The 72,089-nt window shown below is 39.4% G+C and overlaps 1 pseudogene; it reads left to right on the top strand.

Moving 5' to 3' along the window:
- Positions 1-31,670: 31,670 nt before the first annotated feature.
- Positions 31,671-44,197, top strand: LOC112855502 (E3 ubiquitin-protein transferase MAEA-like; annotated as a pseudogene).
- The last annotated feature ends 27,892 nt before the right edge of the window (positions 44,198-72,089 follow it).

Here is a 72,089-nt window from a genome sequence, read left to right on the forward strand (position 1 = left end):
TGGAACCTTATGTTCACACAAAAACCAGCACATGGATGTTTAGAACAACTTTATTTATAATTGCAGAAACTTTAAAGCAACATGTTCTTTAGTAGGTGAAGAGGTAAATAAGCTATAGTATATCTAAGCAGTAAAATATTATTCAAGACTAAAAAGAAATTAGTTATGAAGTCACAAAAAGACATTAAGGAAGCTTAAAGGCATATTACTAAGTGAAATAGACCAATCTGAAAAAGCCACGTAGCATATGATTTCAACCTTAGTCAGTCAGAGAAAGACAAATATCATATGACTTCATTCATATGTGGAATTTAAGATACAAAACATAAAAACATAGGGGAAGGGAAGCAAAAATAATATAAAAACAGGGAGGGAGAAAAAACACAAGAGACTCTTAAATATAGAGAACAAACTGAGAGTTGCTGGAGGGGTTTGAGGAAGGGGGATGAGCTAAATGGGCAAGGGGCATTAAGGAGGACACTTGTTCGCATAAACACTGGGTGTTTATGTAGGGGATGAATTACTGGATTCTATTCCTGAAATTGTTATGACATTATATGGTAACTAACTTGGACATAAATTTTTAAATAAATAAATAAATAAATAAATAAATAAATAAATAAATAACTTATGTACACACACACACACACACACACACACAAAATCATCTCTAATTCACCTGTTCTTCCCCACCCTTCCTGCAACCTGGCAATCACTGATCTTTAGTCCTGCCTATTTCTTGAATGTCATGTATCTGGAATCATCTAGTTGGCTTCTATCTAGATTGGCCTGTTTCATTTAGCAATATGCATTTAATGTTGCCCATGTCTTTTTGTGACTTGATAGCTTGTTTCTACTACAGTTTTTTTTTTTTAATCCATTCATCTATTTAAAGACATTTCTATACAATGGGACATTATTCAGCCAAGAGAAATAAAGAAATCCTGCCATTTGCGGCAACATGGATGAAGCTTAAAGGCATTATGCTAAGTGAAATAAGTCATACAGAGAAAGACAAATGCTGCATAATGTCACTTATATGTGGAATCTAAAAAAGCCAAACTCATAAAAACAGAGGGTATAGAGTCATGGTTACCAGGAACTGTGGTGGGGAAGACGGTGGGGAGGTGTTAGTCAAAAAGCACAAACTTCCAGTTATAAGATGAATTAGTTCTGAAGATGTAATGCAAAGTTACTATAGTTAATAATACTGTATTATATGCTTGAAATTTGAAAGTAAATCTTAACTGTTCTCACCACAAAAAGAAATGGTAACTACGTGACATGGTGAAGGTGTTAGCTAATTCTATGGTGGCAATCATTTTGAAATATATAAATGTATCAAATCACATTGTATGCCCTAAACTTACAAAATGTCATATGTCAGTTATATCTCAAAAAAGCTGGAAAAATAAACAAAACAAAAATTAATTTAAAAAAGAAAGATTTCAGTTTCTTCCAGTTTGGGGCAATTATGAGTAAAGCTGCTAGAGACGTTTTTGTACACGTTTTTATGTGGACATACTTTTTCAACTCAGCTGCGTAGATACTTAGGATCATGATTGCTATATCATATAAGATTGTTTTGATTGGTGACAAACTGTCCAACTGTCTTCCTGAGTTGTTGTACTTTATATTCCCACTAGCAATGACAGTTCCTGCTTCTCTGCATCCTTGCCAACATTAGATTCTATCAGTGTTTTGGATTTTACCATTCTAATGGTTTTGTAGTGGTATCTCTTAATTTTAACTTATCTTTTAATGTTTTAATTGGCAATTCCCTAATGACATACAATGTTGAGCACTTTTTCATATGCTTATTTACCATCTGTATATTGTATTACTTTGCCAGGGCTGTCGTAACAAAATATCACAGACGGGTTGGCTTTGACAACAGAAATTATTTTCCATAGTTCTAGAGGCTTACAAGTCTGAAATCAAGGTATTGGCAGGTTTAATTTCTTCTGCGGCCTCTTTCCTTGGCTTGCAGGCCACCTTCTCACTGTGTCCCCATGGTCTTTTCTCCGTGCACGTACACATTACATCCAAATCTCCTTTTCTTATAAGGACACCAGTCACCTTGGTTAGGGCTCACCCTAAAAACTTTAACTTAACTTAATTACCTCTTAAAGACCTTGTCTCCAGGGGTGCCTGGGTGGCTCAGTCATTAAGCCTCCAACTTCAGCACAGGTCAGGATCTCAGTTTGTGAGTTCAAGCCCTGAATCAGGCTCTGTGCTGACAGTTCAGATTGTGGAACCTGCTTTGGATTCTGTGTCTCCCTCTCTCTCTGCCCCTCCCCTACTCGTGCTCTGTCCCTCTCTCTCTCTCTCAAAAGTAAATAAACATAAAAAAAATTTTTAAGACCTTATCTCCAAATCAGGTTATATTCTGAGGTACTGATAGGGTTTAAATACACACATTTTAAGGAACATAATTCAGCTCATTCATAATTCACCTGCTTTGGTGAGGTATCCGTTCAGATCTTTTGCCTATTTTTAATATGATTTTGTGTATTTTTGATATAAGATCTTTATCTGATATGTATTTTGTAAATATTTTCTCCAAGTCTGTGCCTTGCCTTATTATTCTCTTAACAGAGCCTTTTACAGACCAGAAGATTTTAATTTTAATATACTTGTACTTTTATATTTTTTTCACTCACAGATTGTGCTTTTTGTGTTGTATCTAAAAATCCATCACCAAAGCCAAGGTCATCTACATTTTCTGTTATTTTCAAGAACTTTTCTAATTTTGCATTTTTATAGTTAGGCCTATGATCCATTTAAATTACTTTTTGCAGAAGATATAAGGTCTTTGTCTTCATTATTATTATTATTATTATTATTATTTTTTGCATATGGATGTCCAATTGTTCCAGCAGCATTTTTTTTTTTTTTTTAAGTAGGCTCCATGCCCAGCGCAGAGCCCAATGCAGGGCTTGATCTCATGACCCTGAGATCAAGACCTGAGCTGAGATCAAGAGTCAGACACTTAAACAACTGAGCCACCCAGGTGCCCCCCAGCAGAGTTTTTTGAAAAGACTATTCTCCATTTAATTATCTCTTCTCCTTTGTCAAAGATTAATTGACTAAATTCACTTGGGTCGATGTCCATAGAATCAGTACTGATCATCTGTCCTTTTCTGATATGAGCAATTTGTGTCTTCTCTACTTTTTTCTTAGTTATTGTGTTAGAGATTTAGAAATGTTATTGATCTTTTTAAAGAATCAGCATTTACTTTTGTTCACTTTTGTTGACTTTTCCTTACTCTTTGTTTTCCTGTTTTTATGATTTCTATTCTTCTACTTGATTGAGGTTTATATTGCTCAGCTTTCTTACTTTTTTAAGGTAAAAATTCTTTCCAGGCTTCTTCTTTGACCCATGTCACATATAGGTATGTGCTGTAAAATCTCCAGATTAGAATTAGAATTTTCCAGCTATCCTTTTGTTATTGATTTTAGTTTAATTTTATTGTGGGTTGGAAGCATACTTTGTATGATTTTTATTCTTTGAAATTTGATAAGGTGTGTTTTACAAGCCGGAATGTGGTCTATGTTAGTGAAAAATTTTTGTGAATTTAAAGACAATATGTATTCTTCTATTTTTTTTATAAAATATTATATAAGTATCAATTAAATCCAGTTAAATTATGATGCTGTTCATTTATTTCAACTATATGCTTGCTGATTTTCTATCCACCAGTTCTGTCAATTACTAATAGAAGGGAGTTGGTGTCTCCAACTATAAAAAGGGATTTGTCTATTTTCCCTTGCAGTTCTATTAGTTTTTGTTTCAAGTACTTTGGCGCCTGTCTTTATGTGGATATATGTTAAAAATTGTTATGTCTTCTTGGAGAGTTGATTTTTTTTACCATTATACAATGCCCCTCTTTATCTTTGCTATTTTGTCTCGTTCTAAAGTCTGCTTTGTCTGAAATTAATAAAGATACTCCAGCTTTCTTTTGATTGATTTTACCAGTATGTCTTTCTCCATCTACTTTTCCAGTTTACACCCTTAATATGTTAATCATATTTATTTAAAATTCCCTATATGGGGCGCCTGGGTGGCTCAGTCGGTTGGGCGTCCGACTACAGCTCAGGTCACAGTCTGGCGGTCCGTGAGTTCGAGTCCCACGTCGGGCTCTGGGCTGATGGCTCGGAGCCTGGAGCCTACTTCCGATTCTGTGTCTCACGCTCTCTCTGCCTCTCCCCCGTTCATGCTCTGTCTCTCTCTGTCTCAAAAATAAATAAACTTAAAAAAAATTAAAAAAAAAATTCCCTATCTGATAATCCCCAAATTGCTGTCATACATGGTATATGGTCTGGTTTTCATGAATGCTTTGTGTCTTCAGCACTAGTGGGGGAGGGGCAGAAATAGAAAGAAAAAGAGAGTCCCAAGCTAAGAGTGGAGCGCAATGCAGGGCTCAATCTCTTAACCATGAGATCACCACCTAAGCCAAAGTCAAGAGTCAGATGCTTAACAGACTGAGTCATCCAGACACCCCAGACTGTGTTTACTTTTGCCTGTTAGCATACCTTGTAGTTTTTCTTTTGCTGTTGTTGAAAGCTGACATGATGTAACTGGTAATAGGATCTGAAGTAATCAGGTTTCATTGTGAAGTTTCATGGTAATTTAGTTAGGAATTGGGTTGTTTAAGGTTTGTTGTAGCTGGTGATACAAGAGATTTGTTTCCCCTGGTTTCCTTGGTGCTTTTTTTTCTTTTTCTTCCCATCTTGTTCTTGGTTTTCCCAAGAATTCTTTCTTAGTTTTATCTTGCACTCTCTTAGTTGTGATTTGCTGTTATCCTGGAGCCCTGTTGATGTGATGGTAAGGTGTTGGTTAGGGGAGGCATTTTTCAATACATGATTGAACTTCACGTTTTTAGTGGTCCTGGTCCCTGGGCTCTGACCTACAGAAACATTTCTTAATCTCACCCCCCACCCCCCTCCTGCCCCATTCCTTTAGGTGAGACAGGACCACAGACAGATGCTTCTTACCTAATTCTCCTTCCCTCAGATAAGATAAGGCTCTGGCAAAGTAGTTTCCCTTGAGAGCATTCCTTCGTTATGGAAAATGCTCAGTGTTTCTTTCAAATGGCTGCTTTTTCCCTGCCCTTGCCTGAAGCATGAGGGCATTTTTCTCTGGTTTTCTCTGTGAAAATCTGCTGGAGCTCCTGTGGGTAAAACTGATGAAACTGTGGGGGTCCCCAAGAAGTTTTTAACTTTCAACCTGGTCTACATTCATCCTTCAACAATTTGTCAATTTTTACCAGTTATTTGCTCCAGTGACTTCTGCTCCAGGTTAGATGAACACAGTTGCAATGCTCTGTATCTGTCCATCTTTCCAACTTGGGGGATGGCAGTTTGCCCTATGCTCTTGATGAGGTTTTAGGATGATGGGGGAGTTCAGACCTGATGGCCAAAAAGAATTCTTAAAGATGTCTTTGGGACAATAAGATGATTTTATTAAAGCATGGGGACAGAACCTGTGGGCAGAAGGAGCTATATTGGGGTTGTGAAAATTGACTGTTTATATACCACAGGACTGGGGGAGGTAAAGTCAAAAGGAAGTTTCTTAAAAGGATTTTCCATATGCTAGCGACTAACAGATTACTGGAGCCTAGCTATTGTCAAGCTAAGATTGTTTTTCCCTCTAGCAAAGCACTAACATTAAACAGTGGAGAGTTTCTGGACATTAGGCTTTTAATAAGATTGTCCTTTTCTTATAATTGTACCACTATATTTGTAAACTGATGGAGATTCTATCAGTTTAACCATTTTTTTTCTGTCCTTTCCTTTGTTCCTGGGTAGCCAGGAGTGCCTGAGGAATGTCACACATATCCCAATTGGGGTGAGAGAGGTGGTAATGCTAGCTTGTGCTTTTCCCCTCAACATTACTTATGCAACCTCATCAGTCTCAATCCTCTGATGGGTCTAAGAAAAGTCTTTGATTTCAGTTTCTTCAGCTTTTTTCTTTTTGTGAGAATGAGAGTGATGACTTCCAAGCTCTTTACATGTTAGAAGTGACACCAAATGTCCATAAATAATTTTAAACATATCTACAAAATATAAACCTAGATGACAGGAAAACATATAATCAAATAAGTGTCTTGGTATATATGGAGTCTTAGGCCCTACTATCACTTTCCCAGGACACACAGAGATTTTGTCACTTGCTCCATCTTCTGATGTTTTAGGACAATTTCTAGAATTTACAATGTGGCCTGTGGGTAATCTACAAAGCAGGTCACTCTTGCCAACCCATTCTCCCCAAGGCTCCAGGGCACTCACAAAATTTACTCTTTTTTTTTTTTTTTAACTTAGTTGTCTTATTATTTAAGTATGGCAAGTCCAGCAGATCAGGGTATGACTGACATTAAAAAGATAGTTGTTGGGGCACCTGAGTGTCTCAGGGTTAAGTATCCAGCTCCTGATTTCCAATCAGGTCTTGATCTCATGGTTCATGAGCTCAAGCCCCACATTGAGCTCTGCACTGACAGCATTGAGCCTGCTTAGGATTCTCTCTCTCTCTCTCTCTCTCTGTCTCAAAATTAATAAGTAAACATTTAAAAATTAAAACAAAAAGATAGTTATTAAGCTCGAGATCCCAAGAAATACACCTCACCATGGAGAGTTACAAAAAGAAATACTGGGTTTGGTCAGGAGGCAGAGAGAGCAAGGGGGACAAATAATAATAAGCAAGAGATTTTATTGTGATTCCCATGTGAAGAAACAGGCAAGGCAGAATTGGCTAGTTGGAATAATTTCAGTGAGCTGTGGGGCATAGGGCTTGTTCCTAGTCCTGGGGAAGTTAAGGCAGAGGATAGTGGCCTGGAGTGTGAAAGCCCAAGGAGGAGGTGGTGGGGGTGTAGAATTCCAATCAGTTGGTATGTTTTTGAAAAGTGAACTCTTAGGAGGAAGAATCTTCCCAAATATAAGAGTGAGGGGTGATGAGGGAGGCAGGAGGCCAAGATCAGGAGATTCAGGCATGTCATCATGTGTCCAGAACAAACAAGGCAAGTTCAGCATCTCCAGGTAGAGCAAATGTTAAAGCATAAAGTTTACAGAAGCTACAAACATGGTTAATACAGTTAATGCATTTCTCCACATACCCAAATGTACCTGATGGTGGCAAAAGTGAGAAGGAATCATTTCCCACTTGCTTTACCTAGCATTATCAAATTTGAAAAACAAAAATCCATCCCATCTTGCTTAGCCTTTAAACCCACTTTTCTAAAAATTATTTGGTTCTCATCACAGTTCATCTCTGCTATTGCCCTTGGGATAAATTTGTATTCAAGAATTGAGTGGAAAATGCTTCTCTGTAACAGACTTGTGCATGGGGGAAATTATTATTGTAGGCATTCATAATTTGAGAACAATCAGTCTCTTCCTTAGGGAGAGAATCTAAGTAATTAAAAATTATGATTATTAATGTAAGAATAATGGAATGGTGCTCCTGCTATTTCCTAACAGCATTAAGACGTCTTTAGCCACAAAAGATTCGTAGGAAGAAAAGTGAATTGACAACCTAAGATAGAAACTAATTTGGAATACAATTAATTTTGGTTCTCTTGAAAAGTAATACATTTTACATTATGGCAAATGGTTGCAACTAATTACTGTCTGAGGAATACTTGTAAATTGGTTATTTATTCTTTATTTAATATAGTTTCTATGATTGCTCGAACTCTTATTTATGGGAAGGTCTGGTTTTCAATTTAAAATAATTACTAGAAAAAGAAGAGGACACAATTTTGCTATGAAGCAGTGGTCATGTACAAACAGGGACAACCCTGGGAGGTGCTAATGGTTGGCAGAGTTTATCTTCCCTGCCTTCTGCTTCTCATCAGGACATGCCTTCCACCCACCTATACTGTGTACAGTGCTTCTGCATTTATACCCACTGCTTAGACAGCCACAGGCTCCTCCCTAAAGAACAACCAATACATAATGAAAGCCTTGCTTGTTATGCACTAAGCTTAAGTTGAATGATTTACTATTATTACTGCATTAATTTCCAACCAATCTTATAAGGTAAAAGCTGTTTTTATTTGAAAGATGAGGAAACTGAGGCAAAGAGATTCAGTAACTTAGCCAAGATCACCCCAGCTAGTTAAGTATTAGAGCCTTTCAAAGAAGGCATTCTGACTCCAGAAGAGGCTCTAATAGTCAAGTTATCCTGGCTCCCAATATGCCTGTCCCCCATGGTTCATTTTTGCTAATGCAGAAATCTGTGCCAAGCAATGATCATGCTTGTCATTGTACATGCTTCCCCTTTAGCACAGGCTGTATCAGTAGGATCCATTGGTTCTCTACAGGTCTGCCTTAGTCAGGCACATTTAGAGGGCCTGAAGGGCCCAGATCACTGTCAGGTATTAAAACCACTAACCATGATACCAAAATTAAAATGTGTGGAAACATAATAAAGCAGCAAACAACTGCCATTGTGGACTTTTTTCCCTCTAGAAACGCAAAAGCTATTGAGGAAAAGTTTATCCCTGAGTAATCTATTTTTTACCCAAAATCAAAATTGATATGAATCAATGAGGAAACTGTTCTAATACCAAATAAATACCATGTCATTTTTTAAGCCCACCATGAGCTTGGGGCCCTGACAAAAGATGTCCCTTTTCTCCCCTGCCATCTTGCTCCCTCCAGTGCCTCACAATGGAGGGAGTCCACCCTCAGATCACAGAGCTGACCCTAACTCTTTAATAACAGGCTGTGTCAATCAATTGCATTAATGGCAATTATTCACTTCTCTTTTCATTCACATTCTGTCATGTGACTTTGCAGCTCCTCTTACTAAGGAAGCAAGGGCTGTTCCTTGAATCTGTGCTCGCTTTGAGAAGTGTTTAGTCTATAGAAAGAAAGTGGTGATACCTCAGTTTTGATCTTAGTACTCAAGAATCTTTGCATGTTTCCACTTACTCTCTTTTGCCAATAGCATTTCCATAAAAACACACCCAACCTAGTCTGGTGAAGTGTCAGAGTCATGAGGAATGAGCTTAGTTACTTCAGTTGACCAGCCAAGGCAAGCCTAGATTTATGAATCATCGGCTGACTCCTCAATTGTTAATAAATCCAACCAAGACAGTGAAACCACCTTGCCAACATGAAAAGTTAATCTCAGGCACAGCAGGTACAGATACATATCATTATGCACTACTAAGATTTTTGTAGTAATTTGTTATACAGCATTATTGTGGCAATACATTTTGATGCAGAATTTTTGGTTTTGGTATGAAGTAATAGAATCTTTATGCTTTTCATAGGAGCTATGGGCCATTTGAAATTAAATAAATTTCAACTTGATCGATCCTAAATAAGGAACTATTTTTCCCCTCACACCCATCCATACTTTTGCATTTTATTTTAATTTTCAGTTTAAAAAAAATCTCAAATCTGTACATTAATGAAATCACAGACAAATCTAACTTTGTATCAAAGATATAAGTAACTCCCCAATATAAACTGAAATTAACTTTGGAAACTTAAATAGATTAAATTATATGTTGGAACTGGCATCCAATATTTCCCCAAAGTTCTCAAATCTTGACAAAGCAGATTTATCACAATTGTAATTAAAACCTGAAGCTAAGATTTTGTTTTGTTTTATTTTGTTTTTCTCAGAACACTTATCTTTACTTTCTCTTCTTTTGAGCTTGAATAAGTTAGCCCATCAGTTACTGCTTTGGAGGTTAAAAAATAATGGGACAGATTTCTAGTTTCTATGTTGTATTTATCAAGTATTTCCTTATTTCTTCAAAACATGGGCTCATATTTTTGCATGTCACAAACTAACACTTTCAGTGATAAGCTTAATTACTTTGGATCTTTCTGTCAGAGCTATTTAAAAACCAAAACAGGACTGAGACTCCTCACAGTATACTCTTATACAGGGAAAGTATTCAACTGACTTATCTTTGTGCGTTGAAAGCGGAAAAATCTGGGTAAATGGTATCAAACGTTCAGTCACTAATTGGGACAGATATCTTTACCTTTAAGACTATTCCCGTTAAGAGACTTTCCCAAGATGACCAAATCTGCTGAGCACAACCACCAGCACCACCCTGAGATGCCACAGCTGTCATTTCTGTTGATACAGCATATACCAAGAAGATTTTTCTAGAAGACAATAACTTTGAATTCTTCATCTCATTCATGAAAAGAAATCAGGCTAGATATGTCCTAAAAGAATATTTTTATGTGGCTTCAAATGGGTTGTTTAGAAAAAGGTCTTATTTGTACTTCAGTGCTTCTATTTTTAGGGCCCAACAGGACTTCGGGGATGCAGGACAGTGAAAGGCAATTAAAAGTAAATACATTGCTCAGCGTATTTGCAAATCACTGGGAAAGATGTGTTTTAGATTAACTCAATTTTTAGTTTACTTCCCCTGGTAGTATTCTTGTGAAACCACCTTAACCCATACTGTCTTCAGTCTCAGACTTTGCCATGACCTCTTGACATCTGCATGCATCTTCTCCTAGAGCTAAAAAGGAACATGAGAGCTTGATGTCACTGTAGGAATCTTTATCACTTGCATTTTCTTCTCTTTTTTTTAATCTCCACATGGCACTTTCGCATAGCAGATAGTCAGAAAATACTGACTGACTAAACTCATAGATGCTTTAGTTTCCCTTGTGGTGAAATGGGTTTGTAAACCCTCTCTTGTATTCCAGCACATTGTGTTTACCTATGACAGATAACAGATGCTCCAGAACTGATTGTTGAGTAAATAAACAAAAGGTGCAAAGGGAGTAATAGAGGGAGAGGAGGAGGGGAAGAGAGAAAGAGGGAGGAAGAGAAAGCTGTTCCTCATCAAGCAGGCTGGGTCCTCAAACTCACCACACCTCCAGGAAAATGACATTTTATTTCAATATTTGGACGTTTACAAACTTTCAATCTTGGTCCATGTGCTTAGCCTCTCTAAGTTTTCCTAGTTAATTACCTGTGACTCTAATCTCCAGGATATGGGGGAATTATGGAAGGAAAGAGTAGAGAGAGTGCAGGAGGAAAAGGATGAAGAGGAAAAGGAAAGAAGAAAAAAAATTTAATGAAAATGTTACAAAAGAAAACAAAATGTCTTTTTTCTTTTTTTAATATGAAATTTATTGTCAAAATTTTTATATGAAATTTATTGTCAAATTGGTTTCCATGCAACACCCAGTGCTCATCCCAACAGGTGCCCTCCTCAATGCCCATCACCCACCATCCCCTCCCTCACACCCCCCATCAACCCTCAGTTTATTCTGTTTTTCAGAGTCTCTTATGGTTTGGCTCCCTCCTTCTAGAACTTTTTTTTTCCTTCCCCTCCCCCATGGTCTTCTGTTAAGTTTCTCAGGATCCACATGAGAGTGAAAACATATGGCATGTCTTTCTCTGTATGATTTATTTCACTTAGCATAATACTCTCCAGTTCCATCCACGTTGCTACAAAAGGCCATGTTTCATTCTTTCTGATTGCCAAATGGTATTCTATTGTGCATATAAACCACAATTTCTTTATCCATTCATCAGTTGATGGACATTTAGGCTCTTTCCATAATTTGGCTATTGTCGAAAGTGCTGCTATAAACATTGGGGTACAAGTGCCCCTGTGCCTCAGCACTCCTGTATCCCTTGGGTAAATTCCTAGCAGTGTATTGCTGGGTCATAGGGTAGTTCTATTTTTAATTTTTTGAGGAACCTCCACACTGTTTTCCACAGTGGCTGCACCAGTTTGCATTCCCACCAACAATGCAAGAGGGTTCCCGTTTCTCCACATCCTCTCCAGCCTCTATAGTCTCCTGATTTCTTCATTTTAGTCACTCTGACTGGTGTGAGGTGATATCTCAGTGTGGTTTTGATTTGTATTTCCCTGATGAGGAGTGATGTTGAGCATCTTTTCATGTGCCTGTTGGCCATCTGGATGTCTTCTTTAGAGAAGAGTCTATTCATGTTTTCTGCCCATGTCTTCACTGGATTATTTGTTTTTCAGGTCTGGAGTTTGGTGAGTTCTTTATAGATTTTGGATACTAGCCGTTTGTCTGATATGTCATTTGCAAATATCTTTTCTCATTGCATCAGTTGCCTTTTAGTTTTTTTTGATTGTTTCCTTTGCAGTGCAGAAGCTTTTTATCTTCATGAGGTCCCAATAGTTCATTTTTGCTCTTAATTTCCTTGCCTTTGGAGATGCGTCATGTAAGAAATTGCTGCAGCTGAGGTCACAGAGGTTTTTTCCTCTAGGGTTTTGATTGTTTCCTGTCTCACATTCAGATCCTTCATCCATTTTGAGTTTGTTTTTGTGAATGGTGTGAGAAAGTGGTCTAGTTTCATCCTTCTGCATGTTGCTGTCCAGTTCTCCCAGCACCATTTGTTAAAAAGACTGCCTTTTTTCCATTGGATATTCTTTCCTGCTTTGTCATAGATTAGTTGGCCATACTTTTGTGGGTCCAATTCTGGAGTTTCTATTCTATTCCATTGGTCTATGTGTCTGTTTTTGTGCCATACCATGCTGTCTTGATAATCACAGCTTTGTAGTAGAGGCTAAAGTCTGAGATTGTGGTGCCTCCTGCTTTGGTCTTCTTCTCCAATGTTATTTTGACTATTCAGGTTCTTTTGTGGTTCCATACAAATTTTAGGATCGCTTGTTCTAGCTTCTAGAAGAATGCTGGTGCAATTTTGATTGGGATTGCATTGAATGTGTAGATTACTTTGGGTAGTATTGCCATTTTAACAATATTTATTATTCCAATCCATGAGCACGGAATGTTTTTCCATTTCTTTGTATCTTCTTCAATTTCCTTCATGAGCTTTCTGTGGTTTTCAGCATAGAGATCTTTTACATCTTTGGTTAGGTTTATTCCTAGATACTTCATGATTCTTGGTGCAGTTTTGAATGGGGTAAGTTTCTTTGTTTGTCTTTCTGTTACTTCATTATTAGTGTACAAGAATGCAACTGATTTCTGTACATTGATTTTCTATCCTGCGACTTTGCTGAATTCATGTATCAGTTCTAGCAGACTTTTGGTGGAGTCTGTCAGGTTTTCCATGTATAATATCATGTCATCTGCAAAATGTCTTTTAAAATAGCATCCATTCAATCCTGGTCCTTGATAGATTTTCTGTCTTTTCACTTTTTTCACATATATTTGATCTATTTGTTCTTAAGATGCTCTGTGGCATCTGTGTCTATATTGCCACAATCACTGTGGGAAGTCATGAGCTCCCAGTTACGGGTCTGTTGAACTGGAGCAGATGCCAAAGGCACCGCTTGGCACAGTGCTGAGAGGCAGGCATATGAGGTGGAGGGTGAGACCCCCACTCCAGTACACAAACACACTGAATTTTTACTACCTTTGGTATTTTGAGGTGACCTTTTTGACCTCTAAGGACTTTTCTCATACCCACATGCCAGCTGCCCATCTCACCAATTGAATGAAATGTGTGAAATTCCTTCTGTCCAAGATGGGCAAACCCTGCCCGAATTTTGGAAAGGAGGAAAAAGTAGGGGACCAAGCAGAGAAGCCTATTATCTAAGCACCTTAGCTTTTACACATGAAGGATTCTGATGAGTGTCAATAAGCCTAACAACCTCTCAGAGCCTGAAAGACCCTCAGTGAAAGCAAACAGGGGCTCCTCCAGAGCCTCTCCTGCCCTTACCCAGGCCCAGGAGCTTTGTGCTCGCCTCTGCTCTTCCACTCACAGCCACTTTACACGCAGCTCTCCAGACTGCCAGCTTTCACAGATTAAAAAGAAACAATTCCTTCTGAGGCAGATGGGGTGAGCAAAACTCAGCTTACTGTCCAAGGCCCATCCTTCACAATGAAGGCAATTTTTCTGATGCCCTGTATTTCTTTCATTCTAGTGTTATCAAGAGTTCATATTCATGTTCCATACTCTTTGGCCTTTCCAAACATTGAACATGTGATGTTCTACTCTTGTAATATCACATTTGGCAAAAGGTATAAACAAAATTACAGACCATGAGGTACAAAAGATAATAAAATATACTGGTTTTGAGCAATATGAGATGCTGAATGCAGTCTGCACATTTAGAAACCTGTGAATCTCAAATGCTGCCCTCTGAATCCCATCATAAATTTTAGTCTTGCTCAGGAAATCTGCTGTAATTCCCTTCTTCTAATTATACAGCCTGAGCAAAAAGAGAACGGTGCTTTTCTTATAAACTCTCACCATTAACAAAAAGCTTCCTGCAAAAGCCAAGCCCCCATTTTTCTTTCAGATTAACACTGATATTTGTGTCTTAATATTAAGTGGCCTATTGTCACCCTCATAGAGCAAATAGGTAGGCCAGCAAAAATCATACATTTCAGTCATTAGCTTTTATAGGTAAGTGATGCTCACTCACAAAGATATATATCTTTGTATAAAGAAAAACAAACACTTGAGGTACAAACACCTCCAGTTTATGTCTTAGAAAGAAATTTCGATTTTGAAATCAGCTTTGATCTGGGAGGAGACACATACTCTCTGGCTCATGAGAAACTGATTTCTGTTCCTCCTACTCTCCTACCATATCTCTAATTGAAGGAAAATGCCTGCAGTATCTTAAAGACATGGCACCATTGATTCTACAATTATATATCAGTCTAAAAGTGAATATCCAAAAAAATAAAAATAAAAATAAAGTGAATATCCCTAAGAGAGGTTACAAGCCAATGGATGCAAAAACATTAATAAATAAGCTTTTTGTCAAAAATATGGAAATAAGAGGTGTGCCTGGGTGGCTCAGTTGGTTGAGTATTTCACTCCTGATTTCAGCTCAGGTCATGATCTTAGGTTTGTAAGATGCAGCCCCGCATCAGGCTTCACACTGACAGTGTGGAGTCAGCTTGGGATTCTCTCTCTCTCTCTCTCTCTCTCTCCCTCTCCCTCTCTCTATTTCTCTCTTAAAATAAATAAAGAAACATTAAAAAAGAGATGGGGTTGCCTGGGTGGCTCAGCTGGTTAAGCGTCTGACTCTTGGTTTTGGTTCAGGTCATGATCTCATGGTTTCATGAGTTCAAGCCCCACATCAGGCTCCACACTGTCAGTGCTTGGATTCTCTGTCTCCCTCTCTTTCTACCCCTTCCCCACTTGTTTCTCTGTATCTCTCAAAATAAATAAACTTTAAAAAAATAAATAAAAATAAAAAATAAAAGATGGAAAAAGGAAAAAACAGACTGTCACAGGACATTTGAAGGTAAGGAGGTCACATGAAAGATGGCATCAACAAAGGGTGTCTGGGATATTAGAGACAAGTATTGCCTATGTTCCTCTAAACCAGCTCTTCTAAGACATCTTGTCAGAAGTACATACCCTAGATGTACCTTGCCAAAGATTGCTGCAAAGAATGATCTTATCCATGTGCATTGGCTGGTTTGTCTGAGCTTCATTACCAAAACATCTCTGTAAGATCCAATTTAAGTAAAATAATCAGTTTACCTTCATGTCTAATATATAGAGATAGATAATGCACATATTTCTAAGACATTTCTGTGGATGTTATATAATTTTTTATTGCAGATTTATAGAAACACCTATTAATTCAAATAGTCTAAAGATCTCATTTGTTTATTTCAAAGAAAATGTGCCCTTTATGGCCTTTTTGTGTGGATGAGCAAGCACCCTCATTCATCATGCCCTTCTCCTGCTAATTCTTGAGATAATCAGGTCATAAACTGCTCCTAAGCCAACTGGGAGGAGAGAGAAGGGAAAGAGAAGAATGCCTTCTGAAAATTCCAAGCAAGAGATGAATGATGACCATGCTATGAATAGCTACACATAAATCTCAACACTTTTTAGTCCATTGCTTGCCCTGATTGAAAGAGCTGAGTAAAAACCTCATAGCACCACAGAGAGCTTTAGGCACATTCTATGATTAGCAGTAAATGGCTTCCCCAGAAAATCCCCCCTATGTTATTGACCTTCATCCAGAAAATGCATCCGGGCTTTTTTTTTTTTTTTTTCTCTAACACTGCAAATTAAAGGGCAACATAAAACAACTGGAACTTTCCCCTGGCCAGTCAGCCCTTATGGTCTCCACATCAAAGGAAAGCCATTGTTTTATCAAATATCCATCAGCTCAATGATCTTGTCTAATCAAATGTTTTAAGATTAAAATATTGGCTCCTTAAACAGCCATGTATCCAATTGGTTGTGTGGAGCATCCATTACCACTGGCCAAATGATTTGTTGTTTTTAATTAAATCCAGTAACAGTCATTGCCACTTTTGCACTAATCTTGAATACTGCAGTGTTTTTAGAGATGATGAATCTAGTTTCAATAAAGCAATGTTCAAAGTCCCTTTCTTATTAAATTTAAATTAGTTGCAGAATTTAAATAAATCATCACTGAAAAAAAGAGTGAGCAAATATTATCAGCTCAATAAATCTATCCCTATACACTGAAGAAGATAAGCTTATATTAACTGCTAGGCTGCATATGAAAGTTACAGAGAGATGCATCTAGTGAAGTACTTGGGGAAATAACTCATAAATGAAATACTAAGATACCAAGGGAACATTTCTTTTATATTTTATCTTCCAGTGTTCTATTCCAGTTGCACTGCTTCTGCTTTTCCCTCCGACCTCACTCATAGCACTTATAAATTATTGTCAACATGATCTACCATTTTTATGGCAAAAGTAACCCATAAAGCAAAAAGAAAAAAAGAAAAAGAAGATGATGACTAAAAGGGCTTTAAGTGTATTTTTAAACCCTATATACCACTACACAGTTCACTTCCATAAGAACTTAAAATTTTAAAATGTGCTTCCTTCCTGAAAAGAAGGAAAATACAGAAGGCCATAGTTTTAACACAAAAACACTTTAGTAAATTGTAAAGATTTGAAATTGGAAAATAGCACAGTGGTCATGTTGATTTACTATCCTAATAATCTCATTAAACATTATATATTGTCATCTTTCTTACACACATCTCTAACTACTCTTTAAAATTCCACAATGCTGCTTATTCTCCCCAAATACACATAGATGCACACACAAACACCAGTAACAGACAATTCTCCCATAATCACATACTCACTCACAGGGATAAAACACTGTGATATTGTGATTTATAAGAAATATGTATTTGCTCATTCAGATAACTAAAACATATATCTCAAATATATTTGCTTTTCATCTATGGTTCCTGGCTCACAGCTCTCATAACCCTAGGAACTTCCTAAGTGTTCAGAGTGGTAACATGTCTTTTGTTATGTTAATGAGATGATTTTTAGACCCCACCTAAGACTGAGGCCAATTGCCAGGGGCATCAACCAGGTGATTAGAGGGTTGGAATTTTCATTCCCAACAACCCCCATTACCTCCACTTGTAGGGAGAAGAAAGAAAGGGGATCTGGAATTTTAATCACAATGGCCAATGACTTAGTTAATCATAACTACATAAAACCATAAAAACCCAAGAGGACAGGTTTTTGGTCCTTTTTTGAAGAACTTCCACATTTGAAGAACCAGAATGCTTCTGTGTGCCCCAAAGCTGGACCCAACCTCCACAAGGACAGAAGCTCCTTTGTTCAGGACTTCATCTTCTATCACTTCATCTAGCTGTTAATTGGTATCCTTTACTATATCAACTAATGAATTAATAATGGTGTTTCCCTGAGTTCTGAGTCATTCTAGCAAATTAATGGAACCAAAGGAAGATGTTATTGGAACCTGGGACTTTTGACTGGTATCTGAAGTGGGAGGTAAGGGTCAGATAGATAGATAGGTAGATATTGTCAGATATCTAGGTAGATATTGTCAGAATTGAGTTGAATTCTCAATCACCCTGCTGGTGTCTAGGAATTGTTTGGTTCCCCATCCCTCAACATTGAAATTGGGTCCTAAACCCTATAAGAAACACAATGCTGATTCCTTTCCATTTTTACTACTTTCTTCAGAGAGGTAAGCATATGCCATGTTCCAATATTTTGTTGAATGTTATAACTGGTAGGAACATTAGAAATGATATAATTTAGGCATGCTTGCATGGCTCAGTTGGTTAAGTCTCCAACTTTCACTCAGGTCATAATCTCATGGTTTGTGAGTTCAAGCCCTATGTCAGGCTCTGTGCGGTCAGCTCAGAGCCTGGAACCTGCTTTGGATTCTGTGTCTCCCTCATTCTCTGTTCCTCTCCCGCTTGCACTCTGTCTCTGTCTCTTTCAAAAATAAATAAACATTAAAAAAAAAAAAAGAAATGATATAATTTAAATGTGAGGAAACAAATTCAGAACAGTGAATCAATCACTTGTTAGATCATGGAACCATCAATGATTTCACTAAGAGTAGAATCCATATCATTATCTTCCAAGCCAAAATTCTTTCCATTATAGCAAATTATCTGTTTATTACAAGAAGTTTATTGAAAGAAACTAAAAATGAACAGAGAGTGTTAACAAGCCCTTTTGTTCAACTATATATACCAATAGTTAAAACCAGAAGTAGATAAGACCACTTAATTCATGCTCTAACTCATGCTCTAACTCAAACCCATTGTTCTTATTTGTTATTGCACTTTGTTGAGGCATTGATGAAGATGTTTTACAATGACTGGAACATTCCAATGACCAGACCAGAAAGCCCTAGTAGTGAAGGAATGCCTAAAAGACCACATCCTACACATCATATCCCTTGCGTATGATCACGTGCTAAACACTACAGACCCCGACTGGTGATCACGTGCTCTCTGCCTACTGTCTTACAGATACCCCCTTGACTTCTCCATATAATACTCTAGGTGTTCATCTTGTAGGCAGAGAGATTGGTTGTTAAGGCTTGAGCCTGCCACCTCCCCTGCCTGCCTGGCACCCAATATAAATTTCTCCCTTTCTCTTTCAAACCCTTGTCTCTTCATTTATTGGCTTCTCTAGCAATTAGTTTATTCAAGTTTGTTTGGCAACTGTGTTGGCAAACCCAGACAGGAGCTACACTTTCTTTTTTTTTTTTTTAATTTTTTTTTAACATTTATTTATTTTTGAGACAGAGAGAGACAGAGCATGAACGGGGGAGGGGCAGAGAGAGAGGGAGACACAGAATCGGAAGCAGGCTCCAGGCTCTGAGCCATCAGCCCAGAGCCCAACGCGGGGCTCGAACTCACGGACCGTGAGATCGTGACCTGAGCTGAAGTTGGATGCTCAACGGACTGAGCCACCCAGGCGCCCCAAAATAATTAATAATCAGGGTCACCTGGGTGGCTCAGTAAGGTTAAGTGTCTGACTCTTGATCTCAGCTCAGGTCTTGATCTCTGGGTCATGAGTTCAAGCCCCACCCATGTTGGGCTCCATGATGGGTGTGAAGACTAATTAAAAATATAATAATAATTATAATTTTATATATATATATATATATATATATATATATAAAATCAATTGAAAAATATGGCATTAGAGTGAAAATATAGCCAAGTTACTGCCATGACAGAATATCTCTCAATGTTTTGGGGCACTGAAAAGTAGACAACACAGAGCTGTAATCTTTAAGAAATCCACATGGTGAACTCTGTATTTATCTCAAATTTCTGCTTGGAAATACTTTTCAAATTTCAAAAACAAGAATAAGTGATGAACCACAGGAATCTACACCCAAAACCAAGAGCACCCTGTACACACTGTATGTTAGCCAATTTGACAATAGATTGTATTTTTTTTTCAAAAACAAGAAGAGAACTCAAAAGGAAAACTGAGTTCTAAGCCACTAAGAAGGATGGAATTTGCAAAGCAGGATACAGAGGACAGGGGAGCATCACAGAAAGAAAGCTCTGTGTATCTACATAGAGTCCCTTGACTTTTTGGCCAATTTTTAAGCTACTCATGCATATAATGAGGTTCCATAAGTCCTCTCAGAGAACAATTTCTGGGGGTTGTAAGCTGAATGGAGATTTCAAAGTTCCAAACATCCAGAGTAGTGAGACCCTGCTACATATCCCAAGCATTACACTGAGATTCCAAAAAACCTACCAAGAAGTAATGGCTAGAATGGTGTAGTGTTATTCTAGCCTAATGGTTCTAAATTTGGAGTAATTTTATTCCCCAGGGGACATTTAGCAATGTTGAGATCTATTTTGGTTGTCACACCTGTAAGGATGCTATTTATATCTACTACATAAAGGCTAGGGATGTTGTTAAACATCCTATAATACACAAGATATCCCTCACCCTTCCTCAGCAAAGAATCATCTAGTCTACAATTCAATAGTGCTGCTGTTGAGAAACACTGATCTAGTCCTGCTATTCCAGGCCTGCTAGTAAGTGATACTCTTGACCTACCCCAAAAAAGCTCAAAAACAAACCTCAATGGCTGCTGCCTAACTACTACTAAATTAACTGCCTATCAGAACAAAACTCAATATTTTTAAAAGTAAATCAGGATAATTCAGACTCACAAGAGAGGGTACACAAATCCAGCATATAATAAAAAATGATTAGACATACAAAGAAGCAATAAAATATCATCCAAAACCAGAAATGTGGGGAAGTAGTCAATATAAATAGACCCAAAGATGATGGATATTGAGTTTTGCAAATAAAGATCTTCAGACACATGTTAAAAATATGCTCAAGAATGTAGAGGAAAAGGTGGACAGAATAAGTAAACAGATGGGCTATCTCAGCAAAGAAATAGAAAGTATAAATTGGAAATTTATAAAACTAAAGTTGGAAATTCTAGAATGGAAAAATTCAATGTCTGAAATAAAAATTAACCATCTGGGCTTAAAAGAAGATTGAACACTGCATAAGAAAATTTTAGTGAACTTGGGAGCCTGGGTGGCTCAGTCAGTTAAGCATCTGACCCTTGATTGCAGCTCAGGTCATGTATGATCTCACAGTTCCTGAGTTTGAGCCCTGCATCAGGCTCTGTACTTACAGCACTGTGCTGATTGGGATTCTCTGTCTCCCTCTCTCTCTCTCTCTCTGCACCCCCCTCAAAAATAAACATTTAAAAAAAAAATTTAAAAAGAAAATTTTAGTGAACTTGAAGACAAGTCAATAAAAGTTATCCTAATTAAAGCATGCAGAAAAAAAAGCACTGAATCAAAACAGTACAGTACTGGTCCAAACATAGACACATAGATCAGTGAAATAGAACAGAATCCAGAAATAAACCCATGCTTTTATGGTCAATTAATCTATGACAAAGATGCAAGACTATACAATGAGAAAAAGACAGTCTCTTCAACAAATGGTGTTGGTAAAATTGGACAGCTACATTCAAAATAATGAAACGGGACCACTTTCTTACACCATACACAAAAATGGACTCAAAGTGGATTAAAGTCATAAATGTGAGACCTGAAACCATAAAAATTCTAGAAAATAACACAGGTAGTAATTTCTCTGACATTGGTTACATTTTTCTAGATATGTCTTCTGAGGCAAGGGAAGCAAAAGCAAAAGTTAACTATTGAGACTACATCAAAATAAAAAGGAAAGAAACCATCAACAATAACAAAAAAACCAGACAACTTACTGAATGGGAGAAGATATTTACAAATGATGTGTCCAATAAGGGGTTAATATCCAAAATATATAAAGAGCTTATACAACTCAACATACCCAAAACCACAAATAATTCAACTAAAAAATGGGTGGACACGAATAGACATTTTTCTAAGGAAGACATGCAGATGGTGCATGAAGAGATGCTCAATATCACTAATCATCAGGGAAAGGCAAATCAAAACCACAATGAGATATTACTTCATACCTGTCGGACTGGCTAAAATTAAAAACACAAGAAATAACAAGTGTTAGCAAAAACGTAGAGAAAAAGGAACCTTTGTACACTGTTGGGGGAAAAGTAAATTGGTGCAGCCACTCTGGAAAACAGTGTGGAAGTTTCTCAAAAAACTAAAAATAGAGTTACTGGGTCACCTGGTGCTCAGTCGGTTGAGCATCTGATTCTTGATTTCAGCTCAGGTCATGATCCGAGGGTTATGAGCTCAAGCCCCATGCCAGGCTCTGCACTGAGCATGAAGCCTGATTAGGATTCTCTCTCTCTCTCTTTCTGCCCTCTTTCCATGCTCACGCTCTTTTTCTCTCTCTCTAAAATAAAAAAGAATATAATTTAAAAAATAAAAATACAAATAGAATTACCATACAATTCCATTACTGGAATCAGTAATTTATGGAATTGGTAATATATAGAATTACCAATAATTCCACTACTTAGTGCTCACCCCCCAAAAAATAAAAACATGAATTTTAAAAAAATATATGTACTCATGATTATTGTGGCATTATTTATTTATTATTTTTTTAATGTTTATTTATTTTTGAGACAGAGAGAGACAGAACATGAACGGGGGGAGGGTCAGAGAGAGAGGGAGACACAGAATCTGAAACAGGCTCCAGGCTCTGAGCCATCAGCACAGAGCCTGACACAGGGCTTGAACTCACGAACCATGAGATCATGACCTGAGCCGAAGTCAGACACTTAACTGACTGAGCCACCCAGGCACCCCATATTGTGGCATTATTTATAACAGACAAGATATGAAAGCAATTTAAGGTCCATGCATAGATGAATAAAGAAGATGTTGTATATATGTACAATGGAATATTATTCAGCCATAAAAAAGAAAAAAAAACCTTGCCATTTGCAACAACATAGATGTATCTAGAGGGTACAATGTTTTGTTTTTATTTTTTTAATGTTTATTTTTGAGAGAGAAAGAGAGAGAGAGAGAGAGTGAGAAGGGGTGGGGCAGAAAGAGAGGGAGCACAGAATCTGAAGCAGGCTCCAGGCTCTTGAGCTGTCAGCACAGAGACTGATATGGGGCTTGAACCCACGAATGTGAGATCATGACCTGAGCCAAAGTCAGATGCTTAACTGACTGAGCCACCCAGGTGCCCCTAGAGGGTACAATATTAAGTGAAATAAGTCATAAAAAGACAAATACCATATGATTCACTCATATGTAGAATATAAGAAACAGAACAAAGACACATTACCTACAAAGGATAAGCAGTAGCAATCACTAATGACATCTTATCAGAAACAATATGGTCCAGAAGATGATGTAATGATATCTTTAAAGTGCTAAAAGAAAAAACTGTCAACCCAGAATTTTATGTCTAGAGAAAATACTCTTCAAAAATAAGTTTTTTTAAGGGATTCCTGGATGGCTCAGTCAGTTAAGCATCCAACTCTTGGTTTTGGTTCAGGTCATGATCTTGTGTTTTGTGAGTTTGAGCCCTGCATCAGGCTCTGCGCTGGCAGCATGAAGCCTGCTTGATATTCTCTCTCTTCTCTCCTCTCTGCCCCTCCCTCACTTTCTCTGCCTCTGTTTCCCTCAAAGTAAACAAATAAACTTCAAAAATAAGTTTTTAAAACAAAGGGAGACATTTTTAAACAAACAAAAGTGCAGCAAAGTTGTCACTACTTCAAGAATTGTTAAAGAGGTTATTTGAGCTGAAGGGAAATGATACCAGAGAAAATTCAATTACAGGAAAAATGGGAAGCTTGCTGGAAAAGTGAAGTCATTGTTATCTTTTATCTGAAAACATCTTTCTAACTGGTCTCCCTGTGCTTTCTCTTGACTCCACTCAGGAAATTATGAAGGCTGGATTATCACCACAGATAAAGACAAACCATATTAGGCCATCTATTCTGATGTCATAGGTGACCAAGATGTACAGGCAGCTAGAAGGCTACAGCAATCTACCTAATGTGGTTCTCAAAAACAAACTGAGCTTATAAACCAATCCTCACCCCAAATCAAAATCCTTTATGTGCCCCAGAATCCTGCATAACTTGGCCCCAACTAACGGCTCCAGCCTCACCTTGTCCCATGCTCCTTTCATTCTTTGCTCTGGTTATGCTGTTTCTTCTGATTTCTTGAACAATGCACTGTTCTCTCCCACTAGATGGTCTTTGCATACACTTTGAAACTGTCTGTACTGTTCTCCCACCCCAACCTGCCTTTGCCAAACTAAATTGCCTCCCAGCTAATTATACTTTTCTCAGGGAAGCTGTCTCTGTGCTCCCTAATGTGTCTATCATGTACCTTTGAGGGAGGTTCACCTGCTAAAGAACAAAAAATGTTTGTGTGATTACTGGATTCATGTCTATTTCTGCATGACTGTAAGTTCTATGAGGGCAAAGTCGGGTCTTTGTTTTATCCTCTCACTATTATATCTCAGAGCTTAGTGGGATGTCTGGTCTTGAACAAATATTTGTAGAATAAAAGATTATTAAATACTGAAATAAAGAGAATTAGGGGATAGCTGTTAAAAAATAGAAAACAGGATAAAAATGGTATCACTTGTGATAAGCCTCACATCAGCAAACCCAGACTTATACAGAACCTAACTACAGTTTCATCTTCCCAGAATATAACTTTTAGCCAGTCAACATAGAATTACCTGGGTAGCACTAGTGAAATAATCTGCTCAGTGGACCCTTTCCACTTTCCTTAGGAGGGTGACCTTGCCTGAGACAATGTATTCTCTTCTAATAATTTATTTTTCCAGCCTCCTTTCTGCCTTTAGAAAAACTGCCATTGAGGCACTTGAGTGGTTCAGTTGGTTAAGCATCCAACTCTGGCTCTGGTCATGATCTCGAGTCCCACATTGAGCTCTGTGCTGACAGCTCAGAGCCAGGAGCCTGTGCTTCAGATTCTGGGTCTCTCTCTCATTTTGCCCCTTCCCTGCTCACACTCTGTCTCTGTCTCTCTCAAAAATAAATAAACATTAAAAAAATTTTAATAACCCCCCTACCATTTGTATAGCCTTTGAAAGTTCCCTTCTATTACTAGATGGGATGCTGCCTGATTCATAAAGTGTTGAATAAAACCAATTAGATCTTTAAATTTACTCAGTTGAATTTTTGTTATTTAACACAACCAAGTACCCTCTTCCTTTCTGCTGGCATTTGAAGCATGGTGTCCAGCTTAGGAAAGGGGTTCCAGAATGCCAGCCAGGGGCTACACTGGAGGAGATCAATCACTGAAGCTGGATTCTGTGCAGGGAGAATGGGGAATTGCTTTTACAGAAAGATCCTCACTTATTTTATTTAAATTTTTTTTCAACGTTTTTATTTATTTTTGGGACAGAGAGAGACAGAGCATAAACGGGGAAGGGGCAGAGAGAGAGGGAGACACAGAATCGGAAACAGGCTCCAGGCTCTGAGCCATCAGCCCAGAGCCTGACGCGGGGCTCGAACTCACGGACCGCGAGATCGTGACCTGGCTGAAGTCGGACGCCCAACCGACTGCGCCACCCAGGCGCCCCTAGATCCTCACTTATTTTAAATACAACTTAACTAGAAGTGGTGGGGAAGGAGACACACACATCCATAAACATGCATACCTCATACTGCACTGAAAATTTTAGAAATAGCTGCAGAGTTGATGGCAACCCGCCAATGATTTATATCATTCTTTTCTATTCTTTGGGGAAAACAATTTACATGGATAAAAATTTGAAGAAGGTAATAACGAAAAAGTTAATTCCATTCAGCTGCATCAACTTCTTAATCTTGAAACTAAACCAAGAAAAAGAAAATATTGAGAGACCACCTTGCTATTCTCAAGAGCAAGTTGCATAATTTACATAGATGTCTGCTGTGAAATTGGATAAGGCCACAAAGTGCCTTTTTCTCCTTTAAAGGTCAAAATATGCATTTCTTTCTCCATATGTAGGAATAACATCAAATTTGCTACTAGCCATACTTCCAACATGTAAAAAATTTCTTTATAAACAGACTCCTGACATGAGTTGTTGAGTGCTTCCTTCATTTCTCATTTTAGAAAGTTTATACACCTCAAAAAAAAAGTGATCACATGCATTTATAATGACTGACATCTCAATTTTGTAAATTATATGCTAAGGTACAAGAAACACGATTCTCCTGCCTTTAAAAGTATCATTTGGCATATTTTATTCATCCTGCCTTTCATTTTTTTAAAGAGATCTTGCCTAGAGTGTGGAATAAATAGGTCTTTGTTAAGATCATCTTCTATTTTCTGAGACTGTTACAAAGTGTCCTATTCTGCCAGGCCCTATGACTCACCAAGAATTCCAGTGCTCACAAATGACAGAAGACAAGTCTGACACAGGACCTAATCCAGGTCTTCAAGCACACACTTCTTTGTTCTACAGAATGATGGAGCTCAGACACTCTTTCTTTCTACCTGCTGCATGGATGTGAACACACATATTAATATTCATGCCCTCAGATGCATATGCACACAGGTGCATGAGCACACACATACACACACATATACTTGCACACACACACACACAAACACACACACACATTCACCACACATACACGTGGGTTAAAGATGCCTCAAAAATAGATTTAGAATAGATTCTAGAATTTCCTTGAAGTAAAAGAGTTCTTTAAGAGAGGTAGGATCTAGGGGTGTCTGGGTGGCTCAGTCAGTTAAGTGTCTGACTTCAGCTCAGGTCATGATCTTATGGTTCATGGGTTCAAGTCCTGTGTCAGCCTCTGTGCTAACAGCTCAGAGCCTGGAGCCTGCTTCAGATTCCGTGTCTCCCTCTCTCTCTCTGTCCCTCCCCTGCTCATGTTCTGTCTCTCTCTGTTTCTCAAAAATAAATAAACGTTAAAAAATAATAAAAAAAAATAAAGGTAGGATCTAATCTTGATTAGGGCAGTTCAGATATGTTTTAACTAATGCAGTGAAGTGAATAAGTAAACCCTAAAGGTTCCACTTAAATCTATGATTCTGTGCTATATGTGAGATTGAAATATCTCACATATCTCACAACTTAGCGTTGCCAGATAAAATACAGGACTCCAAGCTAAATGTGAAATATTTGGGATATACTTATACTAAAACACTACTTGTCATCTATCTGAAATTCATAAGTAACAGGTGTGCTGTATTTTAATTGACAAATCTGTCAGGCAGTCCTATAGTCAATGAACTAAACAGCAAGAAAGCTCTTAACATGAGCCCAAATTCAGCTTTATCCTCATAATCCTGAGCTTTTACCTGAATTGGCTACAGTGGGCCCAGCCACAGCTTCCCTCAAGATGGGACAGTGCAGAGGTGCCTGAGTGGTTCAGTCGGTTAAGCGTCTGACTTTAGCTTAGGTCATGATTTCAGGTTTGTGAGTTCGAGCCCCGTGCTTCTGATTCTGTGTCTCATTATCTTTCTGCCCCTCCCCTGCTAGCACTCTGTCTATCTCTGTCTCTCAAAAATAAATAAATGTAAATTTTAAAAAATTAAAGATGGGGAAGTGCAGAGAATCCCAGGATAATGAGTAAGACCCACAGCACTCAGGGACCACATGGCCATAATGTATGTGACTGTCACCACAGCAGAAGGCTGAGCTCATGTTACTCAGCCAGCCAACCTGTGAGGGATATGGAGATGTTACCGCTCATCATGGACCTGGCTACTCACTTGCTCAGTGACCTCTGTTCCTCCATAAGCCTGTAGGCCTTGTCACACCTCCAGGAGCTCCATGCAGTGAATGGCTCACAGCAGGAGCCCCCACATCCAAATCCCCAATCTCTTCTCCTCACTTGTTTTCTTCTCAGTGAAGATTCACCACTGAAAATATCAGAGCTAAACTCAGTTTTTGTATACATCCTCTTGAATATTATTACTTAAATTTTCTCACATTGACAGTCATTGGGAGAGAAATAGCCATTATCCAGCATTTACAATTGAAGAAACCAAGGTTGTGTCATAAATATATACTATGCTTTCCTGGACTCCATGTGGAAGACACAGAAGACATGACCCCTTGTTCATGGGAGCTGTGATCTAGCATGAGTGCAGAACACTTACATGTTATATGCACTTGTAGGTACACACACAATAGATCAAATGCAATTGTTAAATTCAGTTTGACCCATGAGCTCTTTGGACAAACAGAAATAACCCATACCCTCCTTTAATTTATCTGGGACATCTAAATGAATACTATGACTGGAAACAAATGAAAGCAATAGTAAGTAGAAATATGATTTTTCAAAAAACAAAATCTTCTATCCATATTTCCCCTCGACTCTGTTGAGAATCACAGAGGATGATGTTTTTCCTCTTTTGTAATATGTGTACACAACTACAAGGTTAAAGTTTGGCATTTGCCCAAGTGAATCCTGGCTTTAGGGAATATAGTCACAGAAATTATTCTACAATTATCATTTTTGCTTTGGTTTCTTGATATGTTCTCATGAACAATATCTTGAAACTTGTGGGTATCATTGACTATGGAGAAGACTTCAAATCCTACAGATAGAGAGGGAGGGAGAGAGAGAATCCCAAGCAGGCTCCACACCATCTGTGAAGAGTGAGACATGGGTCTTGATCCCACAAACTGTTAGATCACCACCTGACCCAAAATCCAGAGTTGGACACTTAACCCACTGAGCCACCCAGGCAGCCTGCCTACTCTAGACATTTATTATAAATGGAATCATATAAAAATGTGGTCCCCTCATGACTGGTTATTTCATTATGTTCAATATATTTCAATATTTTCATTATTTGTGGTTAATGCTTTGAAGTTCAGCATATTGTAGCACATATCAGTATTTCATTCCTTTCTTTCTAAAGCTGAGTAATATTCCATTGTATAGATACACCACATTTTGTTTATTCTTCCATCATTTCATGGACATTCATACTGTTTCCACTTTTTTGGCATTATTAATAATGCTGCTGTAAATATTGGTATGCACATTTTTTATGGACATATGTATTCAAATCTTAGTCAAATACCTAGGAGTGGAATTGCTGGGTCATGTGGTAACTCTGTTTATCATTTTGAGAAATTGCCAAAATGTTTTCTAAAGCGGCTAAACATTCCCTCTGGCAATGTATGAGAGTTCTCAATACTTCTTAACGTTGATAGAAAAATATGTGTAAACATGTTTGCTAAAAGATTAATGACAAAGCTAGACAAACTAGACACAGGATAAATGAGTTCCAAATCATAATTTAAAGTGAACAAAGAAAAATCTAACAATTAAAGATCTTTAAAAAGAAAATAGGGGCATCTGGGTGGCTCAGTTGGTTGAGTAACCGACTTCGGCTCAGGTCATGATCTCACAGTTCGTGGGTTCAGGCTCCACATCAGGCTCTGTGCTGACAGTTCAGAGCCTGGAGCCTGCTTCAGATTCTGTGTCTCCCTCTCTCTCTCTCCCCTCCCCTACTTGCTCTCTTTCTCTCTCTCCCTCAAAAATAAACATTTAGAAAATAATAATAGTAAATTAAAAAAAGGAAAAGAAAATATACAAGAGGTGCCCAGCTGGCTCAGTGAGTACAGCATGCAACTCTTGACCTTGGGATATGAGTTCGAGTCCCATGTTGGGCATAGAGATTACTTAAAAATAAAATATTTTTTAAAAAGAAAGAAAAGTATAAAATTACTAAATTCTTGCATATTTCCAAGTATCAATGAACTGAAACATGGTGGCCATGAGTTCAGTGCATCAAATATTCCCCATTCCAGAGATAGGACTTTATTCCCACCTCCTTGCAGTGAGATGTGGCCACACAGAATTCTTTGACCACCAAAGTGTGAGCAGAAGTGATGTGTATCATTGCTGGGCAGAAGCTTTAAGGATTGAGGTGGGATTACAATGGGCTCTTGCTCCCTGCCACAGAAACCATCCACACTCCAGATGGCACATTCCTGACAGTCTGGGGACCAAAATGACCACAATGTAGAAACCCAACCAATTGCAGACATGTACCATGAAGAAGAAAAAAATCTCTACTTCTTTAAACCAAGACATTTTGGAGTTATTACCACAGCAAAACCTAATCTATCACACACACAAAAAAATTAGTATCAGGATTGGGGGCATCATGAAAAATTTAGAATATGTGACATTAACTTAGGTACCAGGCAGCATACTTGTGAGAAAATTGTTATTGAATGCCAAAAGGATCACAATCTATGTAATACAGTAGCAAAATATCTAGTAAAGCCATTATTTGTAATGACTCAGGAGTCAGATCATAAGCCTAATGAACTTATAGCTCAAGGGGAAGAGGTTGGAAAATGGAACTAGTCTACACTAGTTGTGACAGGTTGCAGTTAGTACATTTTTATGAAAAAATAAAATGAGTGCAGAAATGAAATGGCAGTAGGAATAAAAGAAAATAGAGTCTAAAAAGTCATGAATTTGCAGAGTTGCAAGTGGGAACTTTTTCTCCATTCCAAATGGTAAAAGATAAAACTGAATGGCCTCTTAAGAGTTCTGCCCCTCAGTTTAGGGAGGCTTCAAAGATGAGGCGACCTTCAAGCTTCATTTTGAAATATAATCAGTGATCTACCAAGTTGTAAAAACAATGAAGACTGTTCCAAACAGAGAAGATCCATGGACAAGAGAAAATACTTGTGAAGCAACTTGGAGGAAATACAAATAGTCAGTACTGCATCACAATAGTTTCCAAATCCTCCCAAGCTGAGAATACCTTTATTCAATGTCAGGATCTAAAACTGATGAAAGCAGACTTATTCCAGACTCCATAGATCACATTTTAAAATCACCTGAATAAGTAGCCAGTCTTGAGGGGCTATGTCACCTCTCAAGAGAAAACAGGATCAGATCTAGTGGAGGAGTAACAGAAGAGTGAGAAGGGGGTCACTATAGGTAAATTGACCTAATAAGAGATTCTTTCAGTAGTCAGAGCATGAGAGAATGGGGTCCTGAAATTCACAATGGCTCTGAGGATAACTTAGAGGGTATGTATTTCAGAGATATTTAGGAGAGAGACTCAACAGAACTGGACCACTGATTACATGGAGGTAGGCAGAAGGATAGGAAGAGGATAGGGTCAATAATAATTTCCAGATTTCCAATTTGGGGGACAGGATGAGTACAGTTACTAACAACCAATACAGGGAATACAAGGTGAGCAAGGATGGCAATAAGGAGCAAAGGAATTGAGTTTATTTACGAATATGTTGAGTTTGGAAAATCTGCATTATAGCCAGTTTTAAGTGTCCCATTGAAATTTACACACAAAGAAGTTGGGAACTCTAGGCAGTACTAAATGTTGGACATTGCTTAAATATCAGAAGAAGATATTTAGCACCACAATCTCACCCCCAACATGTCCCCACCACCAAGAGCCAGCCCCACTCCATTCTTTCTGCCCACAGAAGGGGATCCAGTGTGTTAGTATCCAGAGTCAGCCAATGTTAAATTTGAGCAGCAGAGAACTGTCTGTCACCATCTGGGAAGGAGAGAGGGGGGAGAATTTTTCACTATTTCTCCTTTTATTCCTGCCCCAGAAATCCCTTTATAGATGAAGTAAACCAGTGTTTACAGATGTGTTTGCAGCTCCTATTAGCCAGGGCTCTATCTCAAGGATGGTTAGACACTGATTGTGAAGAAATCAGCAGGCAAGGCAGGATGTTTGATGATTTCAGCTTATCATGGAGATTGACCCCACAAGGACTCCTCTGAGTCAACAGCATCACAAAAAAAACTAAACCTCCTATTTTTGATTGGTCCAAGTGAGAATCATTTAATGATTATAGAATTACGTGCTCCTAAGGGTTAGGTTTCCTGGGAAACAGACTCTGAGAACTGTGTGCAGGAGGTTCATTGGGAGTGCTCTCAGGAACCACACTGTGAGAGGGAGGAAAGCAAGAAAGGGCAGAGGGAGTGAGTGCACCATGATACCTCAGTCCAGCTCATCTTTGAGGCAAGAGAGCTGGGGCTTTGTATTCACCTATGGACGAGTCACTGGGTGCAAGTGGCTTCCGGGGAGCAGGTATGATCTAGACATGTCAATTCCCCAGTGTTTTGCTTTTTTTTTTTAATCTGAGTAAATGGTGATGGGTCTCTTTGGGGAAGGACCAGGCATGTCATTATCACACATCCTTCCCATGGTGACATAGGGTCATTTTTCGTGGGTACCCGGCCTCTCTTTTAGTCAATGGGGTTCAGATTCAACTTTCTAGAATCACTAACTGAAATATAAGCTGAAGATAAGATTTTTTTATGGAGTACTTTGCCTCAGAAATGTATATATTATTTTTAAGAACTCAGATTTTTTTTCAGAGCAATCTCAACATAGAGAATGAAAACTGATGATCTTACATTCAGCACAAGAATTTTTTTTATATGTTTAATCCCAGAAAAAGAAGTCTATGCATTACATGTACATGCCTATTAAAGTCTGTGTGTCTGTATATGTGTCTGTGTGTGTGTGTTTCAATTTTTCCCTGATGAAAAATAGTGTTTCTTTATGGAATCCCTGTTAAATTCCAGCTTTCGTTACATAAAACAAATTTCATTTGTTTTTTGCTCACTTCTTTTCCCCCATCATCGTTCTAGACCCCAATTTCTATTTGAGTCAACAGTGAGCATGTGCACAATGTATCACTCAACAGACATCACTGTCCTGAAATAGACACCCCTAGCTTTTGCCAGTACTGTCCATGGAAGTTATGACAATAATGCAAGGACAACCAGAATCATAGATGATGAATGATGAATTACAAATGTAATTTAAATTATGTAAGAAGAGGAGGGGGGAGAGGGAAGATGGCGGTGTAGGAGGACGCTGGGCTCACCGCGCGTCCTGCTGATCACTTAGATTCCACCTACACCTGCCTAAATAACCCAGAAAACCGCCAGAGGATTAGCAGAACGGAGTCGCCGGAGCCAAGCGCAGACGAGAGGCCCACAGAAGAGGGTAGGAAGGGCGGCGAGGCGGTGCGCGCTCCATGGACTGGCGGGAGGGAGCCGGGGCAGAGGGGCGGCTCGCCGGCCAAGCAGAGCCCCCGAGTCTGGCTTGCAAAAAGCGGAGGGGCCTGACGGACTGTGTTCCGACAGCAAGCGCGACTTAGCGTCTGGGAGGTCATAAGTTAACAGCTCTGCTCGGAAAGCGGGAAGGCTGGAGGACAAAGGGAAGGAAAGCTGCTGAGCCCCTGGACGACAGAGGTCAGTTTGGTGGGGAACAAAGGCGCTCGCCAGCGCCATCTCCCCCGCCCATCCCCCAGCCAAAATCCCTAAGAGCACCAGTTCCTGCCAGGGAACTTGCTCGCTCTGCGCAAACACCCAACTCTGCGCTTCTGCGGAGCCAAACCTCCAGCAGCGGATCTGACTCCCTCCTGCTGCCACAGGGCCCCTCCTGAAGTGGATCACCTAAGGAGAAGCAAGCTAAGCCTGCCCCTCCTGCCCCCGTGCACCTTGCCTACCCACCCCAGCTAAGACGCCAGATCCCCAGCATCACAAGCCTGGCAGTGTGCAAGTAGCCCAGACAGGCCACCCCACCCCACAGTGAATCCCGCCCCTAGGAGAGGGGAAGAGAAGGCACACACCAGTCTGACTGTGGCCCCAGCGGTGGGCTGGGGGCAGACATCAGGTCTGACTGCGGCTCCGCCCACCAACTCCAGTTATACACCACAGCACAGGGGAAGTGCCCTGCAGGTCCTCACCACGCCAGGGACTATCCAAAATGACCAAGCGGAAGAATTCCCCTCAGAAGAATCTCCAGGAAATAACAACAGCTAATGAGCTGATCAAAAAGGATTTAAATAATATAACAGAAAGTGAATTTAGAATAATAGTCATAAAATTAATCGCTGGGCTTGAAAACAGTATAGCTGACAGCAGAGAATCTCTTGCTACAGAGATCAAGGGACTAAGGAACAGTCACGAGGAGCTGAAAAACGCTTTAAATGAAATGCATAACAAAATGGAAACCACCACGGCTCGGATTGAAGAGGCAGAGGAGAGAATAGGTGAACTAGAAGATAAAGTTATGGAAAAAGAGGAAGCTGAGAAAAAGAGAGATAAAAAAATCCAGGAGTATGAGCGGAAAATTAGAGAACTAAGTGATACACTAAAAAGAAATAATATACACATAATTGGTATCCCAGAGGAGGAAGAGAGAGGGAAAGGTGCTGAAGGGGTACTTGAAGAAATAATAGCTGAGAACTTCCCTGAACTGGGGAAGGAAAAAGGCATTGAAATCCAAGAGGCACAGAGAACTCCCTTCAGACGTAACTTGAATCGATCTTCTGCACGACATATCATAGTGAAACTGGCAAAATACAAGGATAAAGAGAAAATTCTGAAAGCAGCAAGGGGTAAACGTGCCCTCACATATAAAGGGAGACCTATAAGACTCGTGACTGATCTCTCTTTTGAAACTTGGCAGGCCAGAAAGAATTGGCACGAGATTTTCAGTGTGCTAGACAGAAAAAATATGCAGCCGAGAATCCTTTATCCAGCCAGTCTGTCATTTAGAATAGAAGGAGAGATAAAGGTCTTTCCAAACAAACAAAAACTGAAGGAATTTGTCACCACTAAACCAGCCCTACAAGAAATCCTAAGGGGGACCCTGTGAGACAAAGTACCAGAGACATCACTACAAGCATAAAACATAAAGACATCACAATGACTCTAAACCCATATCTTTCTATAATAACACTGAATGTAAATGGATTAAATGCGCCAACCAAAAGACATAGGGTATCAGAATGGATAAAAAAACAAGACCCATCTATTTGCTGTCTACAAGAGACTCATTTTAGACCTGAGGACACCTTTAGATTGAGAGTGAGGGGATGGAGAACTATTTATCATGCGACTGGAAGCCAAAAGAAAGCTGGAGTAGCCATACTTCTATCAGACAAACTAGACTTTAAATTAAAGGCTGTAACAAGAGATGAAGAAGGACATTATATAATAGTGACAGGGTCTATCCATCAGGAAGAGCTAACAATTATAAATGTCTATGCGCCGAATACCAGAGCGCCCAAATATATAAAACAATTACTCATAAACATAAGCAACCTTATTGAGAAGAATGTGGTAATTGCAGGGGACTTTAACACCCCACTTACAGAAATGGATAGATCATCTAGACACACGATCAATAAAGAAACAAGGGCCCTGAATGAGACATTGGATCAGATGGACTTGACAGATATATTTAGAACTCTGCATCCCAAAGCAACAGAATATACTTTCTTCTCGAGTGCACATGGAACATTCTCCAAGATAGATCATATACTGGGTCACAAAACAGCCCTTCATAAGTTTACAAGAATTGAAATCATACCATGCATACTTTCAGACCACAATGCTATGAAGCTTGAAATCAACCACAGAAAAAAGTCTGGAAAACCTCCAAAAACATGGAGGTTAAAGAACACCCTACTAAGGAATGAGTGGGTCAACCAGGAAATTAGAGAAGAAATTAAAAAATATATGGAAACAAACGAAATTGAAAATACAACAATCCAAACGCTTTGGGACGCAGCGAAGGCAGTCCTGAGAGGAAAATACATTGCAATCCAGGCCTATCTCAAGAAACAAGAAAAATCCCAAATACAAAATCTAACAGCACACCTAAAGGAAATAGAAGCAGAACAGCAAAGGCAGCCTAAACCCAGCAGAAGAAGAGAAATAATAAAGATCAGAGCAGAAATAAACAATATAGAATCAAAAAAAACTGTAGAGCAGATCAACGAAACCAAGAGTTGGTTTTTTGAAAAAATAAACAAAATTGACAAACCTCTAGCCAGGCTTCTCAAAAAGAAAAGGGAGATGACCCAAATAGATAAAATCATGAATGAAAATGGAATTATTACAACCAATCCCTCAGAGATACAAACAATTATCAGGGAATACTATGAAAAATTATATGCCAACAAATTGGACAACCTGGAAGAAATGGACAAATTCCTGAACACCCACACTCTTCCAAAACTCAATCAGGAGGAAATAGAAAGCTTGAACAGACCCATAACCAGCGAAGAAATTGAATCGGTTATCAAAAATCTCCCAACAAATAAGAGTCCAGGACCAGATGGCTTCCCAGGGGAGTTCTACCAGACGTTTATAGCAGAGATAATACCTATCCTTCTCAAGCTATTCCAAGAAATAGAAAGGGAAGGAAAACTTCCAGACTCATTCTATGAAGCCAGTATTACTTTGATTCCTAAACCAGACAGAGACCCAGTAAAAAAAGAGAACTACAGGCCAATATCCCTGATGAATATGGATGCAAAAATTCTCAATAAGATACTAGCAAATCGAATTCAACAGCATATAAAAAGAATTATTCACCATGATCACGTGGGATTCATTCCTGGGATGCAGGGCTGGTTCAACATTCGCAAATCAATCAACGTGATACATCACATTAACAAAAAAAAAGAGAAAAAACATATGATCCTGTCAATCGATGCAGAAAAGGCCTTTGACAAAATCCAGCACCCTTTCTTTAAATTTTTTTTTTTCAACGTTTTTTATTTATTTTTGGGACAGAGAGAGACAGAGCATGAACGGGGGAGGGGCAGAGAGAGAGGGAGACACAGAGTCGGAAACAGGCTCCAGGCTCTGAGCCATCAGCCCAGAGCCCGACGCGGGGCTCGAACTCACGGACCGCGAGATCGTGACCTGGCTGAAGTCGGACGCTTAACCGACTGCGCCACCCAGGCGCCCCTCCACCACCCTTTCTTAATAAAAACCCTTGAGAAAGTCGGGATACAAGGAACATACTTAAAGATCATAAAAGCCATTTATGAAAAGCCCACAGCTAACATCATCCTCAACGGGGAAAAACTGAGAGCTTTTTCCCTGAGATCAGGAACACGACAGGGATGCCCACTCTCACCGCTGTTGTTTAACATAGTGCTGGAAGTTCTAGCATCAGCAATCAGACAACAAAAGGAAATCAAAGGCATCAAAATTGGCAAAGATGAAGTCAAGCTTTCGCTTTTTGCAGATGACATGATATTATACATGGAAAATCCGATAGACTCCACCAAAAGTCTGCCAGAACTGATACATGAATTCAGCAAAGTTGCAGGATACAAAATCAATGTACAGAAATCAGTTGCATTCTTATACACTAACAACGAAGCAACAGAAAGACAAATAAAGAAACTGATCCCATTCACAATTGCACCAAGAAGCATAAAATACCTAGGAATAAATCTAACCAAAGATGTAAAGGATCTGTATGCTGAAAACTATAGAAAGCTTATGAAGGTAATTGAAGAAGATTTAAAGAAATGGAAAGACATTCCCTGCTCATGGATTGGAAGAATAAATATTGTCAAAATGTCAATACTACCCAAAGCTATCTACACATTCAATGCAATCCCAATCAAAATTGCACCAGCATTCTTCTCGAAACTAGAACAAGCAATCCTAAAATTCATATGGAACCACAAAAGGCCCCGAATAGCCAAAGTAATTTGGAAGAAGAAGACCAAAGCAGGAGGCATCACAATCCCAGACTTTAGCCTCTACTACAAAGCTGTCATCATCAAGACAGCATGGTATTGGCAGAAAAACAGACACATAGACCAATGGAATAGAATAGAAACCCCAGAACTAGACCCACAAACGTATGGCCAACTCATCTTTGACAAAGCAGGAAAGAACATCCAATGGAAAAAAGACAGTCTCTTTAACAAATGGTGCTGGGAGAACTGGACAGCAACATGCAGAAGGTTGAAACTAGACCACTTTCTCACACCATTCACAAAAATAAACTCAAAATGGATAAAGGACCTGAATGTGAGACAGGAAACCATCAAAACCTTAGAGGAGAAAGGAGGAAAAGACCTCTCTGACCTCAGCCGTAGCAATCTCTTACTCGACACATCCCCAAAGGCAAGGGAATTAAAAGCAAAAGTGAATTACTGGGACCTTATGAAGATAAAAAGCTTCTGCACAGCAAAGGAAACAACCAACAAAACTAAAAGGCAACCAACGGAATGGGAAAAGATATTTGCAAATGACATATCGGACAAAGGGCTAGTCTCCAAAATCTATAAAGAGCTCACCAAACTCCACACCCGAAAAGCAAATAACCCAGTGAAGAAATGGGCAGAAAACATGAATAGACACTTCTCTAAAGAAGACATCCGGATGGCCAACAGGCACATGAAAAGATGTTCAGCGTCGCTCCTTATCAGGGAAATACAAATCAAAACCACACTCAGGTATCACCTCACGCCAGTCAGAGTGGCCAAAATGAACAAATCAGGAGACTATAGATGCTGGAGAGGATGTGGAGAAACGGGAACCCTCTTGCACTGTTGGTGGGAATGCAAATTGGTGCAGCCGCTCTGGAAAGCAGTGTGGAGGTTCCTCAGAAAATTAAAAATAGACCTACCCTATGACCCAGCAATAGCACTGCTAGGAATTTATCCAAGGGACACAGGAGTACTGATGCATAGGGGCACTTGTACCCCAATGTTCATAGCAGCACTCTCATCAATAGCCAAATTATGGAAAGAGCCTAAATGTCCATCAACTGATGAATGGATAAAGAAATTGTGGTTTATATACACAATGGAATACTACGTGGCAATGAGAAAAAATGAAATATGGCCTTTTGTAGCAACGTGGATGGAACTGGAGAGTGTGATGCTAAGTGAAATAAGCCATACAGAGAAAGACAGATACCATATGGTTTCACTCTTATGTGGATCCTGAGAAACTTAACAGGAACCCATGGGGGAGGGGAAGGAAAAAAAAAAAAAAAAGAGGTGAGAGTGGGAGAGAGCCAAAGCATAAGAGACTGTTGAGAACTGAGAGCAAACTAAGGGTTGATGGGGGGTGGGAGGGAGGAGAGGGTGGGTGATGGGTATTGAGGAGGGCACCTTTTGGGATGAGCACTGGGTGTTGTATGGAAACCAATTTGACAATAAATTTCATATATAAATAAAAAAAATAAATAAATAAATAAATAAATAAATTATGTAAGAAGATTACTACATTAAATACAACAGGCCCAGTTAAATTTAACTTTCAGATCAACTACACACACACACACACACACACACACACACACACACACACATATATACACTTGTATATCAACTATATATATCTATATTATATATATAACTATACATTATATATATAATATATATATTATATATATATATTAGTGTAAGTATGCCCTATGCAATATTTGAGACATACACTAAAAATCACTTGTTTTTTATTAATATTAATTCAAATTTACTGGACATCTTGTATTTGTTTTGCAAACTCTGATACACCTACTATATATAATCAGTAGACATAATTCTTCCACATTTCTTACTTTTACTTCTGCCCTTTAATTTTATCTGTCATTGAAATCCATTTTGCCTTTCCTGCTTGAAGAGAAGTATTAGGATCACAGAAAATACTGAAGATAACAGACAAGGGGGCACATCTGGTTTTACCATTTATATCATAGAAAAGTTGGAACCAAACTGTCTTCTCATCTTAACACTCAAGTTTGTTCAGAAGTTTAAACATTCTTGGCAGAACTTTTCTTTTGAATAACCATCACACACAGATATACAATACCAGGTTTTTTCTGATCTGCTCTCATGGTATATCATAAAATGAATCATCTCAAATGCTAACATCTCAACCTTTACATAATGCACAATTTTTACTACATTATCCCAAAGTGCTAAGACTTAGAATAATTGTTGATGACTGCTCTTATGTCTTTGTGTCATCTGGTCAGTTCTGGTACCCAGGCCAGACTCAGTCAAGCTTGGCTGCACTTCTCTGGGCAGCTGCTATCAGCAGGCTGTTCAGTGAGGGAGTGGTTGTGCTAGGAAGTGTCACTTGTCTGGGAGCAGGTAGGCTGTTGGCAGAGTGGAAGTAATGGAGACTTCTGTCTCCTGTCACCCATTAGACTAGCTCAGAATTGGCAGGGGTCCAAGAGAGACTCAGGCAAGGCTCTGTGAGGCATAGAGTCAAAACTACCTTTTCTTCTGCATTCTATTAGCCAACACATGTAAAAACCAGACAGAGGGGAAAATGGATTTAATTTTCTGCTGGGAAGAGCTGCAAAAGACATGGATAATGGAAGGTCTAGAGAACTAGATTTATATTTCTAATCAATCTCCCCATCTTTAAATACAATGATGAACATGCAGACATTTTATGGGGGAGAAAAGAGCTTTCTCAGTGAAAAAAACCATGGATTGACTTATATCCTGCCACAAGTTTCTTATTCTGGTACCTGGTCCAGAATAGTTACCTGTCACTGTCACATCAACATCTGAACAACCTCTTATTCAAAACTAAAAAGTTCTAAACCACCTTTGTTAAGTAGGTTATCCTTCATGGCTTCATGCAATTCAGAGCTTGTTGTGTTTATTGATAATATAGCTGAAAGATAAACTTCTTCCTTCACACCACCACCATATTCAGTTGAACATTTACCAAAAGGGCTACTATTATGTTTACATTATCTGTGCTTTCATCAGGAAAAATTGAGAACTATGTCACTAGCGGTACTTGTCATATTGGTGGCACTTCAGTATACTTCTTGCTTCATATTCACCCAGCACTTCCAAGGACTATATCAATACTATTTTTCACAAGTATCACCTTGTAGCCTAACCTCCTAAAGTTCAGCTTTATTAGAAGACAGCAAAGGACTAATGTTTATATGTGTAATATTAAACATCTGATACTATTGTCTTTAAATTCCATATTTTCTCTAATTTTTTTGTTGTTTGACAAATTCTTCATTTCCTGTGTGAAACCACCTAAATGTGTTTTTTTCATATTTACACATTTTCTTTCTTTTTGTTTATTTTTTTGTTTATTTTTTCCCCTCAAAATTTCAATGTAATTTATTGTCAAGTTAGCCAACATACAGTGTATACAGTGTGCTCTTGGCTTCAGTAGATTTCCATGATTCATTACTTACATACAACACCCAGTGCTCATCCCAACAAGTGCCCTACTCAATGCCCATCACCCATTTCCCTTCTCCCCCGCCCTCCCGCCCATCAACCCTCAGTTTGTTCTTTGTATTTAAGAACATCTTATGGTTTCTCTCCCTCTATGTTTGAAACTAGTTTTCCCCTTCCATTCCCCCATGGTCTGCTGTTAAGTTTCTCAAATTACACATATGAGTGAAACATATGATATCTATCTTTCTCTGACTGGCTTATTTCACTTAGCATAATACCCTCCAGTTTCATCCATGTTGCTGCAAATGGCAAGATTCATTCTTTCTCATTGCCAAGTAGTATTCCATTGTTTATATAAACCACATCTTCTTTATTCATTCATCTGTTGATGGACATTGGGCTCTTTCCATAATTTGGCTCTTGTTGAAAGTGCTGCTATGAACATTGGGGTACATGTGCACCTATGAATCAGCACTCCTGTATCCTTTGGATAAATCCCTAGTAATGCTATTGCTGAGTTGTCGGGTAATTCTATTTTTAGTTTTTTTGAGGAACCTCTGCACTGGTTTCCAGAGTGGCTGCACAAGTTTTCATTCCTACCAACACTGAAAGAGGGTCCCTGTTTCTCCACATACTAGTCAACATCTGATGTTTCCTAAGTTGTTAATTTTAGCCATTCTCACTGGTGTGAGGTGGTATCACAATGTGGTTTTGATTTGTATTTCCCTGATGATGAGTGATGTTGAGCATCATTTCATGTGCCTGTTGGCCATCTAGATATCTGCTTTGGAAAAATGTCTATTCATGTCTTCTGCCCATTTCCTCACTGGATTATTTGTTTTTTGGGTGTGGAGTTTGGTGAGTTATTTATAGATTTTGGATACTAACCCTTTATCCAATATGTCATTTGCAAATATCTTCTCCCATTCTGTACATTACCTTTTGGTTTTCTTGATTATTTCTTTTTCAGTTCAGAAGCTTTTTATCTTGATGAGGTCCCAATAGTTCATTTTTACTTTTATTTCCCTTGCCTTCAGAGATGTGTCGAGCAAGAAATTGTTGCAGCTGTGGTCAAAGAGGTTGTTGCCTGTTTTTTCCTCTAGGCTTTTGATGGTTTCCTGTCTCACATTTAGGTTTTTCATCATTTTGAGGGGTTTTTTTGTGTGTGTATGGTGTAATAAAGTGGTCTAGTTTCATTCTTCTGCATGCTGCTGTCCAATTCTCCCAGCACCATTTGCTAAAGAGAGTGAATTTTTTCCATTGGATACTCTCTCCTGCTTTGTCAAAGATTAGTTGGCCATACATTTGTGGGTCCAATTCTGAGTTCTCTATTCTATTCCACTGGTCTATGTGTCTGTCCTTGTGCCAAAACCATACTTTCTTGGTGATTACAGCTTTTTAGTAAAGGCTAAAGTCCTCTACTTTAGGACTGTGATGCCTCCTGTTTTGGTTTTCTTTTTCAACATTACTTTGGCTATTTGGGATCTTTTGTGTTTCCATACAAATTTCAGGGTTGTTTGTTCTATCTCTGAGAAGAATATCAGTGCAGTTTTTATTAGGATTGTATGTAGATTGCTTTGGGTAGTATTGGCATTTTTACAATATTTATTCTTCCAATCCATGAACATGGAATGTTTTTCCATTTCTTTGTGTCTTCTTCAATTTCTTCCATAAGTTTCCTATAATTTTCATAATACAGATCTTTTACATCTCTGGTTAGGTTTATTCTTAGGTGTCTTATGGTTCTTGGTACAACTATAAATGGGATAGAAACCACTTACATTTTGAATGTGTCTTAGCTTCACTAGTCAGTGTATCTCTACAAATAAGACACCAGGGGTTTCCTCTCTCACTTTCAACCACAGCCATAAAAGCAAATTCAGATTGCACAACATTATGAAGTGAATTGTACTCTGTAAAATGGTTACTTTTATGTTAGGTGAATTTCACCTCAATTAAAAAAAAAAAAAAAACTTTTAAAAAATCACAAATTCAGTACAAGATAAATAGTACTCCTGAGTAATTTGAGGGCAAACCTATTTGGTCTTCATTTTCTCAGATCACTACCATTGTCACTAGTTGGTTTGCAATGTGTGTCTTTTCTTTTTTTTATTAAAAAAAACTTTAATGTTTATTTTTGAGAGAGAGAAAAAGAGTGTGAGTCAGGGAGGGGCAGAGAGAGAGAAAGAGTGAGGGAGATGCAGAATCCGAAGCAGGCTCCAGACTCTTGAGCTGTCAGCATAGAGCCAGACATGGGGCTTGAAACTGTGAGATCATGACCTGAGCCAAAGTCGGACGCTTAACTGACTGAGACACACAGGCACCCACAATGTGTGTCTTTTCTTTTATTTTTTTATTTTTTTTTTATTTTTTTTTTCAACGTTTTATTTATTTTTGGGACAGAGAGAGACAGAGCATGAACAGGGGAGGGGCAGAGAGAGAGGGAGACACAGAATCGGAAACAGGCTCCAGGCTCTGAGCCATCAGCCCAGAGCCTGACGCGGGGCTCGAACTCACGGACCGCGAGATCGTGACCTGGCTGAAGTCGGATGCTTAACCGACTGCGCCACCCAGGCGCCCCAATGTGTGTCTTTTCTTAAGAAATAATCCAATAAAATTTTTTCCACTTTCAGTAAATTAGGATTAAAAATAAGTAATATGAATTTCACTTAGTTATGTTAACACTAGCTTGATTTTAAATTACAATGATTGTGGTTAATGTTTTGGCAGATTCAAGAGGGAAGTATAGGTATCAGCTGCTCAGGTCTCCGTGACCCTGAAGATGCAGGAAGGAGTACCTGACCTTCAAGGTGTCCCATGCAACACTAAATGAATGCCTTCAGACTTCTCCAAAAACACTGAGACACAAGCCATGTCACCATGGTTGTGGCTGAGCTGGAGAAGATCTTAAGCAGCTGCCCAGGTGAGGAATCCGTGGTCAGCCTTCTGGATGGCACAGTGGAAAAGCTGAGCATCCCCAAGGCAGGTGGTGGAGTCCATCCAAGTGAAGGAGGAGAGTACCAAGCTGTGCAAGCACAGAATCTAGCACCTTAAGGAGCATAGCAGCAACCAGCCCCTGGCAGCCAACATGAGGAAGAGAAAGCACATGGACCATACAATGGCGGGGCACCTGTTTTGCTGCGGCTACATCTCAGTGAATTAGCACACCAGAGTGGCATAGAGAGCTGGTTGGACCCAGCCAAGGTGGCTGATGCTGAGCCAGAAGTTCCAGTACAACTACCACCTGCACCAGATGGGGGACAATTCTGTGTTCACCATCACACCAACCTCTCAGCCATAAGGACACCACAATATTCCAAGGGGGACGGCAGCTTCAAGAGCCCCACTGGCCCATGTGCAGCCACTCTCTGAACAAGCAGGCATAGCCCCTGCCCCTGGCCCACTGCGCCAACTCCCACCTGCTCTGCAGACCTCAGACATCTCAATGATGGAGAACAACCGGCCCCCGAGGCTGCCCAACGACTATAGCTACAACCCTTTGCTGTCTGTCCACCAAGAACCAAAGAAGTGTTGCACTTCTCACAATCCAAGAAAGGGTACATCATGTAGGCATCCCACACACACCTCCGTGCCCCATGCCCTCGCACTCCAGCCTGATCTGCCTACCTGTGTTTCTGTTTCTTGTGACCCAAGATCAGTGAGCGATGGTAACTATTCCTAGAAAGAGAGGAGTCAGATCAAGAGCACATCTGTGCTTGGAGATATGTTTCCACTGGTAGAATTCTGAATCACTCGTGAGCTACTTGATGCCTTCCCTTTCAGAGAGAGACTTTCCTGCCTGGGAGCTTCCACCACTTCAGAAACAAAAGTCAGTTATTTCCTGCACCCCTGACCCTTGTGTCCTCCTTCTGTCGGCCCCTCCTTCCCATCACCAACCAACATGCCAGGAAGGGTGGCAGCCATGCCCAACGAGCATGCCCTGTAGAGGTGTCCAGCAGAGTTGCGTCCTTGGGACCTGGCTTTGGGTGTGCCAGGTTCAATGTCAGGTCATTCGTGCTGCCTTATCTCCTCCTTGAGAATGTGTTCACATGGAAATCCACTGGGCCGAGTTCTGCAGAGAACTTTCCTGCCTATGGTTCCCTAACTGTAGATCTAATGCTGATCCTTACAGTAACTTGTAGTTCAATTGAAGTAAACACCTGTGACTTTTCAAATCAAATGATCTACTGTAGTTTACAAAAAACCATACGGTAGAGGTTTGTATTTAGCACTTATTTTTGCATGTTGATGTTGATTAGTTAATAAACTGTAAATGTAAAGCATAATAAAAAGATTTTCTATTTCTTGAAAAAATAAATTACAATGACAGTAAAAAAAAAAACAAATGTTATGGACAAAATGTTTCCATTTTCTCAGATGCATGAGCATGCATTGTAGTTGAGAAATCACCCTTAAAGTTCGCACACTGTAATGTGATCCCTATGTACATGGCTAATCTGAAGCTCACACTGTAAGCAACTTATCCCCAACTCCTGAACTGGTCAATACCTACTCACTGAAACAATCCCGTGAATACACATAGGGTTGTTGGGAAACATAGTGTCACGTTTCCATAAAAATTTCTAAATATATATATTCCATTTCTATGCTTATATCCTCACTTGGAAATAACAGTTACCAGACTTTGAGTAGAACTTGATAAATGGGTTTTTGAAACTGGTCTAAATAAACTGCTTTGGAGGAGGTGCCTGGGTGGCTTGGTCAATTGAACAACTGACTCTTTATTTCAGCTCAGGTCATGATTCAGGGTTGGTGGGTTTGTGCCGTGTATGGAGCCCCCCAGTTGGGCTCTGCACTAACAACACAGAGCCTGCTTGAGATTCTCTCTCCCTCTCTCTCTCTCTGCCTCTCCCCTGTTCGCTCTCTCCCTCTCTCTCTTAAAATAAACAAATAAACTTTTATAAAAAACAAACTGCTTTGTGAATACCTTAGTAGGTCCCTTTGCTGAGGAATTCTCAGTCTTTAACATATTACCAAACATTGGAAATCTGCAAGAGAAAAATGGAACATGAAACATCTCTCACATTTATTCAACCCCAGGATTTTATTTTTCGCTGAGCATCTCACACTACTAAGTTTTCTATGCAACAGACATCGGGAGGTAACACATAGTCATGTTCAACACAGACATGGAGTCCAAAAACCCCTGAACCCCATTGCTCACTGCTGCTTGCTCTCTCTCCAGGCAAGCCAACTTTATTCCAGAAGATAAAATGGAAACAAGGTACTGCCACTGAGTGTCTCAAAACTGATTAGAAGTTTGTCTGACTTCCTTCATTTGTGTGTTCAATCCAGCCAGTCATGTATACGGACACCACTGGTTTTTCCATTTGTGAGTAGGATAGGTTTTTTTTTTTCTGGTTACTTGCATTATGTATCGCCTCCTTGGTGGCTCCAACAAAGTAACACAACTTAATTTTCCTTGTCTATGGTATGCCACTTACACCCACTTAGTTATGCTTGTGTCATTTGATTAAATTGAACATCCTTGCTGTCTCTATACATAATAGTGATGGGTAATCACATAAAATCCTCTTTCACAATCAGACTTAGATATAAAAAAGCAACATGTTTAATAAGATCCATTGGATTTAATAAAATAAAAAATAGTGGGAGCCTTCGATTTTATAAAGGCCTTACTTTGCAAATGAGAACAATGAAGAGTAGAAGGATGAAGGGCTTTGTGCAGGATCACCAGCTGGCTGTTGGCAGAACAGAGCCTGTACCCTGCAAGTATCTTGACATTTTATAGTTTCTCAAAGAGCTATAATGATTTACAACAATATGTAATAATCATTTGACATTTCCAAGTTGGTCACATGTACTTTCTTCCTTCTGACAGTTTCCAGGTGCTTGGCAATTTAATAAAGTATGATAATATTTAGCAAAATGTCCTGCAGCTTGCCAAGCATCATATATTTTCATAATAAAGTACTTGTTTCCAAATTAAATTTCTATTGTTTACTTATTTAATGAAAGTTGTCCACTGTTGGGGCATCAGTCCCACAAAACAGAAAATCTTCTGGACATAGATGTTGCAATATGGGACTTCATTCACTTCATCTATTCATTCATTTATTCACTTGTTCATCATTGAACTGAAATCAATAAATCTAATCAACATTTTGAATGCCCATTGTATATTTGACAAAACCATATTTGTAAAAGGCATAATCCCATCACAAAGAATCTCACAGTTTAGTTGGAAGACAGGTACATAAATAGCACAGAGAGGGACCCTGAGCCTAACATGGGTACCAGGTGACCAGAATGCCAGAGCATGGCCTGAAATGAATTGCAAAGACTGTAGGAGGCATTTGTTCCTGCAAAACACAAAGGTAAGACATGAGAGAGGGAAAAGAAAGGAAAACACAAGCAGAAGAGCCTGCAGGGCACAGGCATGAGAGAAGACCCAGCAGGTACCCATTTGTGGAAACTACAAGCAAATCCATGTCACTGACATAAAAGGCAAAGGTGTGAACCAGTTCACAGAGAGCAATTATCTTGGGCACCATATGGGCTTTATTCTAGATCTGAGATCTAGATCTAGATCAGGGCTGGATTGTTGTGGGGACCATCTTGTGCATTGTAAGATGTTTAGCAGCACCTCTGGGTTCTACCCGCAAGATGCTTACAGCAACTTAGCCCCCAAAAATGCCTCCAGACACTGCCAAGTATCCTCTTGGGGAGGGGAGGGAGGGAATCATCCCTAGTTGAAGACTACTATTCTAGGTAAAAGAGAGCCATTCCAGTGTTTTCTGAAAGGAATGACAAGGTTGCATTTGCCTGAGACTGGGGCAGGGAGTCTTGGCAGAGGTCTGTGGTAGCATCCTGAGAGATCTGGGACAGGTCGGAGCATGGGTGGATAGCAGCATCACCCAGAGTAATGTTTGAGGCCAATTGAAAGTGAAAGTAGGAGACTGTCACACTGAGGGAAAGGTGAGTTTAGTGGAGAAAGATAACAAATACCTTTGGAAGCATGTCCTATTTGAGGTGAGAGTATGGCATTAAACGGATGATGGAAATTTTTCAACACAAACCAGGAGGGAAGAGGATGATCTGGAGGTTTCTATTTGGGCACCACTGCCATGTTGACAGTCTCTCAAACCCTGAAAATGACTAAAACCTCTCCAGGAAAAAGCTTAGAATAAGCAGCAGGGTAGGGAGAGTTTGTGTTTAGAGAGAATAAGAAAGGGCACAGTCAGAGAGAGTTGGGGAGCTCAAGAAGAGCTTGCTATCCTGGAGGCCACCAGCATGAAGAGTGTCTGGGAAGACTTGATCAGCAATCCAGGCAGGGAAGTAGGCATTCGGAATACTGAGTTGATTAAAACAGCCTGAAGAGGAATACAGTGATCATGGCTTTTTTTAAGAGCTCCACCCAAATCAAAAGGGCATCTAGAGCCAGGACATTTAACCTCCCAGGACTTCTAGAACCCAAATGCCTAGGTATGTTAACTAGTGCTACCAATTCTATTGTTTTTATTTGTCTTACTACCTGGTCTCCAAATTTGTTTTTCTTCTTTCAACTTCCTTATTCATCGTTCTATCATTGTTCTTCTACTCGTAAGCACCATGCCCCAGCATTCCTTTCAATCTCTCTCCTCCCACAGTGGGGAGACAGGAAAGCCTGGGGGGAAGACCGGCAGGGAGAGAGAGTGAGTTTTAAGTCCAGTAGATAATTTTTGTCCAATGTCTCAACTTGGCTCCTTCCTATGTATCACTAAGTCACTGCCCTTAAAAAGCCATCTGTGGATCCCCTATGGGCACAGAACAAAATCTAATCACTTTATCTTGACATCTAAGACCCTCCTCCATATTCCTTTTACCAGTCCTGTTTCCAACTAATTCCTGCACCTAGCCTGTGTTCATGGGCTCCATGGTCCACGGAAAGACACACACTGAGGATGAGAACACAAAAGGTAGGTTCTGTCAAATGAGAAATGAGTCAATTTCCTTCTCTCTGTATGTGGTCTATGCCTCAGAGTCTCGAGTGGTTTGGGGAAGTTGCCAGAAGGTAAGTGAGATGTTATGATTTATATTAACAAATACATGTATGGGGACACCTGGGTGGTTCAGTTGTTTAAGCGTCTGAATCTTGATTTCAGCTAAGGTCATGATCTCACAGTTCGTGAGTTCAAGCCCTGCATCAGGCTCTGCACTGACAGCATGAAGCCTCCTTGGGATTCTCTCACTCCCTCTCTCTCTCTCTGACCCTCTGTGCTTGCTCTCTCTCTCCCAAAATAAATAAATAAAAGAAAAAAAGAAATATATATACAGTTTTTGTTCTGTTCTTAGAACAAAGCTCCTAAAACACCTGGAATTTTCAAGAGTTAAGCACTATAAAGGTATATTTTGTTATGTTAATAAAATGACTTTTGAAGCATCCCTAAGTTCCCTAAGGATGGGGACTGGTCACCAGAGGAAACAACCAAGTGATTAGGGGGTTGGAACTTTTAGTACCACCTTTCCAACCTCAGGGTAGAGGAGAGTGATGAGATAAATTAATTAATTATTTAATTTAAATAGCCGGGGCACCTGGCTGGCTCAGTAGGTAGAGCATGTGACATTTGATCTTGGGGTTGTGAGTTCAAGCTTCATGTTGGATGTAGAGATTACTTAAAAAATAAAATCTTCACAAAATAGAAATAATAAATTAATAGCCAATTGAAAATAATTTAATCAGTTGTGCATATCTAATAAAGCCTCCATAAGAACCCAAAAGAATGGTGTTCAGGAGCTTCTGGGTTGGTGAACATATGGAGGTGCTGGTAGAGTGGCACTCCCAGAGAGAACATGTAAGCTCCGTGACCCTTCCCCATACATTGCCTTATGCATCTCTTCCGCCTGTCTGTTCTTGAATTATATCCTTTTATAATAAACAGTAATCTAGTAAGTAAAATGTTTCTCAAAGTTCTGTGAGCCATTTTAGCAAATTAATCAAACCTAAGGAAGGGGTCATGGGAACCTCTGATTTTTAATGGATCAGTCAGAGGCATAGGTGATAATCTGGACTTGAAATTGACAAATTGACATCTGAGGTGGGGGCAGTCTTATGGCACTGAGCCTTTAACTTGTGAGATCTGTTGCTATCCCAGGTAGATAGTATCTGAATTTGGGTTAAATTGTAGGACAGCCAGCTACTGTTGGAGAATTGCTCAGTAGTATGGGGAAACTCCCTGCACCACATCAGAATTGGTGATCAAAACTGTAGATTCCACCTGAATGTCAGGCAGAGCTGGGGTACTAGGGCCATGCCAGAGTGGACCCTCACAGCAGGGTCAAGTAAGGTAGGTCTCAAAGGACAATGGGAATCCCAGACTCATCCTGGGCACTCTGGATCTCTGGCCTAGTTGGTGACAGGCCACCCTAGGGGTGGGCTGGGGGGTTTTCTTGGGTCACCATATCCCAGAGCAAGATTGATTTACCTGCTACCTCACAGGGTCTGCTTTGGACCTGATATGGGCTGCCTGCCAACGTGGGGCAGCAGGTGACATTCCCCTGGCTTTGCAGGTAAGGAAGGCTCTGTCTCCGAGACATCCACAGTCAGATAGGTCTACAGTCAGTCAGTCCAGGCCTTGGCCCAGCCCTGCCATCTCTGTTCACCAGACTAGTCCAGAGGAAAAGATGCTTAAGCCACAGTTGTGTGATTTGTGTCAGTTTTTTTCCCTTTGCTCAACTTTTCCATCACTGTCTGCTATAAAAAATCCCACATGTGGCAAAGTGCTTTCCATCAAAGTCCCTTTTTAAGATGCCAGTCACCATGCAAACTTTTAATGATAGAAAGCCATGCACGGGGTGAATTTTTATACCTTTTCATTCAAAGGAAAAGCTATGGGTGAACTCAGTCAGTAAGAGGTTTATGACAAGAAAAAAAAAGGAAAATAGAAAGACTCAGAAACTACAAGGCCAGGTCTCCCTGAAAATTGAATTGTCTTTGTCAAAAAGCTAAACCCATGACTCCATACAAATATAGAATGGACATGTGTTAAAGATTTATCTACCCAACAGTGACAGCTCCAGCAGGACAGCAAAACTGGTTCAAAGAGAGTTCATTGGATGAGGTCTAGAGCATCAGTCAAGAAGAAAGAAGGAAAAAGCCATGGAAATAAGTCTGCCAACTTAGAGACAAATGTCCTAATGGGGCAAAGTTAAAAAAAAGAAAAACACTAAAGACTTTTGTATGATCTTCTCCAACGGACACAAAGGTTTGCATCTCTACTGGCCAAATATAAGTTTACTGGTAACCTTGCAGGACCTGGGCCTATGTGGGGGAAACTAAAATGGCCCCAGAACTTCTCACTGTAATCCCCAGTACAACAAATATGATGAAATAGCATGTGGTTATTTTACCTCACATGGCAAAAGGGATTGTGCACATGTAATCGAGGTTAATAATTAGTTGACTCTGAGTTCATCAAAAGGAAGACTGCCCAGGTGGGCCTCAACTAATCATGTGCTATCTTAAAGGCAGAGATCTTTCTCTAGCTAGTGGCAGAAGGGAAATAAGAGTAGGGGATTTATGAGAAAATGTTCTGGGTTGCTGAGATGTAGGGGGCCCTATGGCAAGGACCCAAAAGTAGCTTGTAGGAGTTAAATGTGTCCCATGCTGATGACCAGCAAGGAAATGGAACCTCAGTCCTAGAAGCTCAGGAAGGTAGCAAAAATCTGGATGCTACTAAAAACCAAAATCAAACAAACCGTCATATGAAAGAGGACAAAAAGTGCAAGAACAATCTATCTCATAATTCATTCATGCCTTTCTTCACTGTCTTCCAGATCCTGCAATCTCTGTTCCGTCCCAAGAAGGAAAAGGGTAAGGCAGCATCTACCAGCAAATCAGCAAGCCCATGTTTTTCCGATATGTTTTACCTAGACCTACACAATAGGAAATATATTTAACACAAAACCCATATGAAACACTGAAACACACATACCCACGAATATTTAAAGGCAAAGTTTTACAGAAAACCTTACCAACACCTTGATCCCAGACTTGTAGTTACCAAAACTATAAGATCATATATTACTGTTGTTAAGCCACCCATTCTGTGGTACTTTGTTATGGCAACCCTAGCAAACGAATACATGATATACTTCGATTTTTTCTATCTGTTCCATGTCTTCCTTTTTTTTAATGCTGTTTAGGACACAATTGATTTCACAATGATAAATTAACCACACCCGCAACCTGAAGAACTGAGAAACTTATACAACCCTTCCTTTTTCTACACCAGTAATAAGACATGTGTTACCAATAGCATCAGGAATGAAAGTTTTATATATCTGATACAGAGAATTGCCTTGAGTGATAGGATGTAAATCTAACGCCTTTAATGGGGGAAATGAACTTCTCTAATCATCCCTGACACAAATATAAATAAATGATACTCCCATGGGGCACCTGGGTGGCTCAGTCGGTTAAGCGTCCGACTTCACCTCAGGTCATGATCTCATGGTCTGTGGGTTCGAGCCCCATGTTGGGCTCTGTGCTGACAGCTCAGAGCCTAGTGCCTGCTTGGGAATCTGTCTGTATCTCCCTCTCTATTGGCCCCTCCCCTGCTCGCACTATGTCTCTCTCTCTCTCTCAAAAATAAACATTAAAAAATTTTAAATAATGATACTCCTATTTTCCTTGAAGAAGGGAAAATACATGAACTTGAGTCTAAGGAGAGGAAAGCAATTTTTTTTAGTTCTTTCTGAAGCTATGGTCCCACTCTCAGAATGGGCCTTGGTTATTTCCATGTAATAATGCAAAGAGGAAAACAAAGAATGTGCCTTTGGTTTTGATGCTATCCATCCTGAAAACTGTGGGAAAGAGTACTACATCTAGGGCTTGAAGAAATAGTTTCTCTACCAAATAGACAAGGAATAATAACAAGACTTAGTCAGAGTTTCTAGTATTTCTAAAAGTAGGGCACTGCCCAAATCACAAAGTCCTGCTCTTCAAAGAGCTAGAAAACTAAATTTGGAGTAAATATCATCATCATCATCATCACCATCATCATTATCATCATCATATACTGTAGGAATTATAATATAACAAGTCCATGTATAAGTAATTTCACAGTCTACTAAACTGAACAGTTCCCACAAATAGCATCTCAAGGCCTATTGGATCTTTCATGAATCAGGTGTTGGTGCACAAAGGGGCCAGGCCTGAAGTATGGGATGAAGGCCCCATGCTCTGAAGCCAGATGAGAGTGGGGACAGGGCCATACAATGTTCCCCATGAGTCACTGCTTCTCAGGATTCCATTTAGTCCTCATCAGGATGCAGTGAGGAGTAAGCATGTTGTTCCCATAAAGCCCTTAGAATAGTGCCTGCAGTACTGACTCTTCTCCAGGAGTGTTGGTCCTTATTTGAACACAAAACACCTGGGGGATTTGTGAAAATGCAGGTTCTGGGGGCACCTGGGTGACTCAGCTGGATGAGTGCCTGACTCTGGCTCAGGTCATGATCTTGCAGTTCATGGGTTTGAGCCCCAACTCTGGTGCTATGCTGACAGCTCAGAGCCTGGAGTCTGCTTCAGATTCTGTGTCTCCTTCTCTCTCTGCCCCTCCCCCACTCGTGCTTGCTTGCACTCCCTCTCTCTCTCTCTCTTTCTCTCAAAAATAAACGAATATTTTTTTAAACTTTTTAAATAAATAAACATTAAAAAAAAAAAAAGAAAACGGCCTGTGGACAGGGCCTGAGGCTCTACCATATATATGTATGTATATTTTTACATATTTATTTTTTATACATTTATATATTTTTTGAGAGAGATAATCTTTCTTTTAACTTTATTTACTTATTTTGAGAAAGACAGAGAAAGTGAGTGGGGGAGGGGCAACAGAAGGGGGGCAGAGGATCTGAAGCAGGCTCTGCACTGATAGCAGAGATCTCTATGTGGGGCTCCAACTGGTGAACTGCAAGATCACAACTTGATCTGAAGTCACATTTAACCAACTGATCCACCCAGATGCAGAGAGAGAGAGAGAGAGAGAGGGAGGGAGGGAGAGAGAATGTTTGGCAGGTTCCATGGTCAGTGCAGAGCCCGATGTAGAGCTCAATCCCATGACCCTGGGATCATGACCTGAGCCAAAATCAAGAGTCAGATGCTCAACCAACTGAGCTACCCAGACATCCCAGGTTCTACTTTTTTAAAAGCTCTCAGGTTATAGTGATGATGCTGGTTGCTGGCCCCATTTTGTGTGGCCAGGATCAAAAACATGCAAAAGAAATAGCTTATCACAGACAAGAAGAGGTTTAATCACTTTTAAACACCTGTGTATGTATGTATAATAAATATAATTAATATATAATTATTTTTAAATAAATAACTAATATATAATTAATATATAATGGTTAATATAAATATACATATATAAGTATGTATGTGTATGTGCATATATAAAACTTATGCTATGATGCTATAGTCAGTAACAGGAAGTATAAACTAAGGACAAGGTCACAGCATGCGGCTGGAATAGAAATGCAATGTGCAACATCTGTAGTTTAAAGTAACTACTCAATACTGTAATTAAAGGGGAATCATCAAACCTGTAAACACCAGGGCCTGCCAGCCCACACAGTGGCCCAATAACAGCTTCTGACCAGCTGGTGAAGCTTAGACGTCCTTCCAAAGTTAATTAAGTGGTTTCTGCTCCACTGGTGGACCCTGGAGGGCCCTACTTGGGATGTCCCATGGGTTCTGCACCTGGACCCTCTGTCCATGTCTTTTCCAAAAAGCAACTGGAATTTCAGAAAGCTTCACAACAACTCACCTCTATTTCTATCATCCTCACTAACCAAAATGTTTTCCTTCCCAGCTCCTGTATTGACCTTGCTCCACCCCAGAACTCAGTGGGACATGCTTCAGGGAGTGTAAAACTCTCCAGTGACACCATTCTTCCATGCCACATTACGATGCTCTCACTCTGAAATGCAGAAAAGATGTCAAAACAAGACGTGGGTTCCTGTTCTCTGTCTAACACATACCATATCGCTTTAGATGGTTACTGCTTATCTGTATTCCTTATCTCTAAACTGACCAGAGAAATAGTTCTTGCCCATCTTCCCACCTTATCACTGGGATCCTTTTCCCAAAGGCCCCAGCCTTTTGCATACTGTGGCAACTTCTGTTCTGCCCTCCAACCCCTCACCCACCACTACCACCACCACATCTGTAAGAAGCAGCCTTTAGGAACCTCTCCTAGGGAAAATCAAAAAGAGATAAAGCTGCTGGACCTACTCATAAGCTGAGAGCTGGCAATTAAAAACCCAGTAAGAGAACTCAGAAGTGTTATAAACAGAGAAAGAAGTGATCAGAACAATTTCTAAATGGGTGGACATCTTTTAGATATAAAATTCTAATGGGGTTTATAACCCTAAATATGAAATGTTTCAGAGTAAACACTGAAAAAGGCAGTTTTACACCAACAAAAATAGCAATGCCTCAATATTTTAAAGTAGCTCAGTATATTAGAATACCGGCCTTCCTACCCCCTCCAAAAATATTAGCACTACAGAAATAACTTGAAACCCAAATGAAAGTGGACAGAAAGTGGGTCAGGGTGTCTGCAGAAAACTGCTTCTTTGGAGGAAGGTTGGGGACAGCCAGGCAGGAGGTGGAGGAAAGGGCCCCACAGCCTCCCCCAAACCCCTCCCACCCAGTTGGGGCACCCACAGGAAGCCTCATTACTGACTTTCCTTTCTTTCCTTCTTTCTTTCATACATTGGTTTCAGCTCGGATTCAAGTTTCTTCAGACACAGTCTTCTCTGTTTCCAACACCCTCCTGGTGTTTTACGGAGACTTCATCTATATTAGGTTCTCTGGAGAAACAGAGCCAATAAGATATATATAGACACAGAGAAAGAGATTTAGTATGAGGGATTGGCTCATGTGAATATGGAGGCAAAGAAGTCCCACAGTCTGCTGTCCGCAAGCTGGAGGCCCAGGAAAGCTGGTGATGTGGTTCTAGGCAAGACTGAAGCCCAAAAACCAGGAGCACTAATTTCTGAGAGCAAGAGAAGACCCATGTCCCAGGTTAGGCAGAGAACACATTTCTCCTTCCTCTGCCTTTTTGTTCTATCTGGGCCCACAAAGGATTGGATTATATATACCCACCTGCATTCCTGAGGGCAATTTCCTTTACTCAGTGTGCCAATTCAAATGTTAATCTCTTCAAGAGATACCCTCCCAGACACAGCCAGAAATAATGTTTTGCCAGCTATCTGGACACACCTTAGCCCAGTCAACTTGCATAAAATTAACCATCATACCAGCCAAGTCACATCTCAGAAAAAACTCCCATTCTGAGGAGGTTCTTCTATCAAAACTGGTCAGGCTTGATGTTGTAACCACTAATGTCACCCAAGGATTATAAAATTCTAAAATTCCAACAAAACCAAATAGGTTGTCCTCTCCACATAAAGTTAGGAGGTGTTGGAGCTTTGCCTGGCTCCAACATCTATGTCAGGTGAAGACAATACTCCATCCAGGTCCAGATTTGCCCCCAGGTCCCCATGCAAACAGTTAAGAATCCTCTGATAACTCTCCTCAAGGAACTCAGAGATACCAACAGCATAGGGAAAAACCTCATATGAACCATAGATATACATGAAACAATACAGCTGGATTCTAAAGATGCTGCAGGCTACAGCCTCTGATGTCTTCTGAGGACTGGGGCCACGTTCAAGCCATGCAGTACTGCCATGATGCCCACTAAGCTCTAAGTTCTTTATAACCAGGAACTGACTTCCATGAGTTATCATAATTCACTTGTCATAAAATCACTAGCAAAAGTAGCACATGATCATGATGTACAGGAAAAAAAAAACCTGTAAGAATTATTCAAAAAGTCATGTTATAGATAGGGTTTGTGTTTAAGCTCAGATGCCAGGACATTTCCAGTGAAATTGTTCAGAAAGTAGAGCAAGCATCAAGGTTGCATTTTTAGTAGCATTAATTTGAAAGATCGCACATAAAAAAAACCATAACTCAGTGATATTTTTAGATTATTTCATATTTTATGAGTCGTGATGAGATCTGTAGACACTTAGGAAATAGTGGATGTAAATGGAAGACAGATGCTGACTTAGTCTACGAACTCTGCTGAGTGTATGCGGAGGCAGCCCAAGACCTCTGCCCAGGACTAGGAAAGGTGAGGCTGGCTCATGCGTGGGTCCTGGGTGAGGAAGGGCTGACTGATAGAAGCATTGGGATGGATCTGTCTGACCTTTCTGGATCCAAGCCACTTCAAATAACAAGGATTTTATTTTCTCAAATAAAAATGAAAGATGAGATACTGAAACTCCTTAAGGGATTAAAACTCTGTAAAAGACAAACTCTGGACGTTTATATTGTTGAATTGCTAAACTATATTAATTTCCAGGCCAATTTGACATATTATTCTCAATCTCTATAAAACTCTGCATTTATCACTAAAATACATTTCCCAATAAATTCGCTGGACTAAAATACATATATCTTGGTACCATGAGGCCATAATACATCAAATATAAACAAAATAGGGGAAATTAGGAGATGTGGTTTTTTTTTCTCTTTGCATGAATGATCAAAGCTCAACCTTCTGTAGCACTATATTTGCTTGATTTATGAGTGTCCAAATGACAACTCTTCCTTGTCATACCTCTATTAGACCATAAACTTCATGACTGCTCCTCATACTGGCACAGAACATTGTGTTGCTCTTATTTGGAGGATGTCAAGTTAAATTAACTTTTATGAAGAAAAATTGTTCATGGGAAAGTCACAGGTTTTCAGGGAAATGGAATTATGACGCACATGAGTTGTATATTTAGATTGCCAGTGAACATTCTTTAGGATCTTAGGTCGAATCATCAGGCTAGCAAACCCGCCAGCTGTTTTCCTGGACTCTTAAAAAATTCCCAGAGCCAGGACAGACTTATCCTCACTTTGTAAATGCTTCCTCCCACTATCAATGTTGGCTTTGGATAAGAATAATTTTTTTTTAATTTTTTAAATGTTTTTATTTTTATTTTTGAGACAGAGAGAGAGAGACAGAGTGCAGTTGAGGGAGGGGCAGAGAGAGGGAGACCCAGAATCTGAAGCAGGCTCCAGCCTCTGAGTTATCAGCACAGAGCCAGATGAGGGGCTCGAACTCACAAACTGCGAGATCATGACCTGATCCGAAGTCAGATGCTCAGTCCAACTGAGCCACCCAGGCCCCCCTGAATACGAATAATTCTTTAACTGAGGGTGTAATAGAAATAAACTTAATTAGAACATCTTTGTGCTTAACCTACCAAATACACTGTGTAAAATTTAATTCATTTTCCACATCAATGTTAGAATTTTCTTTACAAATTAAGTGGCTAGAAAATGCAGGGGTGAAGATAAGCTCACAGTGGGCTGGCTGTACATTTTGTCTCCTCAATAAAATTAAAAGAAGTAGGCCCATGTTTTAAAAGTTTAGGCTTTGGGGGCACCTAGGCGGCTGAGTCAGTTGTGCCTGACTCTTGGTTCTGGCTCAGGTCATGATCTCATGGTTTCTGAGCTGGAGCCCAGTGTCAGGCTCTTTGCTGACAGCATAGAGTCTGCTTGGGATTCTCTCTCCCTCTTTCTGTCCCTCCCCTGCTCACGCTCTCTCTCAAAATAAATAAACTTTTTAAATAAATGAAATAAATAAATAAATAAATAAATAAATAAATAAATATTTTAAAAATAATAAAACTCCAGGCTTTGTTCTCTGTCTTACTTGCTGCTGGCTCTGTCTTTCCCTCCCTTTGTGATACATGGACTTTCAGGGACATCCTCATCCTCAGGACTTTCCATGAACACAGTGTTCCTTCATTTCTGGGGAACCTTCTGATTCTGTGATAGCCAATCAGCCTATACTTCAGCCTTGCTCTTCTTAAATGTCTCAAGTGTTTGATTGACTATTAGGTTTGGACACAGCATGCTCACTTCTTAGACCACCTTTCTATCAAATACAAATCTGGAAGAAGAGATTTTTCATTATGAGATTTCCCAATAAAAACAGAAAAAAAGGATTTGACAAAGGCTACCATCTAGGCAGAAAATAGATCGGAGGGCGATTTTATTTTAGCAATGTTAGCTGCTTTGGAAAATGCCTAAATTAGGGACAGATATACGATAAAAATTACATGTTTATTTAAAGTCGAGGAAAGGAATACGAATGAAAAGCAAAGGAGTGTTTTGGGGTTAAGCCATTTTTATCCCGCGTTTGCCCCAGAAGAGTTGCACATACGCTGAAGCCAAGATGTTACTGCAGCCTCAATTTGACGTTTCCAACAAACCTCCCTGTCTCATAATCTTCGCTGCCGGCTGCGAGTGCACCACTAGATGGCACTGTTGTCTATGGCACACTACCTACCTCTGCATGTTTTGCCTTCCTGAGGTGGCGAGGTGGAAGGGGAGGGGGGCAAAGAAAAATCCCAGTTTACTCACACACGCTACGGTGTGCTGAACACTGAAGATAGCGCGATGCCTCTTAGCCTTCAAATCATGCCCCACCTGTCGGAAGCCTTCCACAAATCTCAGTAGTCTGTAGGACTCCCCAGGGCCTAGAAGATGGGTAGACAGCAGACACCAACCAGCTCAGGCTAATAAGCATAATGTACAAAAGCCATCAAGTGTGTGTGCAAGCTGGATCAACTGGAATATCAAAAAGAAGATCAAATTCCAAAAAGAGCATTGAAGGTTGTTCCAGAGAGAAGCAGGGCAGGTGGCAATGCTGAGTTTTGTGAGTGGTAGATGGCTTGTGAGGAATGCATTTAGCTGAAGGAGAGAAGGTCTAGGGCAGGACAGCTAGGGCAGAGGCTAGGGCCTGAGACAGGGTGACCAGAGGCAGCAGTGTCCACAGATGCTAGCAGGCTGCATGGGCAGTGAGCACATGGAGCAGTTATGTTATTATGTTCTCATGTAGCCACAGGTAAAATATAATATATGAAATACAGAGTTGAGGCCAGATTCTCTACCTAATTATGACGCTCACTATGAACACTGTGTTCACCCTTTGTGGCATTTGTGGAAACCCAGAGTAAAAGGGATTATGGGCCTTGAGGAGCTGTCAGTGGGGAGAGAGTGAGGGGACAGATACCACCCAGCCCACTAGAGCCAAACGGATGAGGCACGTAGACAGAATGGGCCATCACCTCAACTGCTTTCTTGAATGGGTATATTGCTATCAAATATGAATCATTTTTCAGGGAATGTTAACATCAGTAGGTTTTAATACCACCTGAGAAGTTGCTCAAACATATGAACTACTGTCCTGTCTCTGAAATCAGGTGGGATTTAGTTATTCTTGAAAGGTGTGCCCAAAGGAGAGAGGTGAATCAGAAGGGGAAGGTAACAATAAGTTCCATGAGAGCACTTGCTCCAGGTCAGTTCTGGGATGTATTAGCCTGAGAAACAGCCCACCAGAGGCTCCCGGAAACCTGTCCAGCACATTGCTGTGTAGCATACACAGACTTTATAGCTCTGTGCTTTGCTACAGCTTGAGAACAGGACAGCTAGTACCTCACGTATGTGACAACTCACCATACACCAGGACAATCCACCTTTCAGACAGGGAAACAAGAGGGTTCTATGAAGGACTTTCAACACATTCCTCTGGAGTGGAGCACGTTTCCGTTTTGGCAACCCATAAACCACAAAGCACAACCCTAGCCTTCAGTGGATTTTAGCTTTGGAACAGAGATTTTAGGCATTCATTCTCCACCCTTCATCTCTACAACATGCAGCTACTTTGAAGGCCAAATGAGCAACTGTAGTATTATTTTAAGAACTAAAATTTCCCAAAGCCCCAAATACTCTGAGAACTTTCAAAGAAAGCTATTTTGGTCATTTAAAGTTTTGGCCAATATTTAACCTTCTCCATGAATCATCCATTCTTGCTTAGGTTAGTACTTCCCAGGTTCCCAAGAGAAAGCTACACTCATGATGCAAAAGACATGTGCTGACTGTGCCCTTGAGGGGCAGGGGGAACCCCTGAGAAACTGTTAGGGATCATACACTTCCACAGAAGCCCTGAGAAGGCACAGGTGTGGGATAAGAACTCATTTCATTAGGCTTTTCTCTCTGCTCCCACATTCTGAGCTTCTTGTCAAAAACTGACCTCTGAGCTTCAGAGCCAAAATAGAATTTGAAGACAGAATTTGGGATAAAGAGGAACAATAGCTTTATTACTTTTTAAGACAACAGTTTGCAGCAGGCAAAGACCTTCAAAAGACAGCAAGCCTGCCTGGAGGAAGGGGCTAGGGGAGCATTATAGAGAAATACAGGATCTAGCTGGTTTTGGGAGAAAGAGAGAGAGAGAGAGCCAGGGAGAAGCAGAGAGAGAGAATCCCAAGCAGGCTCCATGCTGTCAGCAAAGAGCCCAACAGGGGGTTCAATTCCACAAACTGTGAGATCTTGACCTGAGTCAAAATCAAGAGTTGGGTGTGTAATCAACTGAGCCACCCAGGCGCCCAAGATTTTAAGTGGTTTCAAGCTCACTGAGAAGGTCTGAGCTATTTGTGTGGAAATGGTATCTTCACACCTCTGTAGATTATAGCCAACTTTATACAAGCAAAAGACAAGAGAATATGTACTTCCGTTATAGAATAAGGTCATTGCCTACTTTTTCTATTGCCTAATTCAAATTCATATATGCAGGAATTTTAAGTTTGTAAAATTAATCATAAATGCACTCTAGGGGAGCCTGCATGGCTCAGTCATTTGAGCCTCGGATACTTTATTTCAGTGCAGGTCATGATTTCACAGTACTGTGATCAAGTCCCATGTCAGGCTCTGCACAGGGTGTGGAGCCTGCTTGGAACTGTCTCTCTCCCTCCCTCCCTCTCTCTCTGTATCAAATAAATAAATAAATAAATGCACTCTAACAACCTCTTTTCTTCCTACTTAGCCTTAGAATTCAAGAACTTGGGGGTGTTAGTACCCCAGCAAGGGGTCGTCACCATGTTCTTCCCACTGTGCCATCCTCATATGTGAGTGCTGCCTGAGCACCAGGGACTCTACTGGTGTGAGAGATCGATGTCCACATGAGGTTGCATGCCTCTGTGCAGTGCCTTAGATGTGAAACCATCCTCATAATAGCTAGAATTTACTGAGGGTTCACTGGTAACCCAGAGATCTCTTGAGCACTTTACATCTATTAATTTTTCACTCTTTGTTCCTTTAGGGCAAAGTTTCTCAATTCCAACAGAATCAACACTTTAGGCTGGATAATTCTTTGTTGTAGGATGTTTATCTGCATGCCTGGCCCTACTCACTAGTTGCCAGTAGGGTCTCCTCCCCAAGTCATGACAACCAGGGCTTCCTCCACACCTCATCAAATGTTCTGTCGGGGTAAAACCACCACCCACCCACCTGCATTGAGAACTGCTGCCCCATGACTGTGCCATGAAGCAGGAATGACTGGCAGGAAAGTAAGGCAGGGAGGTTGGTTGGGGCTAAGCCATTAACTAGGACGAATGTCCCCAATGGCAAAGTCCCCAAAGGACACAACAGTAAAAGTGAGAAGACCCTTCAGTGGAACAGAGGGGGAAATCTTTGGAGGTGTTTAAGAAAGAGAGTTCTGATTGCCATCTCAGGATGGGAAGAAGGGGAAAGACTGGAGACAGAGGGACATCTGTCTGCAGATGACAGGCTCAGATTACATCTGTGGGCTGAGCACATACCTTAGCAAACCCTCTCCGTGTAGCAGCCTGCACATGTGTAATCTCACAACAAAGTCATGGCAGTCATGTCAACTACAGTCATGAAACAGAGTCCTCTCTCCCTTTGTACTCTGCATGGTAAGGCCACTTTTGTGTTCATTTTGGTCGTCACATGTCAAAGGGCATCAACAAATCATAACGTAGAGACAAAAGAGTGTCCAAGATCATGATGGCACCCAGCACTACATCGTCACATGTCAAAGGGCATCAACAAATCATAACGTAGAGACAAAAGAGTGTCCAAGATCATGATGGCACCCAGCACTACATCATAGGGGAATGACTAAAAGAACCAGTTGGAATTATGAAAAAGAAAAAAAAAATAGCACTAAATAATGTGAAAGAGCCTCTGGCATATCAGAGTGGCTGGTGCATCATAAATATCAGTAAATTTTAGGAAAAAATAAAGGTGAGAGGCAGGAAAGCTGCCTTCATACAACTGAAGTTCTTCTCTTAGAGAAGCAAATGAGTACTAATGGGTAAATGGTACCGGAGGTTCAAGTGTCAGGAGAGCCATCAATCTAAATGATTCTGAGATTTTCTGATTCTGTCCAATCTCCTCATGTCCTCCCAGGTGATCATTTGCACCAGGAGTTGTGATAGGTTCTGAAGGCCACATTTCAAAAGGAATTTTGTCAAGCTGGGATAGTCTCAAAGAAGAGCACCATCTTGTTGTAAGCAGCATTAATATATTCAGTCATATTTGCCAAGTTAATGGGGTAAGTTTTCTTCTTTCCCCCTTAAGAATAACTTACTGTTGGGGCGCCTGGGTGGCGCAGTCGGTTAAGCGTCCGACTTCAGCCAGGTCACGATCTCGCGGTCCGTGAGTTCGAGCCCTGCGTCGGGCTCTGGGCTAATGGCTCAGAGCCTGGAGCCTGTTTCCGATTCTGTGTCTCCCTCTCTCTCTGCCCCTCCCCCATTCATGCTCTGTCTCTCTCTGTCCCAAAAATAAATAAAAAACGTTGAAAAAAATTTAAAAAAAAAAAGAATAACTTACTGTTTTATCATATTCTAACAGTATTCATACTCTTTTTAGGACATTTATAAAATACAGCTGAGAGTAAACCCACCATCCAGTAATAACCATTTTTAATATTTTACTATTCTGCTATATTGCCTTCCAAGATTTTTTTTTGCATACAGATTCCTACTTTAAAACATAATTCAAAGAAATTACAAATTCTTAATCAAATATTTCCATCCAGACACAATCTTCAATGTTTATTTTTGGCATTATGAGCACCATCATTAATTTTGAAATTTTCCTAATCAATTGAGTATAAACTCTAAGTCAAAGCAGGTATGATTGTGGGTGATGATCCCTTCGGATTTCCAGATTCACGTTGATTTCTTTATGCTTGTAAGAGCATCTCTTGCCACAGCCCTTTCATGGCTCCATTTTCCTCTCTATTTTATAAAATAATAACAAAATGTAATAAGATACATTCAAATAATTGCCTAAACGTTGCCAAAGCTAAATTTTTGGCATGCTAGTAGGGTGCTCAAAATGCTCAAAATGCTGTTCAGTTAATGCATAAAATGCTCAGTCATCATGTAGTAGGAGGATTGGGGAAAGGTAAAAGTCAAAAGAAACTCAAGGTCTTGATTCTTCTCTTCATGAAGTGTATGTTGTATGTAAGGTTTTGTATCTGCTCCTTGCATGTAATATATTGTCAGCCTTTCTGCCATGTTACTAAATTTTCTCTCAAAGGGATAGGTTGCCTGGGTGGCTCAGTCAGGTAAGCATCTGACTTTAGCTCAGGCCATGATCTTGTGGTTCCTGGGTTTGAGTCCCACATTGGGCTTTGTGCTGACAGCTCAGAGCCTGGAGCCTGCTTCAGATTCTGTGTCTCCCTCTCTCTCTACCCCTCCCCCCTCACACTCTTGTCTCTCCCTCTCTCAAAAATAAATAAACATTAAAAATTTATTTAATTTTCTCTCAAAGGGAACCTTCATGCATTGGTGGGAACGTAAATTGGTACAGCCACCATGGAAAACAGTATAAAGTTTCCCCCAGGAAATTAAAAATAGAAATACCATGCACTCCAGTAATTTCAATACCGGGCATTTACTTAAAGAAGACAAAAACACTAATTCAAAAAAATATATGCACCACTCTGTTTATTGCAGCATTATTTACAATAGCCAAAACATGGAAAGAACTTATGTCTTTTGATAGATGAATGGATAAAGAAGATGTGGTACCCACACACACATCCATACACACACACACACACACACACACACACACACACACTCGAATATTACTCAACCATAAAAAAGAATGAGATTTTACAACAACATGGATGGACTTACAGGATATTATGCTAATAAAATAAGTCAGGCAAAAAAGGACAAATACAATAAGATTTCAGTGATATGTGGAATCTAAAAAGTTAAAGACACAAACAAAAAACAGAAACACTCATAAATACAGAGAACAAATTGGTGGTTACCAGAAGGAAGGGGAGGGAGGGCATGGGCAAAATAGATAGAGGGGATCAAGAAGTACACATTTCCAATTACAAAATAAATAGCTTACAGGAATATAAAGTACAGCATAGAGAGTATAGTCAACAAAGATATTGTAATAACTTTGTATGGTGACAGATGGTAACTCCACTTGTCACAGTGAGTATTGCATAATGCATAGAATTGTCGAATTACTATGTTGCACACCTGAAATTAATATAACATATGTCAACTATACTTAAATTTAAAAGGATTTTCATTGGAGACCCTGGGTGACTCAGTTGGTTAAGCATCTGACTCTTGATTTCAGCTCAGGTCATGATCTTATGGTTCGTGTGATCAAGCCCCTCATGAGGCTCTGCATTGACAGCACAGAGCTTGCTTAGGATTCTCTCTCTCCCTCTCTCTCTCTCTGCCCCTCTCTTGCTTGCTGGTGCACTCACTTTCTCTCCCTCTCAAAATAAATAAATAAACATTTTTAAAGAAGAATTTTCTTTGAGACTAGATTGGAAATTGAGGCATAATATTCATCTGGTGAATGTCTTAATAAATCAAAGTATTTCCCTTTAATTAATAGGTCTGCTATGAGCAAATTTTATCATAAATAAATAATCCTAAAATTAACATCCTTATAGAGAAAACTGAGTTGTGCATATTTTTGTAGACAAAATGCTTAGAAGTAAAATATGACTTCAAAGAGTAAGTATTTGAATCATTCTGGATCCATTTTGCAAAATTGCTCTCCACAAATACAATCCTTTAATGACATATAGTCACACCAGTAGAATATAAAGCTACTATTTAATCTTTCCTGCAACCCTTGCTAATAATAGCAATTATCTCACTGTTTTCCTTCAATCTTTGACAATAGGCAAAAATACTATTTTTATTCTTTGCATTTTTATATTTGAGAGGTACAAGTTTCTTCGTATTTATTAAGAGACTGTATTTCATCTCTTATGTTCTTTGCTCAATTTCTATTCATAAATATTAAGTAAGTATATACAAGATTTCCCTTGTTTTTTGTTAGACTTTCTTGGATGAAACTTACCACTCACCCCCATGACCCCTAAAATACTCCACCAATAAGAAATCTGCTCAGCAGCCAGCAAAGGACCTGACTTCTCATGGAACTGAAGCAGTAGGTTTAGGGTGGGTGCCAAGAATTTCAAACAAGGGCCTAGGTGTTGCTGCTGTGCCTGGTCTCAGGGGTGAGGCCATGTGGGTTATAAGCACCTGTTTCAACTGCATCAGCTCTTTTCTCCCTCTTCTCAGAGGCCTTTAAACTAATCCTGAGGGTAAGTATTGCTTTTCCAGGGAGAATATTGGTATAAAGTTATTAGGTAACAATTCTGCAAGTTATATAAATTCAGTAAATTCTTCCTCAAGTCCCGGTGCCTGAGCCTCTGCAGCTGGTTTACATAGGATCTCTTTCTACAATGCCTCCCCCAAATAACAAAAGCAGGGTCTGTTCCTCACCCATGACCAGCTGGATAAGAGTATTAAAGACTACCACACCAAGACACCCTTCTAAATATCATCCTTCATTAGCTGATAAAATCTTAAGTTTGCGTAAGGCTCTGTTTTCCTGCTCTTATGCACAGGGCTGTCACTGGTGACGCTGTCCCTATAAGCTGAGACTGTGGTCTTTGTTGGGATGTTCTGAAATCAGTGTTTCTATAGTGCAGAAGAGGGAGTGACGTCACCCCTTTTGGCTAATTCGTCTCCCACCCCATTATTGTCAAAGGATGTATAGTTCCTGAACAAGGGTCCTGTGAGAGCAAAGAGATTGTCAGATTCTTAAAAATATCTTTTGTTCTTTCTCCAAGTGCATTAATAGAGATACCACTGTCAAGAAATGAAAGTGTCTCCAAACGCTAGAAGCAATGCATGTTAATGTTGTTTTGCTGTAAATAGAATGTATTTCCAAGACTAGCAATTTTTTCAAGATATGCAAGACAGGCAAATAAATATTTTATGTGCTTTCTTTCAGATTCAATGTATCATTCAAGAAGGAAATCAAACCTATGTGGTCAAACAAGATCATGAAATATTTATTCCAATCATAAAGTCTGACTTTTATATGATTAGATAGAATGTTCAATATGTTCTGTCTTTTAGTAACAAAAAAACAAAAATTATACACTAGGGCTAAGATCAAGGCAAAGCTTGTCATGTAGCCTAAAAAAATTAATGGATTCATTTTCTGATGTTTTAAAAGTAATTTTTGTTTAATAATAAAAAAAAACTTGTTTAATTTTTATTTAAGCCAAACACTAGAGTTCAATGCATGCTTGCCTACACATTTATGGAAGGGATATCAGGGATTTTCCTATGCTCCTCATCCATATATGTAACTCTTACTACATATAACATTTCATTATTACAAATTAAGTGATGCTTGGGAATGCAAACTGGTACAGCCATTCTGGAAAACAGTATGGAGTTTCCTCAGAAAAGTAAAAATGAAACTACCCTATGACCCAGCAATTGCACTACTAGGAATCTATCCAAGGGATACAGGTGTGCTGTTTTGAAGGGGCACATGCACCCCAATGTTTATAGCAACACTATCGACAATAGCCAAAGTATGGAAAGAGCCCAAATGTCCATTGATGAATGAATGAATGAATGAATGGATAAAGACAATGTGGTATATATGTATACACACACACACACACACACACACACACACACATACACTAGAGTATTACTTGGCAAGGAAAAAGAATGAAATCTTGCCATTTGCAACTACATGGATGGAACTGGAGGGTATTATGCTGAGCGAAATTAGTCGGTCAGAGAAAGACAAATATCGAATGACTTCACTCATATGAGGAATTTAAGATACAAAACAGATGAACATAAGGTAAGGGAAGCAAATATATATATAAGAACATGGATAGGGACAAAACATAAAAGATATAAAGAGCAAACAAAGGGTTGCTGGAGGGGTTGTGGGAGGGGGGATGGGCTAAAAGGGTAAGGGGCATTAAGGAGTCTACTCCTGAAATCATTGTTGCACCATATGCTAACTTGGGTGTAAATTAAACAATAAATAACTTTTTAAAAAATTAAGTTATGCTAAACAGCATTGTTACCTTTCTTTATAAATTAATAGAATGGATAATTGATTAATAATTAATCAGCATTGTTTTAATCTTGACTGCTATTGATAATCTGTCTTTAAAAACAGGTTGCATATTTATTTCTCGGTGTTTTGGGTAATATTCCTCAAAATTAATGTTAACTCATTTATTTACATATAAAGATAATTTTCTAACAAATTGACTTGATGTGACAGGTGTGTTAATGTGTTAATTTTCCATAGATAGAGTCATTAAATCCACAGCTTCAAGGTTGTAATAAAAATATATGTAAAGTATATGATTAAAGTGTTTTATAAAGAAATATTGTATTAGCAAAAGTGTTTTGAGATTAATGTTTCAATTTTTCCAATTTTTTATTAGGAACCTGAAAGTGAAAAAGAAACAGGGATAGTCCTCATAGAAAATTCCTGCTTCAGTAGAGAAGTAAGCATTGTCTAAATTCCAGAGCAAACATTTTCAGTGTATCAAATTCTTGCTTTTCTCTGCCATGAGTTATTTTATACTCCAGCAGGTCGAAGACACTGCAAAATCCTTCCTGCCTATAGTGCTGTAAATTCCACCTTCCCGTGGCAATATAGCTGCCTTCCTTTTCCAAATGGAAGGGGACAGCCCTTCTGCCTTCATTTGCACTTTCCTATCAACATTCCTGATCAATAAGTGTCTGTTCTTGTAGTTTCCTTTAAACTGATTGTAACATCTTACTAGTTTCCTCACTGATAATGATAAATAATATCTTTGGGGTGTCTGACTGGCTCAGTTGGTAAAGAATGAGACTCCTGACCTTAGGGTCATGAGTTTGAGCCTTACGTTGGACATGGAGCCTATTTAATTAAAAACAAACAAACAAACAAAAAACCTTAACATGTGTTCATTTTATAAATGTATGAGAAAGATTTCATCTTTTTTAAATTACCTCTTCACATTGTTAATCCTGATAAAGGCTTTTTTCCTACACATCTCCCAGAAATTGAGAGAGTAAATGACTTCACTGACATGGTAGCAAGTCATAGCTAGTATGCTTCCAATTTTTACTTTTAACAAAATTGAATCAAGCAGGCATCAAACAGATCCTTGAAAATAATATGTAATGATAGATTATGATGTGATTTGGGACATATAACTCCAGAGAATCCAAAGAACTGAATATTCTTGCTGTAATAAAAATCAGCCCTATGCATCAAAACTTTTCAGTGCTATAGCTATAATATGCTAAAATAGGAATAGCTTCAATGCTGAACTCTACCACATTCTAGCATTAGCAATGTTCATTCATGGATGCATGGACCAACTGAAAAGGAATCCTCATCCGTGTATTAAGTTTATCAACTGATGCATTTCCAATACAATTATCATAATTATATTTCTAATGTTTATTTCTGAGAGAGAGACAGAGAGAAAGAGAGAGCTAGTGGGGGAGGGGCGAGATAGAGAGGGAGACACAAAATCTGAAGCAGGCTCCAGGCTCTGCGCTGTTGGCACAGAGCCCAACATGGGGCTTGAACTCATGAACCAGAGAGACCATGACCTGAGCCAAAATCGGATGCTTAACCAACTGAGCCACTCAGGTGCCCCTATCATAATTATTTAATAACAGTTTTAGTGCATTTGTTGTTTTGATCAACTGGCATGCATGTTTTGTGACATAGAGTATGATAGAATAATTGATAATCAATAAAAGACATTTAAGCAAAAAATAAACTATATTAAGTTGTATGGGGAAGTTAAAAAGAAACACAAAAGAAAAAAAAACCTTATATTGTCAAGCTGTCAAAGATTTTGCTCATTTTTGTTTTGTTTTTGTTTTTTGAGAGAGCGAGAGAGTACATACACACAGTGGGAAAGGGGCAGAAGGAAGAGAGAGAGAATCACAAGTAGGCTCCATGCTCACCACAGAGCCTGACACGGGGCTCCATCCCACAACCATGAGATCATGACCTGAGCTGAAATCAAGAGTCGGACACGTAGCCGACTGAGCTATCCAAGCACCCGGCCTGTGTATTTTTTTAAGGATGATGGTGTATTTCATATGACTAGAGGATTTAGATTTCATTGTATACACTAAACAGAATGACAACATACATATATTAAATGCCAATATTTGCAATATACCAGAAATTACATTGTTTTCAAATATATAAACTTAAGATGAAATATGTCAAAAGCCATTTTTTACAATGTGTACAAGGTATGAAGTTTTTCATTTTACTTTTAGTTATTTGTAAGACAAAGTTTGAAAACCACTGCTATAACTACTAATGTTTACTTTTAGTTGAGAAGTTTTTTGACATACAGAAGTTTAAATTTGCTATGTCGTGAAATCCTGATTTTCCTCCAGGTTATTACTTTCGCTGTCTTGATGCTTAGATACTTCTCCCTTGTTCACTTATATATTCCATTCTTTTTAGTAGCTCCATGGGAGTGGATCTCAGAAGAACACTCTAATGTCTTGGTAATCACTATTTCTAGTAACACCTAGTACTAGTAACTTGCCTTCTCATGACCTCAGAGAATGCCTCCAATCCTGGTTCTCTCCACAAGGTCTGCAAACCTTTGGACTCTCACTCCCTAAAAGAATGTGAAGTTATCACATACCTCCTTGTATATTTTTAAGATGACAATTTAACATTTTTAATCACACATCTAAATAATTTAAGAGATTTAACTTTCATCATATGGCATATGTTAACATTACAATAAGTACATTCTTTTTTTAAAAGTTTATTTATTTATTTTGAGAGAAAGTGAGAGTGAGCATGGGAGAGAGGGAGAGAGAGAGAGAGAGGGAGAGAGGGAGAGAGGGAGAGAGGGAGAGAGGGAGAGAGGGAGAGAGGGAGGGAGAGAGAGAATCCCAAGCAGGCTCTGCACTGTCAGTAAGAAGCCCAATGTGGGGCTCGAACTCACAAACCATGAGATCATGACTTGAGCTGAAATCAAGAGTCAGATACCTAACCAACTGAGCCACCCAGGTGCCCCAAAAAGTACATACTTCTTAAATGTGTCCCATGAAATCTAAATAGCCTGAAAATTTGATATCTGCCATCATCCATTTTAATAATGCATGAACAAGCTCTTTCTAAAATAAAACAACTTAATTTTATATTACTGATTTTTCTCCTTCAATCCATATTTTTAGTCCCTGTCCCCCACATAATTATAAATGATACTTTTTATAATTTTCAAACAATTTTTATTATAATGTCTTAGTCTTTTTTAGCTCTACAGTTGAGTTTTCTGAAACAAAAATATGTGTAGAAATGTAACATTTTAATTTTCTATAAACATAAGTCTCTAAATGTTAAATGACTTTTTTCAAGATTGAGTTATCATTGTAATTATTATTATTATTAGCACTCAATTAATTGAAGCAAAATGCTTTATAACTTTTGATAAATAATTATTAATAATTACTTAAAATATGCATGAATCAGAAATACATCTTATAATGAGATGAACGGTACTGTCTTTTTCCAAATCATTTAAGTTGTGTTTCTATTCTTTTGTATATATGCATGGAGAAAAATTTCACAAAATAATTACATGATAATGGAAGAAGTTTTATTATACAGATTCTGATTCTTCCAAGTTATATGCTGAAAATTACCTGGCAATTGATCATGAGAAATTATTTTTACTGATCTTCAGTCTATAAACTGACTAGATCTTCCTTCAGTTTATGGAAAGCAGAGAACCAGAACTCTCTGATTTGCACAAGAATGTGTTACACAACCATTAGTCATTCACTTCCTCAACATTTTCTCCGTAGTATGAACACCCTTGTCTGCTGCTGCCTAGAAGACCTTCACCCTCCCTGAGCCCCCACATCATTGCCCCATGCTTGCCGTGGGAAGGGAGAGGTGATTCCTGAGGGAGCAGGAAGGAGCTGCACCTCCATCACACAGCCAGTTTCAGGAAGCAAACATCTATAACGATCTTCCCTTAAAACTTCCTTGGGGTTGTGAGTTAGAGCCCCACATTGGGTAGAGAGACTTTAAAAATAAAGTTGTTAAAGACTTTTTAGCAATCTCTACACCCAACATGGGCTTGAACCTACAACCCTGTGATCAAGAGGCCTATCAACTGAGCTCTATCAACTGAGCCAGCAAGGTGCCCCTACACCTACCATTTCCTTAAAAAGAGATGATTTTGAA

Source organism: Puma concolor, chromosome B3, assembly GCF_028749965.1.
Source record: "Puma concolor isolate L17-30 chromosome B3, mPumCon1.1.hap2, whole genome shotgun sequence".
Classification (NCBI taxonomy): domain Eukaryota; kingdom Metazoa; phylum Chordata; class Mammalia; order Carnivora; family Felidae; genus Puma; species Puma concolor.